The 55000-nt window shown below is 40.5% G+C and overlaps 4 protein-coding genes across 6 annotated transcripts in view; 3 read left to right on the plus strand and 1 right to left on the minus strand.

Annotated features, from left to right (window-relative positions):
• The window catches only part of ndufaf6 (NADH:ubiquinone oxidoreductase complex assembly factor 6), an 8236-nt gene extending 3357 nt beyond the window's left edge, over nucleotides 1-4879 (minus strand). The window contains exons 1-7 of the mRNA XM_079227526.1: nucleotides 4855-4879; nucleotides 3979-4082; nucleotides 3748-3870; nucleotides 3577-3633; nucleotides 2842-2944; nucleotides 2136-2269; nucleotides 209-310 (exon numbers count right to left, since the gene is read on the minus strand). Of these exons, the coding sequence (XP_079083652.1) occupies nucleotides 209-310; nucleotides 2136-2269; nucleotides 2842-2944; nucleotides 3577-3633; nucleotides 3748-3834 (483 nt within the window). The 5' untranslated portion in view covers nucleotides 3835-3870; nucleotides 3979-4082; nucleotides 4855-4879. The remainder of the gene's footprint in view (nucleotides 1-208; nucleotides 311-2135; nucleotides 2270-2841; nucleotides 2945-3576; nucleotides 3634-3747; nucleotides 3871-3978; nucleotides 4083-4854) is intronic.
• A 1160-nt stretch (nucleotides 4880-6039) lies between these two features.
• On the plus strand, nucleotides 6040-22982 carry nagpa (N-acetylglucosamine-1-phosphodiester alpha-N-acetylglucosaminidase). Of its 3 annotated transcripts, XM_079227705.1 has the most exons (12): nucleotides 6040-6221; nucleotides 7079-7293; nucleotides 8250-8517; nucleotides 9374-9510; nucleotides 9736-9844; nucleotides 12242-12370; nucleotides 12531-12736; nucleotides 19417-19464; nucleotides 19825-19953; nucleotides 20149-20268; nucleotides 20355-20850; nucleotides 22405-22982. In XM_079227705.1, the coding sequence occupies exons 1-11, from the start codon at nucleotides 6133-6135 to the stop codon at nucleotides 20441-20443; spliced, it is 1539 nt and encodes a 512-aa protein (XP_079083831.1). In that variant the 5' UTR covers nucleotides 6040-6132; the 3' UTR covers nucleotides 20444-20850; nucleotides 22405-22982. The 3 variants fall into 3 exon arrangements, with proteins under 3 accessions (XP_079083831.1, XP_079083832.1, XP_079083833.1); XM_079227706.1 differs by lacking the exon at nucleotides 22405-22982 and having other exon boundaries at nucleotides 20187-20268; nucleotides 20355-20422; XM_079227707.1 differs by lacking the exons at nucleotides 20149-20268; nucleotides 20355-20850; nucleotides 22405-22982 and adding an exon at nucleotides 19585-19619 and having other exon boundaries at nucleotides 19825-19922.
• Nucleotides 22983-24927: 1945 nt separating this feature from the next.
• On the plus strand, nucleotides 24928-38851 carry LOC306744709 (N-acetylglucosamine-1-phosphodiester alpha-N-acetylglucosaminidase-like; the record flags this gene model as incomplete). Its single annotated transcript, XM_079227391.1, has 11 exons — nucleotides 24928-25007; nucleotides 26087-26319; nucleotides 26946-27216; nucleotides 30129-30268; nucleotides 31002-31110; nucleotides 34501-34629; nucleotides 34708-34913; nucleotides 35030-35077; nucleotides 35324-35455; nucleotides 35672-35753; nucleotides 37031-38851. 11 exons carry the CDS (start codon nucleotides 24928-24930, stop codon nucleotides 37266-37268), a joined length of 1668 nt encoding a protein of 555 aa, XP_079083517.1. The 3' UTR covers nucleotides 37269-38851.
• An 11805-nt stretch (nucleotides 38852-50656) lies between these two features.
• tp53inp1 (tumor protein p53 inducible nuclear protein 1) overlaps nucleotides 50657-55000 on the plus strand; it is a gene marked incomplete at both ends in the record, with an annotated part of 6807 nt that continues 2463 nt past the window's right edge. The window contains one exon of the mRNA XM_079227392.1: nucleotides 50657-50780. Within this exon, the coding sequence (XP_079083518.1) occupies nucleotides 50657-50780 (124 nt within the window). The remainder of the gene's footprint in view (nucleotides 50781-55000) is intronic.

Below are 55000 nucleotides of genomic sequence, written 5' to 3' on the forward strand. Positions count from 1 at the left end.
TTCACTTGTATATACTTATGGTGTTCAATACATCCAAATACAGCAGTTTGGGCTTTTTTTCTTCTTCATAAAACAAGCTATGATTTACAGTTTTATATAACAATCGCTCAGGGATGGGTTTTTAAGAGACGTTCAGGAGCGGCGTTGCAAAAAATGAGGGATGCGAGTGCCCAGGGTCTTGGTCTGAGCGTGGTCTCCGGGTACGTACGTGTTGTAGATGTACATGAGCCTGGCTGGCGATGTCGTACACGACGTCCCGGACGTTCTGCTCGCGGCTGCCTCGGATGAAGTCCTCTTGAGAAGCGCCATGCTGCAGAAATAACACACAAAATAATTCAAAACTAACAACCTCTCCTTTTTACTTTGTGGACATTTTACTTTACTATTCCTAGAAAGCTTCCCCGTTAGAAGGTTTCCTAGAGGTTTTTCACCACCAGATGTCATCACAGAGACAACGGATGAACAAGACGACGGCCTCTAATAAAACATGTCTTCAGCTGTGGTCGGCTTAAAAAAAAGCCGACCACAGCTGACACTGTGTTGTATTTTAATTTACAACCAGAGGAGTCGCCCCCTGGTGGCCAGGAGAGATAATGCAGCTTTAACACATGAAGCATATACTTCTATACAACCAGAGAAGTTGCCCCCTGGTGGACAGTATTTATGTATGTCCTTGTGCTGCTGCAACAACAGAATAAAGGTTTGTCTTATTGGATCTTTTGTGCAGACGTTGACGGCTATCCCTGGAATAAAAACAAAACTCACAGTTTGGAGTTATATGCTGACTTTGTCTGATCATTGGTGTGTTTTTGGAAGTCTGTTGGAATGAGCGCGACTCTTCAGGATGTCAAGCATCACAGCAAAACATATACACCATCTGTCTGCTTGTTAAAACCATTCAGTGTGTGTGCAAACAGCGCCCTCTTCAGGCAGCAGAGGGGAGGGGAGGTATTGGCCTCGTCGTCCTCCAGCTGAAGACTTTAAGGGCAGAGAGCCTGCGACCTAAATACATCTGCATGGCGTTCACACGGCAGCTTGTTGCCCTCTGGGAGGCACAGATGGCGTGTGTGTGTCTGCGTGTGCGTGTCTGCGTGTGTGTCTGCGTGTGCGTGTCTGTGTGTGCGTGTGTGTCTGTGTGTGCGTGTCTGCGTGTGTGTGTCTGCGTGTGTGTGTCTGCGTGTGCGTGTCTGTGTGTGCGTGTCTGCGTGTGCGTCTTATGTCATCGTTGGGAACAGAATTCAGTGACTTCAGAGCTCAGTTTGCTTGTGTCTGAATGTTCAGAACCTGGCTGCATGAGATACTTCTCACGCTCTTTTGAAGTCACCAACCAGACTGCATTCACAAAAACAGAGATTTAACGTCTCAGCAGAACACAGGAGCTGCTGGTCTCCTTCTGTTAGTGCGTTTTAAAGCTTTTAACATGCATAATATTGTGTTCATCACATTTTAAAACACATACACATACACACATATACATATATATACATATACATATATATATATATATATATATATATATATATATATATATATATATATATATATACACACAGATTATTTTGATAGTATAATAGACAGATTTTACTTCCTCACAGATCAAAAAGAAACTGCAAGAAGATGGCGATCACTGTGACAAACTTCATTTAATTCTATTGTTTGCTTCATTTCTTTGTCTGCGGCGTCAATACAATTTGTATTAATATTATACCCGTTTATACTTATATTGAATAAAACATGTCATTGTTTCATATCACCAGCAGTACATGGAAGTTGTACTTGAATAAAAATGAGCTTAAGAAGGTTCAACTAAACAGAAAGATGACGAAACCTTTTTTGCACGATGTGCTATATAAAAAAATAAAAATAAACGTTTTTTAAAGGGTTGAACTGAATTAAAAGACTTGATGTTCCTGCACTTTAAGAAGTGATTCTGTTTCATTCTGTTTCCAGACGACAGCTGGGTGTCGAGCCTCGTGTGTCTACGAGAGCTGAAGCGCTGACCGTCTTGTTTATTCATTACTTCATCGGGTATTTCCTGTCCCGACTTCCTACGATGTTGTATTTGAGTCCGGGAGGCGGTACAGAACACAGAACCACCCGGTTCCTTTGGAGCGGGACCTGATCCTGAGACTCACCAGCATGCACACGTCCATGGGGAGGTAGACCCTGCGCCGGCTGCTGTGGTACGGCGTCGCTCTCAGACACGTCACGATGCCCTGAGCTTTACCGATGTGGCTCGCCGCGTGGTCGGCGTGGACGTTCTTCATTCCTGCAGAGAGAGAGAGGAAACACTTTGATAGCTTTAATTTCTCCTGTTTGGTTTAAAATATAATAAGATTGAAATATAATAAGATTGAAATATAATAACATTGAAATATAATAATCATTAAAATATAATAACATTGAAATATAATAACATTGAAATATAATAACATTGAAATATAATAACATGTGATGCTAGTTCATGTTTTTGTTATTGCTGCTATTGTTTGTTTTTACCATGTGAAGTGCATTTGAGTACTCTTTAAAGCGCTGTACAAATACAATATATATATATATATATATATATATATATATATATATATATATATATATATATATATATGTGTGTGTGTGTGTGTGTGTGTGTGTGTGTGTATATATATATATATTTTTATAACTGCAGTAAATAAAAGTCTCCAAAGTCGAACAAATACATTTAGTCAAATCAATTTAAATCATAAAAGTCCTGAAAGGAAAACACATTTAAACGGGTGAGATGTTGCATGTTCGTCGTGGTCGTTTCCTGCTGTGTAGCTGGAAGTCACATCCAGGAGGAAGCGCTCAGAGCGAGTCCCTCACCTAAGCACTCCAGCAGCAGGTAGACCAACGAGGACTGCGTGTTCTCCGAGTACGCCTCCAGCTCCTGCAGGTTCCTGTAGGCCCGGTCATCCAGGTCCTTCTCCTGGAGAAACACACTTCTGTTGACGCGACCCTCTCTTTAAAGGGCTCTGGTCAAAAACCAAGAACTCAACACATTACAGCCTTTATGTACAGGGTTCACACACATTCTGACCAAAGGATCTCCAGGACTTTAACCCACATGTCTATGACTTTAACCCATATTCCAGGACTTTTCCAGGACTTTAAACCAAATGTCCATGACAAACATTTAGTGAAATCTGGGTGTAAACAGTAAAAAGTGAGTAAATGTAGTATTTAAACTAACAATGAGAACACAAAGCATACAGTAAACCTTAAATGACTCAAATGAATGAGACAATAGTTTGATTAAAAGAATAAACATTTATATAGATGCCTGTATGTATGCCTGCTTATATTTTGAGTCTTTCTTTTAAAAGCATATTAATTATTTCAAACTCAGCGTAAATGAACGTCATGAACACATGAATATAACACATTTACATGAACACATGAATATAACACATTTACATGACTTTTACTAAACTTTTGCGAGTTTACTTTTTTCAAGGACTTTTCCAGGCCTGGAAATAACCATTTCATAATTCCAGGACTGTTCCAGGTTTTCCATGAGCGTAAGAACAATGCATATCTGAGTGTGAAGGCGCGTCTTACTCTCTCTGTTATGATCCTCAGCAGCCATCTCTTTGTCAGGTGATGTTTCCTCACCGCCTGCGAAACAGAGTGTGAAAGTGAAGTAACTAAAGTAACAACAACAGCCGGTACTCGTGTTGCGAAGTTTCCGGATGACTCTAGAGCCCAAACCCTCTGCAGGGGGATGTTTACCCTCCACAGCTCGGCGCTGACCGGCTGACCCGGAGGCTCGTCTCTGTAGATTTCTTCGATGGCCATCTTCCAGAACTGCATCCGCATCAAACCGATGGTTTTCTGGGAAACGGAGTCCTTCACCTGGAGGAGAAAACAAACAAACAAAAAGGAAAGAAATTGCTAGACAAGCTGAGAACAATAACCCCGGGCTCGGGAATGGTTCCTCAGCCGGCCTCGCCGTGGGACTACCTGCCTGTGCCAGCTCCACGTTAAAGGCCCTCAGAGCCAGAGAGGAGCGCCGGGCCTCCTCTGGGAGGAGGAGGGAGGACACGTAGCCGTCATAGTCTCTGGACCTGGGGAGGAAGAGGAGGAGGAGGAGGAGGAGGAGATGCAGTTGATGTCATTCTGTATTGTCAAATCTTTTCCATAACTTCATATCAAAAACTGTCATCACTTTGCCAGTTCTTACTTTTACCATTATTTCTGTGATGAACATTTCTTAATTATGCCTCAATCAAGCTTTGTTTTGAAACATACACCAGTCTGCAAAACAACGTTTTTTATTGATTTTTGGGAGATTTTTGCCTTTATTGTAATACTAAAGGAACAGGAGTGAAAGATAGAAAAAAAATAGAACAAATTAAAATGTACAATAAAATAAGGTATAGTATGAAAGAAGAGTTTGTACTATTACAAATACTTTAGTAACATTTAGAAAGTAGGAATTTCACACTTGTATATATAATATATTTCTGTAGTTAGATAGTTTACGCTACTTTATTAATCCTGCAAGGGGGATGTTTTCTGTACAGCAGCATTTATAAATACAGGTAAGCAGTGAAATATACATAAAAATGCACACTATATAAAAAAAATAGGATAGAATAATATTAAATTAATAACGAAGTAAACAAAACATTGCATTGGCCATTTTAAGGATTTAAGTACTTCTTCGACCACTGCATGGTCACCTGGATTGAGCCGAAATGAACACTGAACGCTATAAATCTACACAGTACTCTACAATTTCACAAATATATTTAAAGCGTGGTGATATCTCGTTATCTAAATTCCCAGCGGAACCGCGTGCGCAGCGCGGCGTGAGGCGCGTGCGGACCACCTGACCAGCTGCATGCAGAACCTCTGGGAGTCTGTTGCCGCGCTGCTCGCCGCTCTTTGGATGCCAACACCGCCGGGGAAAATCTCCCGGAGACAAATGCGATACAGCGCCGTGTTACTGCTTAATAGTCCACGTTTAGCCCTGATACCAGCTGCCATGTTCCCCTTCAAACGTTCACCCCTGGTGTCACCATCAAAACATTCCCCCGAACAACCGCCACCGAGGGGATTTAACTGTCCGCTTCTTTTTAATTTAACGAGAGCCGCTGGAAATATCTACTGATTAGTTGTGAATCATTTATGGACATGAATGTGATTTTAAAACTGTTGTATAGAAGAATAACAACCGTAAATGGTTTGTTATTGTGTTAAAAAATCACACGGAAAGTAGACGGAGTCGGACTTGATCCACATCCGCCACAACACCGGAAGTTTGACGATCCTACCGCCAAAATAAGAGTATCTCATATTCTTCTAGCAGCGCACACAAAACAAAGCCAGAAAACAAACAAATAGGAAAACACATATTTTAAAGGTATATCTGCTAAAATTGGCATGAGACAAGATAATTTAAAACAGTTTATTTAAACCAATATTATTTTTGGTCCAGCAAATAGGAAACACCAATAATATAAACAGTTTAATGGTAAGGTGTTAGTGCTTTCCATTTAAATAACTTTGTATATGTATTATTGTTTGGATGTATTATCAATGCTATGTATTCATATGGGACAGACAACGTGGAATGATAATGTGTATTACATTTGAATTTTGCATTAAATATCTCTTTGCAAATATGTATCCAAAAATATACACCCTCTTTGACACCACTTTTTGTCCATAAACCAGATGTAAGGTGAAATAACTCTCCAAGGTGGGTTTCTATATATGGTTTTATTTTATTATAATCTAAATATGTGTACATTATGTTCTTTTTGTTTGAGTTTAAAGGGGCTGCAACTTACATTCACAGATACATTTTTTTTTTTTCCAAGAAAAAGTGTTTGCTTGCTATTGTGTCTTTTTTTAATGATTATTATATCCCTTTATTATTTTATTTCAAAACCTGCTTGAACACGTGTCTCCGTGCGCTGCCGGGCGGACAAGACTACACCTGTCCGCCGCACCTGCGCATCATCCGGGTGTGTCCTGAGTCTCGTGTCGCCGTCGAGGCCCGCCGATCGAATCCGGATCAGCGAGACTCGACAGCGGTCGCAGAGGTTCTCCCGACGGGGTCCACGCCGCAGGTTCCGTGCGCGCGACCAGCGAGGGACGCGACCCCGCATGGCAACGAGCTCGGCGACGCGCCAATGCGCGCGGCTGGTGCTGCTGATGTGTCTCCGGGTCTGGCCGGCGGGGAGCGAGGGGACGAGGTGAGGCACCTTAGGATGCTTATTTATTTATTTATGTATTTATATATCAGGGTTCACGGTCATGGAAATCCTGGAAAAGTTATGTATATATGTATATATATAAAATCCCAAAAGTTTAGTAAAAGTCATGTAAATGTGTTATATTCATGTGTTCATGTGTTCATTTACGCTGAGTTTGAAATAATTAATATGGTTTTAAAAGAAATATAAATCTATATAAATAAATTTATTTAATATATCAATGTTTATTCTTGTAATCAAACTATTGTCTCATTCGTTTGTGTCATTTAAGGTTTACTGTATGCTTTGTATTCTCATTGTTAGTTTAAATACTACATTTACTCACTTTTTACTGTTTACACCCAGAGTTCACTAAATGTTTGTCATGGACATTTAGTTTAAAGTCATGGAAAAGTCATGAAACCCATTGGTCAGAATGTGTAATTATACCACTTATTTAAGTTTTATTTGCTAAGGTGAACATTAATTAAGTTACCAAGGTAATTATTTATAGATTAGACATTTATTTTCCTTCTGTAATGATAAACTTGTAAACTGAAAATATTGTTGACATTATCACTAAGAGTATTTAATGCAAGAAGTAAATCCTCTGCAACCAGGCGTGTTGGTTTGACAGCATTTTGAGTCTGAGCCAAACGGGAACACAATGTAATGAATGTGTCATAATGTACATTACGACACATTCATTACACATTTATACACATCAATACACATTTAAACCCAGTATTCCACATTAATAAAATTAAATTGATGTGACATCATTATGAAAATAGGCCGGTCGGTCTTCAGACCCCACAGATCACCTCAATTATTGACCTGTAAACACGTTCCCGCAGTATTTCCAAGGACAACGACGTCATCCTGCCGTACGCCGAGGGCCACGGCCCCGCCCACACGCATCGCCACGTGAGGGACTACCAGTTAGAAACCCACGGCAGTGAGACGTACGAGACGTGGCCGGCCAGTCGCCACGGAGGCCTCCCGGTGGCCGAGTCCACCGTCTTCACCGCGGACACGCCGCTCGGCGGGGGCGCGTCCCGCTGGGTCTACGGTCAGTGGGGGAGGACCTTTAATAAGCTGCTTCTCATGTTATAAACCCCAGGTTGGGGGCAGAATTCTTCATCAGGAGCTCTTCCTCACTCTCCAAGTCCTCGTACTCCACAGCCTTACAAGAGCTTCTGATGTGACATAGCAAAAAAACCTGCACAGCCTTACTAGAGCATATGAGTCCATTTTACATGTTTATAACACAATTCAACCATAAATATTAACATAAACCATAAATATGACTCGAGGACTCGACAATGACTCGAGAGAGCTCCCCAAGTTATGGAAATATACATTTTCATATCCCTAGCTTGATGCTACACATGATTAGCGCACCTTTCTGGAAAGCGTACAACCCACGGAATCTGTCAATTGCGCCAAATCCACCATCAGGCAAAGCCAAAGCAAGATATCAACCACATTCCAGCCAAAACACTGAAATATGACTTACTTATGGATAAATGATATTTGCTTGCTATGTTTTGGTGCATCTGCTTGAGCAGAGCCCCTCTGTTTTGGAACCAGAGGAGTTCAAGGTCCAGGAAGAAAGTTAGGGCATTTTTGCTTTCAGCGGACCTAAACCTACGGTACACGAAATCTGCACAAAATTAATTACAAAAAATATTTAGCTTCACTTAATCAAAGTCAAACTTTGCAGAGATACTGTTAACACATAGTCATATTTTATAGAAGTAAAAGTGATGATATGCATAATTAAAAAGAGAAAATACATCCAGGAATATATATTTTTCAACCAATAAACCAGTAACACACATACTGATATATGAACCTCTTAACCAGTCTCACAAGTGTTTTCTGTATATTATACCTTTTTTCAAATATTCAAATAGCCCTTGTGTTTGGGGAGATATTCTATATTTAGTATGGGTATGCAAACCTTTCAATTTTTGAGAAAAATGGCTGTGGCTAAACGAGTTAAAGCATCATCGTCGCCTGCAGGTCACGTGACGGTGGTTCGCGACCCGCTGAGGACGCTGTCGGTGGTGGAGCCCGGCGGCCCCGGCGGCTGCGAGACGAGCCCCCGGGTGGCGGTGGAGCAGACGGCCTCGCGGGTCGGCTGCCTGTACGCGCAGAACGCCGGCTTCTTCAACACCACCACGGACGGATGCCTGGGCAACGTGGTGAGCGACGGCCGCCTGGTGCGGGACAGCGGCGGGGTGCAGAACGCCCAGTTCGGCATCCGGAGGGACGGCAGCCTGGTGTTCGGGTGAGAGGAGGGATGGTTTGAAGAGCTTTTAAAGTCTCACAGTGACAGACAGAGGCAGACGGAGACCAGCAGCTCCTTTGAGAGGCCAAATCCCTGTTTTTGTGAATGAGTCTGGTGCGGGACGGCAGCGGGTACCCTGGTCGTCCTGCAACCGCAAGGTAGCCGGTTCGATGCCCGGTCCCACATTTCCCTTTGTCGACGGGTCCTTGAGATGGACACTGAACCCCCAGTTGCTCCATATGCATTGTTAATGTGGTGAATGACTATTCTAGGTGGAAACATCTGGTTTTTAATGAAATATCTACGTAGGTGTATAGAAGCCCATTTCCAGCAGCTATCACTCAGTGTTCTAATGGTACATTGTGTTTGCTCATCGCATAGAAGACTAATGGATGATTAGAAAACCCTTGTGCAATTATGTTAGCACAGCTGAAAACAGTGATGCTGGTGAGAGAAGCTTTACAACTGGCCTTCCTTTGAGCTAGTTGAGTATCTGGATCATCACATTGTGGGTTCATTATATTCTCAGAATGGCCAGAAAAAGAGAACTTTCATGTGAAACTCTCCAGTCTGTTCTTGTTCTTAGAGATGATGGCTATTCCATGTGAGAAATTGCGAAGAAACTGAAAATGTGTCTGGGTGCCCCCACCTTTTGAACGGTAGTGTGTGTATGTCAAATATGTAATATGACGAATGTAATAACGTTTAAGTTTAACAAAGAAAACAGCTTCAGTTCCAGCAAATCAAGAAGTGAATGTTCTCTAAATGCAGCGTTCACTTCGTCTGATGTGGATTCTTTAAATAGTCTGAACTTGTTCGTGGTTTGGCTCTCTAAACGCTGCGGTGTGTCCCTCAGGTATCTGTCCCAGGAGGACGTCCTGGACCGGTCCAACCCGTTCGTCCAGCTCGTCAGCGGCGTGGTGTGGTTGCTGAGGAACGGAGAGGTTTACATCAACCAGAGCCTGCAGGCCGAGTGCAAAATCGTCGACATGGGTACAGCCGCACCGTGTGCACAGGGAGGAGCTGTAGTTGTAGTACGGAAGCCCGTTGCTGCCAAAGTTAAAATAAACACCATTTTCATTACCGGTGTTTGAAATAAATAAAAGCTCCACTGGCAAAGACAAAATCTATGTTTTCCAAAAAAGTAAGCCTGACATCTTTCTGTTGTTCTTTCGTCTTGAACCCTCATATCATTTTTCACTTCTCATGTTCTTGCAGAGGTGTTCCGCGACTTCGTGGACGTGCTGTCAGCGAGGACGGTGGTGGGTCACGACGCCGAAGGCAACGTGGTCCTGTTCCACGTGGACGGGCAGACCCTGAGGAGAGGGTAACGCTCATGTGTTCATCAGGGGCCGTTCACACCAGACGCGACTCTCAAAAACGCGTCGCTAGCAAAGCCATTATTTTCCTTTTAAATGCCGCGAGTCGCATTTTTCGAGCGTTTTTTCGGAGCGCCTAAAAGTTGAAATATTCTCAACTTTAAGCGCCTTGCGCAGAGTCGCACAGCTCATCAATAGGCTCCTTCGTTAGAGCTGCGCCTCGCCTGGAATCCAGACGAGAGCAGGCGGCCGCAGCAGGAGGCGTTGACAAGAAACTGCGATCAAGTTTCATGCCGTGTTCACACCAAAACAGTTGCGAATTTTCGCAACGCCACTTCGCCTATATCGCGCCGCAGGTGAAAAATTCACTCTGTGGTTAATCCGTTTTTTCACAACCATCGCTGGGGAAAGGGAGCGGGGCTTATCTCTGTGTCTTGAAAACATTTACTATTTCCTTCATCCACCAGGTAAATAACCACTAGTTCTGCTTTATACTTGTTGAGGAAGTCCCACACACGTCGGAACATCAACCGCCCCGTGTCTGGGTTCATAACATTATCCGTAGTCACACACAGCTCGACTCCTCCAGGACGAGTGTCTGAGTGAAGCCGTTTCCAGCGCTCCTTCAGCGGACCAGCAGCTTCATTCAGTAACGGCGGTGATGCCGGGTGGAGCTTCTCAACGCTGATTGGCTTTCGCAACTCCGCGTCGGGCGAATTATTCGCTGGAGTTGAAATATTTGAACGCCGGCGAAAAAGTGAAAAAGCGGGAAAAGCGGAGTTGCGAATATTCGCAACGCCGTTTCGCCTCTATCGCGACGTCCGGCGAAAAATCCGCTTTTTCACAACCTAACGCGTCTGTGCATTGACTTTACATGTAATCTGGTCGCGCCGCAAATTCGCGCCGCGTCCGGTGTGAACACGGCATTAGGCTGCAATTTTATGCTGCCTTCAAAGTATACACAGGAAGTCACAGAAAAAATTACTTCCTGTTAGTTCCGAACTTTTGTCTACTTGTAGTTTACAGATCACGTTTGGATTTATTCATATGTGTTTGTAAATATATAGTTATGTAGAAATTAAATTATGAAAGTTATGTGTAGCTGCATCCTTTGGTCTTGTTATGTCTGCCTGTGAAATACATTACTACTGGTTTTGATACGTGTTGTATAAATACGATTTTGTATTAACAACCACACAAGAAATGTTTTTAGATCAAACATGAGACTAATAGTCAATAATCCAGCGTTAAGTATTCCAACTACACATAAAGTAAGGATTTTCTACAACACGTGGTGTTTGCTGTCAGATCTAAGAGCCAATCAGCTCTCTGATGTGGCGAGACCCAGGCATTTCCCATCATGCACTGGGCCACGCAGTCGTTGGAAAGTAACTGCGGCGACTGACTCTGAAATCGACAGCCGGCTTGATCTCGTGAGAGTATCGTTGACCACGTGTGCATGACGTCAGACCAAGTCGGACACAAATCTAACCAGCATGCATTGCGCGCCGATCGCCGCCAATCGATTCTGCGCAGAACTGGCTCATCTCGAACGAGCCTGTAGTCACACTCGGCCAAGGCAGCCAATCGGATGAAGCAAGAGGCGGGCTTTATTACTTTCCCACTTCCTTCCTGTTTTCGTGTGGTATCTTTCCTTTTTATATATATATATATCGTGAAGGTTTTGGGGGCTTGCGCGTTTTTGCAAAGCTGTTTTTGCAAAGCTGTTTTTGAAGCGGCCGCGCTTTTAAAAGTCGCGTCTGGTGTGAACGGCCCTTAGGCTGCCGGCAGTGTGTCTCTTCAATAGAGAGATCTAGCTGGTTTTGTTTCATGAAGACTGTATCTGCCAATCAGGAAATCCGTCGGCGTGACTGTCGGTTATGAGTCAGACCACACTGCACCACGCCCGCCGCTGAGCGCCGTGTGGTTTGACAGACATTATCTCTCCTGCTCGGGCTCGCCTTCACTGCATTCACCGCATTCTTTGGTTCTGTTGGCTGTCGATCGTAAAGAGAAACCTCGGCGTGGCTGAGGAATCTGAGGAATCTGAACCAAGTCCTTTGTCTGCATTGACGTGGTCCTCGCTGCCTCATGATGCGTATTTTATTGGTTTTTAAAGTTATATTTATGTGTTACATCCCTTGTTTGTTGCCCACGCCTTTTAAAAGTTTGAATCTGAGCCTCGGCAGACGAGTCTGGGAGGAGGCGAGTTTTTTCTGCATTGTTCTCCGAAACAAATGAGAATCGAAAATGACAGGTCCGGCCGGTCGGTCGGCCGTAGAGTGGCCTGCTCCTCATCCTCACGCTTCCTTCTTCAGATGTTGTCTGACTTCAGTCAACAATCACTGTTTGTGTGTTAAAACACGTCACAACGCTTATGGCGCTTGTTTGTTCATATCTGACAGGATGAATCTGTGGGAGGTGGCCGAGTTCCTGAAGAGCCACGGCGTGATCAACGCCATCAATCTGGACGGAGGCGGGTCTTCCAGCTTCGTGGTCAACGGCACGCTGGCCAGCTACCCGCCTGACATATGGTGAGCCGAGCCATATGTTTCAGTCCCCCTTTGCAATAAAAAACACATATGAATTAAGGGTGACCTTTGACCTCCGCTCACCTGGACCATTCCTGCCTCGTTTGTTTTTTTTGGGTTGATATTTAATTAAAATCTTCACTGCGGTGCTCCGTCTCCCCAGTACACCAGACAGCAGGTGGCGCTGTGCCCGGACCGTCTCCACCGTGTTGTGCGTCCACCAGCGGCGCTGCGAGCCGGCGGACTGCAGCGGACACGGAGACTGCGTGGACGGAGGCTGCCGCTGCCGGCGGGGCTGGCGGGGCGCCGCCTGCGACGCGCTGGCCTGCAGGCCGGCCGCCTGCGGCCCACATGGGGTCTGCACCGCCGGTACATGCTGTTATTGTTGTTGTTGTTGTTGTTGTTGTTCTTCTTCTTCTTTTCTTTTCTTTCGTTTCTTTACTGCGTTTCTTTACTGCCTTTCTTTACTGCGTTTCTTTACTACCTTTCTTTCCTGTGTTTCTTTACTATCTTTCTTTACTACCTTTCTTTACTACCTTTCTTTACTGCCTTTCTTTACTACCTTTCTTTACTGCGTTTCTTTACTACATTTCTTTACTACCTTTCTTTACTACCTTTCTTTACTACCTTTCTTTACTACCTTTTTTTACTACATTTCTTTACTACCTTTCTTTACTACCTTTCTTTACTACCTTTCTTTACTACATTTCTTTACTGTGTTTCTTTACTATCTTTCTTTACTACCTTTCTTTACTACCTTTCTTTACTACATTTCTTTACTGTGTTTCTTTACTATCTTTCTTTACTACCTTTCTTTACTACCTTTCTTTACTGCGTTTCTTTACTACATTTCTTTACTACCTTTCTTTACTACCTTTCTTTACTACCTTTCTTTACTACATTTCCTTACTGTGTTTCTTTACTATCTTTCTTTACTACCTTTCTTTACTACCTTTCTTTACTGCCTTTCTTTACTACCTTTCTTTACTGCGTTTCTTTACTACCTTTCTTTACTACCTTTCTTTACTACATTTCTTTACTGTGTTTCTTTACTATCTTTCTTTACTACCTTTCTTTACTACCTTTCTTTACTACCTTTCTTTACTACATTTCTTTACTGTGTTTCTTTACTATCTTTCTTTACTACCTTTCTTTACTACCTTTCTTTACTACCTTTCTTTACTACATTTCTTTACTGTGTTTCTTTACTATCTTTCTTTACTACCTTTCTTTGCTACTTTTCTTTACTGCCTTTCTTTACTACCTTTCTTTACTGCGTTTCTTTACTACATTTCTTTACTATCTTTCTTTACTACCTTTCTTTACTACCTTTCTTTACTGCCTTTCTTTACTGCCTTTCTTTACTGCGTTTCTTTACTATCTTTCTTTACTATCTTTCTTTACTACCTTTCTTTATTGCGTTTCTTTACTGCGTTTCTTTACTGCATTTCTTTACTACCTTTCTTTACTGCGTTTCTTTACTACCTTTCTTTACTGCGTTTCTTTACTACCTTTCTTTACTACCTTTCTTTACTGCGTTTCTTTACTACCTTTCTTTACTGCGTTTCTTTACTGCGTTTCTTTACTATCTTTCTTTACTACCTTTCTTTGCTACCTTTCTTTACTACATTTCTTTACTGTGTTTCTTTACTATCTTTCTTTACTACCTTTCTTTACTACCTTTCTTTACTGCCTTTCTTTACTACCTTTCTTTACTGCGTTTCTTTACTACATTTCTTTACTACCTTTCTTTACTACCTTTCTTTACTGCGTTTCTTTACTACATTTCTTTACTGTGTTTCTTTACTATCTTTCTTTACTACGTTTCTTTACTACCTTTCTTTACTGCGTTTCTTTACTACATTTCTTTACTGTGTTTCTTTACTATCTTTCTTTACTACCTTTCTTTACTACCTTTCTTTACTGCCTTTCTTTACTACCTTTCTTTACTGCGTTTCTTTACTACATTTCTTTACTACCTTTCTTTACTACCTTTCTTTACTGCGTTTCTTTACTACATTTCTTTACTACCTTTCTTTACTACCTTTCTTTACTGCGTTTCTTTACTACATTTCTTTACTGTGTTTCTTTACTACATTTCTTTACTACCTTTCTTTACTACCTTTCTTTACTGTGTTTCTTTACTGCGTTTCTTTACTACCTTTCTTTACTACCTTTCTTTACTACCTTTCTTTACTGCGTTTCTTTACTACCTTTCTTTACTGAGTTTCTTTACTACGTTTCTTTACTGCGTTTCTTTACTACCTTTCTTTACTGCGTTTCTTTACTACCTTTCTTTACTGCGTTTCTTTACTACATTTCATTACTACCTTTCTTTACTGCGTTTCTTTACTACCTTTCTTTACTGCGTTTCTTTACTGCGTTTCTTTACTATCTTTCTTTACTACCTTTCTTTACTACCTTTCTTTACTGTGTTTCTTTACTATCTTTCTTTACTACCTTTCTTTACTACCTTTCTTTACTGCCTTTCTTTACTACCTTTCTTTACTGCGTTTCTTTACTACCTTTCTTTACTACCTTTCTTTACTACCTTTCTTTACTACCTTTCTTTACTGAGTTTCTTTACTACGTTTCTTTACTGCGTTTCTTTACTACCTTTCTTTACTGCGTTTCTTTACTTTCTTTCTTTACTACCTTTCTTTACTGCGTTTCTTTACTACCTTTCTTTACTGCGTTTCTTTACTGCGTTTCTTTACTATCTTTCTTTACTACCTTTCTTTACTACCTTTCTTTACTGCGTTTCTTTACTACATTTCTTTACTGTGTTTCTTTACTACCTTTCTTTACTGCCTTTCTTTACTACCTTTCTTTAATGCGTTTCTTCACTATCTTTCTTTACTACCTTTCTTTACTACCTTTCTTTACTACCTTTCTTTACTACATTTCTTTACTGTGTTTCTTTACTATCTTTCTTTACTACCTTTCTTTACTACCTTTCTTTACTGCGTTTCTTTACTGCCTTTCTTTACTGCGTTTCTTTACTACCTTTCTTTACTGCGTTTCTTTACTGCCTTTCTTTACTGAGTTTCTTTACTACGTTTCTTTACTGAGTTTCTTTACTACGTTTCTTTACTACCTTTCTTTACTGAGTTTCTTTGCTACCTTTCTTTACTATGTTTCTTTACTACCTTTCTTTACTGAGTTTCTTTGCTACCTTTCTTTACTACATTTCTTTACTGCGTTTCTTTACTGAGTTTCTTTGCTACCTTTCTTTACTACATTTCTTTACTATGTTTCTTTACTACCTTTCTTTACTACCTTTCTTTACTATCTTTCTTTACTATGTTTCTTTACTACCTTTCTTTACTACCTTTCTTTACTATGTTTCTTTACTACCTTTCTTTACTACCTTTCTTTGCTACCTTTCTTTACTATGTTTCTTTACTGCGTTTCTTTACTGAGTTTCTTTGCTACCTTTCTTTACTACATTTCTTTACTATGTTTCTTTACTACCTTTCTTTACTACCTTTCTTTACTACATTTCTTTACTGTGTTTCTTTACTATCTTTCTTTACTACCTTTCTTTACTACCTTTCTTTACTGCGTTTCTTTACTGCCTTTCTTTACTGCGTTTCTTTACTACCTTTCTTTACTGCGTTTCTTTACTACCTTTCTTTACTGAGTTTCTTTACTACGTTTCTTTACTGAGTTTCTTTACTACGTTTCTTTACTACCTTTCTTTACTGAGTTTCTTTGCTACCTTTCTTTACTATGTTTCTTTACTACCTTTCTTTACTGAGTTTCTTTGCTACCTTTCTTTACTACATTTCTTTACTGCGTTTCTTTACTGAGTTTCTTTGCTACCTTTCTTTACTACATTTCTTTACTATGTTTCTTTACTACCTTTCTTTACTACCTTTCTTTACTATCTTTCTTTACTATGTTTCTTTACTACCTTTCTTTACTACCTTTCTTTACTATGTTTCTTTACTACCTTTCTTTACTACCTTTCTTTGCTACCTTTCTTTACTATGTTTATTTACTGCGTTTCTTTACTGAGTTTCTTTGCTACCTTTCTTTACTACATTTCTTTACTATGTTTCTTTACTACCTTTCTTTACTACCTTTCTTTACTATCTTTCTTTACTATGTTTCTTTACTACCTTTCTTTACTACCTTTCTTTACTATGTTTCTTTACTACCTTTCTTTACTACCTTTCTTTACTACCTTTCTTTGCTACCTTTCTTTACTATGTTTCTTTACTACCTTTCTTTACTGAGTTTCTTTACTACCTTTCTTTACTATGTTTCTTTACTACCTTTCTTTACTACCTTTCTTTGCTACCTTTCTTTACTATGTTTCTTTACTACCTTTCTTTACTGAGTTTCTTTGCTACCTTTCTTTAATACATTTCTTTACTGCGTTTCTTTACTGAGTTTCTTTGCTACCTTTCTTTACTACATTTCTTTACTATGTTTCTTTACTACCTTTCTTTACTACCTTTCTTTACTACCTTTCTTTACTATGTTTCTTTACTACCTTTCTTTACTACCTTTCTTTACTATGTTTCTTTACTACCTTTCTTTACTACCTTTCTTTACTACCTTTCTTTGCTACCTTTCTTTACTATGTTTCTTTACTACCTTTCTTTACTGAGTTTCTTTACTACCTTTCTTTACTATGTTTCTTTACTACCTTTCTTTACTACCTTTCTTTGCTACCTTTCTTTACTATGTTTCTTTACTACCTTTCTTTACTACCTTTCTTTACTACCTTTCTTTACTATGTTTCTTTACTACCTTTCTTTACTACCTTTCTTTACTACCTTTCTTTACTATGTTTCTTTACTACCTTTCTTTACTACCTTTCTTTACTACCTTTCTTTACTATGTTTCTTTACTACCTTTCTTTACTACATTTCTTTACTACCTTTCTTTACGTTTCTTTACTGAGTTTCTACACTACCTTTCTTTACTGAGTTTCTTTACTACCTTTCTTTACTGAGTTTCTTTACTACCTTTCTTTACTGCGTTTCTTTACTACCTTTCTTTACTGCGTTTCTTTACTACCTTTCTTTACTGCGTTTCTTTACTACCTTTCTTTACTACATTTCTTCACTGCCTTTCTTTACTACCTTTCTTTACTGAGTTTCTTTACTACCTTTCTTTACTGCGTTTCTTTACTACCTTTCTTAACTACCTTTCTTTACTACATTTCTTCACTGCCTTTCTTTACTACCTTTCTTTACTGAGTTTCTTTACTACCTTTCTTTACTGAGTTTCTTTACTACCTTTCTTTACTGAGTTTCTTTACTACCTTTCTTTACTGCGTTTCTTTACTACATTTCTTTACTGCGTTTCTTTACTACCTTTCTTTACTGCGGTTCTTTACTACCTTTCTTTACTACATTTCTTTACTACCTTTCTTTACTGAGTTTCTTTACTACGTTTCTTTACTATGTTTCTTTACTACCTTTCTTTACTGAGTTTCTTTGCTACCTTTTCTTTACTGCGTTTCTTTACTACATTTCTTTACTACCTTTCTTTACTGCGTTTCTTTACTACGTTTCTTTACTGCGTTTCTTTACTACCTTTCTTTACTACATTTCTTTACTGCGTTTCTTTACTACCTTTCTTTACTATGTTTCTTTACTACCTTTCTTTACTGAGTTTCTTTGCTACCTTTTCTTTACTGCGTTTCTTTACTACCTTTCTTTACTACCTTTCTTTACTACATTTCTTTACTACCTTTCTTTACTGCGTTTCTTTACTACGTTTCTTTACTGCGTTTCTTTACTACCTTTCTTTACTACATTTCTTTACTGCGTTTCTTTACTACCTTTCTTTACTATGTTTCTTTACTACCTTTCTTTACTGAGTTTCTTTGCTACCTTTTCTTTACTGCGTTTCTTTACTACCTTTCTTTACTACCTTTCTTTACTACATTTCTTTACTACATTTCTTTACTACCTTTCTTTACTGCGTTTCTTTACTACATTTCTTTACTACCTTTCTTTACTGTGTTTCTTTACTACCTTTCTTTACTGCGTTTCTTTACTACCTTTCTTTACTACATTTCTTTACTACCTTTCTTTACTGCGTTTCTTTACTACGTTTCTTTACTACCGCCATCTTGGATCCGTAAGCCTCCCTTCGTCTCTCTGGACATTATTCTACTGCACAAACTATTAGCTTTCCTGAGCCTCACAGCTTCCGTTAAACCTGTCTCTCTCTTGTTAAACCTGTCTCTCTCTCTCCTCTTGTTAAACCTGTCTCTCTCTCTCTTCTCTTGTTAACCTGTCTCTCTCTCTCCTCTTGTTAAACCTGTCTCTCTCTCTCTTCTCTTGTTAACCTGTCTCTCTCTCTCTTCTCTTGTTAACCTGTCTCTCTCTCGTCTTGTTAACCTCTCTCTCTCCTCTTGTTAAACCTGTCTCTCTCTCCTCTTGTTGAACCTGTCTCTCTCTCCTCTTGTTAAACCTGTCTCTCTCTCCTCTTGTTAAACCTGTCTCTCTCTCCTCTTGTTAAACCTGTCTCTCTCTCCTCTTGTTAAACCTGTCTCTCTCTCCTCTTGTTAAACCTGTCTCTCTCTCCTCTTGTTAAACCTGTCTCTCTCTCCTCTTGTTAAACCTGTCTCTCTATCCCCTAGTGGCAGAAAGAGTTCATTGATCTTTTATCGTCATTTAGTTAGAATTTACAGCCCCGACTTTGGGGAAGTTAATGACTTAAACTTTGCTTTCCTAACTCAATCAAATGAAAAATTGCATTAAAAAAAATACACAGATATGAATTTACTCAATTCTAATGAAATATTACATTTACATTTTTAATTGTTTTTAAACATTTTTAAGAAATAGGCTTATAATGTTAAAATGATTGCAGTCTCTTGAACACATTTGCTACATAATAGCTTTACACGTCTGCTTCACGTCACACGGACGCGCTGCTCTTCCCTTCTTCTGTTCTTCTCTTCCCTTCTTCTCTTCCCTTCTTCTCTTCCCTTCTTCCCTTCTTCTCTTCTTCTCTTCTTCCTCCAGCTCGGTCTGAACACCTTGATCACACATTTCTGTAACCGTCTCTCTGTGTTGCAGACGGCTGCGTCTGCGCTGCCGGCTGGAGAGGAAAGCACTGCAGTGAAGGTAATCAGATAAATGGATCCACCGATCACATCCATTGATAAACGGATCATGTCTGTTAACCCTGAACATGTTTCTCCTGTTTATCGTCCCTCTCTGTCTGTGCAATGTGTATTTTTACAGATTATGTGAAACAGCTATACTAGTATTTCTCAAAGGTCAGCGTTATGAATATATATATTTATTTCAAACCTTTCCTGGGTTTCATGGAATATTAATCCATGTGTGTTCATCTCTGCAAACCTTTTCCTGCCCTTCATGCTCTGCTACAGTTTTATTTTGTTTTTCAAGTTGTTTGTTTTTCTCTGTTAAGATCTTAATTAAATCCTATTTGCTTTAACTTGTTGTTCCTCCCTGGTTCAGAATGCTCGCCCGGTTCCTTCGGCGCCGGCTGCCGACATGCCTGCGTCTGCTTCAACGGCGCCGCCTGCCACCACGCCAGCGGCAGCTGCACCTGTCTCCCCGGTTTCTACGGCAACTTCTGCGAAAAAGGTAGAAAGCCGTGAATAATATTCACGTTTAGAGCTTTAAATGCACAAGTTTCAACTTCTCATCACCAGGGCTTTTATTGTGAAAGGTCTCGTGGGATGCTCAAAGGTATTTGTGTATTTAGCAGTGCAGGACGTGTGCTCCTTTAAATAAGCAAGCCAAAACTCTGGGCCTCATGAACCCTTGTGTCTCCGTCAGTGTGTCCCCCGGGTTATTATGGTCTGTCCTGTGCTCAGAAGTGCCAGTGTGACGACCAGGGTCCATGTGACCCGCTGACAGGAAGCTGCTCCTCGATCAGCGCCGCCGCGTTAAACAGAGGTGTGTAGCTCTTCTTCACCACGTCGAGGCTCAACCGTTATTAAAAACATGAATAAATACATATTCACGGCTCTTCTCCTCCTCAGCGGGTCTTTCTCTGGCCAGAAAGATGTTTGCGTTGTGGAGGCAGCAACACGAGGAGACGTGCAGCGGCCAGCGCTTCCTCACAGAGTAGGTGTCAAAGGTCACGTCGGATGACTTCAGAATGACGTCATATATTTATATTTGAGGAACCCGAGCCATTTAGTCTGACTTAAAAGTAGCGCCGGCTCGGGGTCCGTGTTTACTTCCTGTCAGCTGATGTCACATGATCGATTAGTGCTGATCGGCTGTTTGAAGCTGTACAAAAATGAGGCCGTCCTGCATCAGAGAGAGAGAGCGCTCGCTCGCTCGCTCGCTCGTGTATCTAGAGGGTTTGACGGCCCCGCCTCTTGTTGGCTGCTGCGCTGCTTGTGTTTGTGTTTTTGTGTTCTGTGTTGCAGGTGCAGCGGGTGCGGTCGGGTCGTTGTTTAGGCTACTGGGAACACCTGGGCTGTTCCCAGTCCTATAAGATGGCTCCTCACCTGCTCCATGTGGGAGAGAGTAAGGGGAACCTCTGCTCCCTACGCTCCACCGTCTCTTTCCCTACTTTCACTCACACAGACACGCCCACTCACCACCTGACTGACACGCCCACTGATCACCTGACTGACACGCCCACTCACCACCTGACTGACACGCCCACTCACCACCTGACTGACACGCCCACTCACCACCTGACTGACACGCCCACTGACCACCTGACTGACACGCCCACTGACCACCTGACTGACACGCCCACTCACCACCTGACTGACACGCCCACTCACCACCTGACTGACACGCCCACTGACCACCTGACTGACACGCCCACTCACTACCTGACTGACACGCCCACGCACTACCTGACTGACACGCCCACGCACCACCTGACTGACACGCCCACTGACCACCTGACTGACACGCCCACGCACCACCTGACTGACACGCCCACTGACCACCTGACTGACACGCCCACTGACCACCCGACTGACACGCCCACTCACTACCTGACTGACACGCCCACGCACTACCTGACTGACACGCCCACGCACCACCTGACTGACACGCCCACTGACCACCTGACTGACACGCCCACGCACCACCTGACTGACACGCCCACTGACCACCTGACTGACACGCCCACTCACTACCTGACTGACACGCCCACTCACCACCTGACTGACACGCCCACTGACCACCTGACTGAGACGCCCACTGACCACCTGACTGACACCTCATGACCTCATGACCTCATGTCTGGTTGTGCGTCGTCTTTGACGACTCCCGTTATTTGTCGCGTGACAAAGGGGAGGCGTTCTCGGTTCAGTACGACCTGCAGCTTTTTAATCAACATGATAAACTAGGTAGTTAGGTTAGCTAAATGCAGATTCCTTTGAATAGCACAGTGCTGCACTGTTATAGTTATAGTCTATTTTTTATGGATAAAATGCAGAATGCAAAACAAGATTTATTTGGTGAACAACTAGTTTTGTTTGTGCAACTGAGCTTGAACAGTAAAACCTTTTTATTCTCTTTTTGGATTTTAGTCTAACTATTTCCTCAGTCTGATTATGAATAGAAACTGTTAAATATATACATATATATATATATATATGTATATATACATATATATATATATATGTATATATATATATATATATACATATATATATATATATATGTATATATATATATATATATATATATATATATATATATATATATATATATATATATATACATATATATATATATATACGTATATATATATACGTATATATATATATATATATATAGCAATATATATATATATTATATATATATATATATATATATATATATATATATATACATATATATATACGTATATATATATATATATACTGTATGTGTGTGTGTGTCAAAACTAAAACACAAAGGTCTTTTATTGTGTAGGAGTCTGGTTCTGTACCGTTTAAATAAACCAGGATCCTAAATGTGGTGCGTCTCCGTTCCACGGACCGACTTAGTAAACAATAAGTATTGAGTGTTTGTCCGTGGAGGCGTTTGGAGAAATGACCTCTGACCTCTCCGCAGGCGCTCGTGGCTGATCCTCACCGCCTCCCTGGCCGCGCTGCTGCTGCTCCGGCAGCTGCTGCTCGTCATGCGGGCGAGCCGCCGGTGGATCCTGCACGGCTACCTGTACATCCACGTCTCGCTGGGCGACGGGCCGCTCCCCCTGCGCTGAGGGACGTCCTGCTGGACAGGGAACATGCCGGGAGTATGGATTATTATTCCATGCATGGGATCAGGACTTCCCTGCTTTGGAGCTGAAAGCCTACAAAAAACTCGACGCCATCAGTCGCTGTCTTTCAATCATCTTTTGGGGGAAATGCCGGTCAGACGTAGAAGATTAATAAAGAAGAGTTAAGCAGCTTTATACCGAAGATGGAGACGATTAAAGAGTCAGACAACTCAAAGAAGACAGAGAGTCTCTGGAGAAAGGAAAGCAGACTCACTGGTGGGAATGTAGCTAAGCACTGAACTTAAAATACTATATCACATTACAATATTATGTTCATTTGAGGTTGGGACTAAACAAACATTTGGAGGTGTCAGTTAGGGCTCTGGGGAATTGTGACTGTATTTATGTTTACACACCAAACAATCAATTCATGAATATTATATATATATATATATATACATAGTATGTATTATGTGTAATATATATTATATTTAATGTATTATGTTATTATATATATAATATATATATATTAAATATAATATATATATATAATATACATTAAATATATTATATATGAAATATAATATGTACTATGTATACGTATATACATAGTATATAGTATAGTATATATTATATTTAATATATATTATATTTAAGGTATAATATATATATATATATATTTAATATATGTATTATATTTATATTATACATATATATATATATATATACAGTAGTATATATATTTATATATACATAATACAATACATATTGTATATTATATATAATATAATTAGATTAGCTCATAATTAAAATAATTTGATTTAAAAGAACAAACACTAAAATCAGTCATAATAATCTTGTAATGGAGTATTTTATGGTGTGGTATTAGTACATGAGTTTGATTGTAATTGTATCATGTATGTATGTATTATTATTATTATTAGTATTATTATTATTTTGTAATAAAATCCAAAAGTAAAAGCACAGGCTGTTTGTGTCGTCCAGAGGCAGAAGGAGCTCGATGACGTGTGTCCGCGTGTCACGTGAGACGACGTCCGGACGTGACGCTGTCACGTGACCGCGCTGCGTCAAGTTATTACGTTGCGTCAACAATACCGGAAGTTGTTGATGTGTCTTTCAATACAAAATAAGACGTTGAAAGTACATTTTAATGTAGCTTTTTTCTTCTTCTTCTTCTTCTTCTTCTTCTTCTTCTTCTTCTTCTTCTTCTTCTTCTTCTTCTTCTTCTTCTTCTTCATTATAGCAAAAACAATCATATGTTTCATGAATCTGCATGTTTTTATTTTAACATTTCTGTTTTCACTGACATGCTATCTTTATGTATTTTAATACACAGCATCTCATTTTAGTAAATACTTTCTTAAACATAAAATATCTTTCTGATCATTGATTAGCCCAAACATCTGATGAAATACATTTTAAAAAGCCATGACTGTAAATGTAGAAATACAAACAACTCAAAGAGATGATAAGAAGTCAACGTTATGAAGTTAACAGTAAAATGAGAAAAGTGACACATTTAAAGTTCGACTTTTTGTGAGTTAGTCAACATTTTAATACTTTAAATATAAAAGTTAAAATCGAATGCATTTATGTTATTATGTGTCTCATAATCTGGATTTACGTGGTTTAATTTCCATAATTGCCAACAAATCTTTTTTCATTTACCTGGTTGAAATGGGCTTCTATTCAAAAATATATAATAATATTATTAATAATAATAATTGCTGATTTGGCTCAAAGTTAAAAAAAAAAGAAGTTTTCTTTTAATGAAAATTGAAACTGTCAAACTAATATCTATTGACAATAGAAGATAAAGGGGACTTTGAAGTTGAATGACTAATATCACAAAACACACACACATATAGACAAAAGACACACACACACACACACACACACACACACACACACACATATAGACAGAAAGACACACACACACGTATATAGACAAAAGACACACACACACACACACACACACACACACACATATAGACAGAAAGACACACACACACACGTATATAGACAAAAGACACACACACACACACACACACACACATATAGACAGAAAGACACACACACACGTATATAGACAAAAGACACACACACACACACACATATAGACAAAAGACACACACACGTATGTATACATAATTTAATTTCCATAATTACGAACAAAGCGCTTTTTATTTACCTGGTCGAAATTCGCTTATATTAAAAGTAAATAAACCGGACTTTTATTTTGGTAAAGCAAACCGGAAGCCGTGCGTTGTTTACGCGGATGACGTCAGCCCGCTGGGTGAAGCGGGGAGCAGCGCGACTCGCGAGCACACGGCGCGCGCTGTCGTGTTCCTCCCATGGCTGCAGCGCGGAAACAGCCGCTCGCGTGGCTGCTGCTGGTTCTCTGCGTCCGGTGGTTCGAGTCCACGAACTCCCGGTAAGACTTCCGGTTACCGGTTCATGATTCTCTGATATGAAAGTCTTCTGTTTGTAACTCCAGGTAATGCTCCTAAACCCGACCAGCTGACTTCCTTCTTATCAGAGCGGTTGAGCAACTTCACAAAGTTCACTAATTTACCGACTGACCCCAAACGCAACTGAGCCGTCAGCCCTCGTTTCGTTAAACACACAAAGTTAACGTCTGACTAAAGTAAACAAACTACTTGTTGTGTCACATTAAAAACACTCCGTGCTTTTAACTTGGGTGTGTTTTAAAGGGCTGATATTAAATGTTTGGATCAAACTTCATGAGTCTTATTTTTATTTTTAGCACGTTTTAGTTTCATTTTAAGGAAACTAGTTTCTCTACAAATGTTGCTGCAGTTTGACACTTTGGCCACAAGATGGCGGCGTCGGGCCACAGGTGTTCTAACAGCCTTTAAAATAAGACGGATAGATGGATGTATACTTTATTCATCCCCAAGTCAGAGTACTTCTACTACTCCAGTACGCATATTCTACTGGTACTGTTCTCACACACACACACACACACACACACACACACACACACACACACACACACACACACACTTATACACATCATGCACACACACTCACACATACACACTCACACACATCATGCATACACACACACTCACATATACACACACACACACCTTCTGTCCCCTCGTCTTGTTCTAATAAATAATAAAACACTCGGCCTCTCGTAGAGTTTCTCTGGGCGATGACGTCCTGCTATATAAATATTACCAAACCCAAATAAATGTACACTGTCAAAATATACAAATTATTACACTTTTATGAAATAAAGACTTAACAGTAAACGCTCTAGTTCAGATATTTAATATTTAATGTGTGTTTATTGTATTACTTCACACTACTGTACTGCTTTACTGCCATACCTGGCTATTGTACTTCTACTACTACAGTACGCATATTCTACTGCTAAAGTATACACACAGACTCACATATATACACACAAATACACACACACACACACACGCTACGTCCCCTCGTCTTGTTCTAATAAATAATAAATCCCTCGGCCTCTCGTAGAGTTTCTCTGGGCGATGACGTCCTGCTGCCGTACGGCCCCGCCCACTCTCAAGGCTCCGTCCACTCCCACGGCCCCGCCCACTCCCACCGCCACGTCAGAGACTGCCAGCCCGCCGTTCACGGCAACGTGACCCACGAGACCCGACCCGCCTCGACCGCCGACGACCACGAGCGCCTGGCCGAGTCCACGGTGTTCGTGTCGGACGTCCCGGGAAGCTCCAGGCGGGTTTACGGTCAGTTACGGGAAGACGGACGCTTTTATTTTGAAATATATACTTGTTTTAAAGTCGTGTTATCTGTTTGTTATTTACCATGTTTATTGTTGCAGTATTGTTATTGTTTTTATTATATCTTTTTTTTTTTATTCTGTGTTTATTGTTTTTATTATATTTTTATTCAATGTCTGTTTTATTGTTTTAATTATATTTGTATTGTTTTAATCTACGTCTATGTTTATTGAAAAATATAAAATATAATAAAAGATATAACATAGAATACAAAAAAATATAATAAACAACATAGAATAAAACAATAAAAACATAATAATAAACAGATTTATTTATTAAATATATTTTAATTATATTTTTATTCTGTTTATTGTTATGTTTTTATTGTTTTATTCTATATCTTTTATTATATTTTTATATTTATATTCTATGTTTATATATTTTATTATATTTTTATTGTTTTTATTCTATGTTTATTGTTTTTATTATATTTCTATTGTTTTATTCTATGTCTATTGCTTTTATTATGTTTCTTTTGTTTATGTTTACTGTTATTGTTATGCACCTTTCAAATTGTCCAATCCCTCGCGTGTTCACCGTTCCTCTCTTTCTGACGTCGCTTCGTGTCTCAGGTCACGTGACGGTGGTTCGAGACCCGCTGAGGACTCTGTCGGTGCTGGAGCCCGGGGCCCCGGGCGGCTGTGGGCGGAGCCTGGGGGCCACGGTGGAGGACACGGCCGGCGGCGCCGGCGGCTGCCTGTACGCCCAGAACGCCGGCTTCTTCATCCCCGAAACGCACGAGTGCCTCGGCAACGTGGTGAGCGACGGCCGGCCGGTGCGGGACAGCGGGGGGGTGCAGAACGCCCAGTTCGGCCTCCGGAGGGACGGCAGCCTGGTGGTCGGGTGAGAGGAGACGCTACCAGTCTGATGGGATATTAATTATTATCATATATATATATATATATGTATATATATATATATATATATATATATATATATATATATATATATATATATATATATATATCATCTCATGTTCATGAACTGCTTTCTTTCCTTTAAACAAACCAAACTAAAGGATTACATGTGTTATAAAGAAACTAAAGCTTGAATATCCTGTAAAATATTTAAATATTTGATTACAATATATTTATTTTGTGTTCTTAAAATATAAAACATTATTATTTACAATTTAGAATTTTTTGGAATCTTTTAGACTTTTTGTGAATTCTTTTGAATTTATTAGATTTTTTTTAAATTTTACAAATTAAAAACACACGGGATGAAAGTAAAATGTGTTTCCTGTTGCTAAAATACTCGATTATCCATATAACAAAATAAAATATAAAAGTAAATATTTATTTTAAAATATTCACTAAATACAAAAATATTTATTTCATTATAATATTTTTAAAATATAATTGAATTAAATAGACGCGCCGCCCCGCGATGACGTAATGTTCTGATGACTATTAATATTTTAATATAACAAAATATTAATATTTAAAATGTAAAACTTTAATATAAGCGTCATATTCACGTAGTTTTCTCTCCACGAGAGCGTTTTCATTTAGTTGCGTCACTCGTTCCAGGAGTTGTAAATATAATATTCCTCACATTCAGAGCTTCTGTCTGTCTTCTGGACTCCAGAGATTTATGACCTCAAACAAACAAGTTACATTTACCTTTTCCTCGGTTCAGGTGAGAACAACTTGTGTGTGTGTGTGTGTGTGTGTGTGTGTGTGTGTGTGGTGACCTCGTAGTTATGAATATGAAATATACTATATACATATATACTGATTCTTCTAACTGTGTGTCCAGAGTCACTTTATCACACAGCAACTAAAAAAATATGAGGATTGTTATTATAATAATAATAATGCAGAGACTTTTTCTGGCGTAACACATGATGTGTTCAAGGACCGTCGGAAAAATAATAAATCTGATGATAATTACATTGTTGGTTTTTACAGCTTCTGGCTTCTGACAATTGTGCAATAATAGTTATACGTGTATACGTCATATTTCAGTTATTGTGGATTCTTTACTGTTTTTTATCACGTTTTATTATTGCTTTTCTCAAAAAAACAGTGTAGTTTTGGGGTTTCCAAAAGCAAAAAAACAACAACATGATAATATAAACCCATGTTTTAATAGCTGCAGCCTGACCTCAGCGGAGCAAAGCCATCATGGAGGTGTTCCCTCCGGTGAGAGCAGCGCTCACCTGAAGGCAGAGTCGTTCCAGGTGATGATTAGGAAGTCAAACGTGAGCTTCCTGGAACAACACTAAGTTGTTGTGCAGAGAAATACAAGTCAGAGCGGGACACCAAAAATAAATAGTTAAAATAAACACTTGGCTGCTTGAGCCGGTCATTTAAGGTGAGGTCATATAAAGTAATCTGATTCCTCAGGCGGAGTAACATTATACTTCACAGCAGTCAGTTAGTCACTTAAACACTGAAGGAATACAGTGGTTTTATTTAAAAATGAAGCATAGACTTCTATACAACCAGAGGAGTCGCCCCTGGTGGTCAGGAGAGAGAATGCAGCTTTAACACATGACGCATAGACTTCTATACAACCAGAGGAGTCGCCCCCTGGTGGACATAAGCTTTAACACATGAAGCATAGACTTCTATACAACCAGAAGAGTCGTCCCCTGGTGGTCAGTAGAGAGAATGCAGCTTTAACACATGAAGTGTATACTTCTATACAACCAGGGGAGTCGCCCCCTGGTGGTCAGGAGATTGAATGCAACTTTAACACATGCCGCATAGACTTCTATACAACCAGAGGAGTCGCCCCCTGGTGGACATAAGCTTTAACACATGAAGCATAGACTTCTATACAACCAGAGGAGTCGCCCCCTGGTGGTCAGTAGAGAGAATGCAGCTTTAACACATGAAGTGTATACTTCTATACAACCAGGGGAGTCGCCCCCTGGTGGCCAGGAGAGTGAATGCAGCTTTATCACATGACGCATAGACTTCTATGCAACCAGAGGAGTCACCCCCTGGTGGACATCAGCTTTACTACATGAAGCATAGGCTTCTATACAACCAGAGGAGTCACCCCCTGGTGGACATCAGCTTTAACACATGAAGCATATACTTCTATACAACCAGAAGAGTCTCCCCCTGGTGGACATCAGCTTTATCACATGAATCATAGACTTCTATACAACCAGAGGAGTCGCCCCTGGTGTACATCAGCTTTAACACATGAAGCATAGACTTCTATACAACCAGAGGAGTCGCCCCCTGGTGGACATCAGCTTTACCACATGAAGCATAGACTTCTATACAACCAGAGGAGTCACCCCCTGGTGGACATCAGCTTTACCACATGAAGCATAGGCTTCTATACAACCAGAGGAGTCACCCCCCGGTGGACATCAGCTTTAACACATGAAGCGTATACTTCTATACAACCAGAAGAGTCTCCCCCTGGTGGACATCAGCTTTATCACATGAAGCATATACTTCTATACAACCAGAGGAGTCGCCCCTGGTGTACATCAGCTTTAACACATGAAGCATAGACTTCTATACAACCAGAAGAGTCGCCCCCTGGTGGACATCAGCTTTACCACATGAAGCATAGACTTCTATACAACCAGAGGAGTCGCCCCCTGGTGGACATCAGCTTTACCACATGAAGCATAGACTTCTATACAACCAGAGGAGTCGCCCCCTGGTGGACATCAGCTTTAACACATGATGCTTTGGCTTCACTCGCCTGCTTAGAAACACACTTTGGTGGTAAAGATCAGGATCGGTGAAGTCCTGATTGCGTCTCCCCTCGCTGTCCCTCAGGTATCTGTCCCAGGAGGACGTCCTGGACCGGTCCAACCCGTTCGTCCAGCTGGTCAGCGGCGTGGTGTGGCTGCTGAGGAACGGAGAGGTTTACATCAACCAGAGCCTGGAGGCCGAGTGTGACGAGACACAGAAGACGGGTACTGTACATTAACAATGTTTTTAAGATGTACACACAGGACTCTAGGTAGTAGATAATAGACCCGCAGCAGTAATTGTGTGTAACTGCATCTGACATGTTTTCATAACACTACTTTCGCGTCACGCCACCAAAACACGCCGTGTTTGACTAACAGGGTGGAACCAGAGTTCACATCCAGTTATTATTTAACTTGCATTATGCCCTTTATTGTCACACACACACACACATGTAAAGTAAACACAATAAAGTTAGGATGAGTTTTTCCCAGAACTGATCAGTCATTGTTTACATAACGCTGGCCGCGGTATAAAAATACAGTCTGTCAACAACCATATTATTAAATGTATTATTATTACATACAGGTAGAAATGAAGACATTGTAATAAATGTCAACCTGCCCTTTAAATCATTTATTTCCATCAATATAACACAGTGTGTCTAACTTTGTAATTAATGATTGTCTCAGCTCTTCATTGACTTCTGTCCTGAACAGGGTTCTTAAGGTCATGGAAGAGTCATGGAGTTTTTAAATGGTTATTTCCATGCTTCATGTGTTAAAGCTGCATTCTCTCTCCTGACCACCAGGGGGGACTCCTCTGGTTGTATAGAAGTCTAAGCTGCATTCTCTCTTTGCTTCTCTCTTTTGACAACAACTATAGATTTAAAGGAAACCGTATGGTTCAGACACCAGGTGTTTTATTTCTTCAGCTTGTGTTTTCGTACCTTCACAGGACACTTTCGCACCTTTGTGGACGTGGTGTCGGCGAGGACGGCGGTGGGCCACGACGGCGAGGGCAACGTGGTCCTGTTTCACATCGACGGGCAGACCGGAGTGAGGGGGTAACTATCTCCTCGGCGACATGCAGTCATGTTGTGGTGTTTTTCATGGAGCTCGCTCAATAAACGGATGACAGCGTCTCTTTCCTCGCAGAGAAAACAAACGATAATGTATTCCATGGACATGAAGTGGCTCAAAGGCCTTTGGAGTCCAAACTTTAAGATGCAGGGTTTGACTCTGTGAGGCTGAACCAAACATAGAGGAACTAACAACTCCGGATCGTCTTCATTTGTGTCTCTTTGTGGTCGTTTTGTGTCTCTTTATGGTTGTTTGTGTGATATCATTTTGTGTCTCTTTGTGGTTGTTTGTGTCGTTTTGTGTCTCTTGGTAGTTGTTTGTGTCTTTTTGGGGTTGTTTGTGTCTCTTTGACGTCATTTTGTGTCTCTTTGATGTCATTTTGTGTCTCTTTGGGGTTGTTTGTGTCTCTTTGACGTCATTTTGTGTCTCTTTGATGTCATTTTGTGTCTCTTTGGGGTTGTTTGTGTCTCTTTGACGTCATTTTGTGTCTCTTTAGAGTCATTTTGTGTCTCTTTGTAGTTGTTTGTGTCTCTTTGATGTCATTTTGTGTCTCTTTGTGGTTGTTTGTGTCTCTTTGATGTCATTTTGTGTTTCTTTGTAGTTGTTTGTGTCTCTTTATGGTTGTTTGTGTCTCTTTGATGTCATTTTGTGTCTCTTTGTGGTTGTTTGTGTCTCTTTGATGTCATTTTGTTTCTCTTTGTGGTTGTTTGTGTCTCTTTGATGTCATTTTGTGTCTCTTTGTGGTTGTTTGTGTCTCTTTGTGGTTGTTTGTGTCTCTTTGATGTCATTTTTTGTCTCTTTGTTGTTATTTGTGTGTCTGTGTGGTTGTTTGTGTCTCTTTGATGTCATTTTGTGTCTCTTTGTAGTTGTTTGTGTCTCTTTGTGGTTGTTTGTGTCTCTTTGTAGTTCTTTTTCGCTATTTGTAGTTGTTTATTGTCTCTGTGGTCTTTTTGTGTCTTGTGGTCTCTTTATGGTTGTTTATTGTCTATTTGTGATCTTTTTGTGTCCCTTTGTGGTATGTTTGTTGTTTTGTGTCTCTTTGTGGTCATTTTGTATGTTTTTGTAGTTTTGTGTCTCTTTGTAGTTGTTTTGTGTCTCTTTGTGGTTGTTTTGTGTCTCTTTGTGGTTGTTTTGCGTCTCTTTGTAGTTGTTTTGTGTCTCTTTGTGGTTGTTTTGTGTCTCTTTGTGGTTGTTTTGCGTCTCTTTGTAGCTGTTTTGTGTCTCTTTGTGGTTGTTTTGCGCCTTTTTGTAGTTGTTTTGTGTCTCTTTGTGGTTGTTTTGTGTCTCTTTGTGGTTGTTTTGTGTCTCTTTGTGGTTGTTTTGTGTCTCTTTGTAGTTGTTTTGTGTCTCTTTGTGGTTGTTTTGCGTCTCTTTGTAGTGGTTTTGCGTCTCTTTGTGGTTGTTTTGCATCTCTTTGTAGTTGTTTTGCGTCTCTTTGTAGTTGTTTTGCGTCTCTTTGTGGTTGTTTTGCGTCTCTTTGTAGTTGTTTTGCGTCTCTTTGTGGTTGTTTTGTGTCTCTTTGTGGTTGTTTTGTGTCTCTTTGTAGTTGTTTTGTGTCTCTTTGTGGTTGTTTTGCATCTCTTTGTAGTTGTTTTGTGTCTCTTTGTGGTTGTTTTGCGTCTCTTTGTAGTTGTTTTGCGTCTCTTTGTGGTTGTTTTGTGTCTCTTTGTAGTTGTTTTGCGTGCCTTTTAAGATCATTTTGAGTCTCTTCTTGGTCTACATGTCTCATTCGGTGACATTTTGTAGGAGATCCAGTGATCCAGTGATCCATGCATGAGTAAATCTATTGAATAAACCCAGAGTGAGACGAGATGGAGGTGAAGGAGCAGCAAGATGGAAAACAACCTGGTGGTAAAAGTGATGAATGTGGCAGTGAAATGGACCTTTCGACCTCTGACAGCTTGATTTGTGGGATGAGCTCATACACTAACCCACTAAGATCTCTCCACCAATCGAATGTATTGATCGACTCTCCTGAAGATGAATGTGTTGCTGTCAACGACCCGAACTCGTGGACTTCCAGACTCGGGCTCAATAAACCTGTAGAAGTCAGCGCAGAGCAAACGACGACCTCCCGCTCTCCGTCTCTCATGAATACGCATTTTAATAAAAAGTTATCTCACTACTGTAGTTTTCTCAGAAAAGCACAAATCGACAGACGCATTGAAAAACGAATGTTTTTAGCCGCTGTATGACTTTAAATACTTGTATTTGTCTGGAATATAGAGATATGAGCTCCTATATGCATACGTGTGCATATATATATATATATATATATATATATATATATATATATATATATATATATATATATATATATATATATATATATATATGTATATATATATGTATATGTATATATATATATATATATATGTATATGTATATATATATATATATATATGTATATGTATATATATATATATATATATATATATATATATATATATATACATATATATATATACATATATATATATATATACATATATATATATATATATATATATATATATATATATATATATATATATATATATATATATATATATATATATATGCACACGTATGCATACTTTTTCATGGGGAAGATTAGTTTTTTTTCCCCTATATTAAAAAAATATCAAGACTTTCCACACAAAAAAGAAAGTGATCATTATGTTATCTAAACATGTTCTAGTGTTTCTGTCCCACGCCTGAAGACGTTCACCACTCGTACTGAAGGTCCGGATCGATCCGCCACACTGACCTCAGATCAGACTGAGAGTCGTCCTCTGCGTTGAGCAGCTTTACCGTCACGTAAAATGAGAGGAAAGTTCTAACTTGTGTTCACGTTGAAATGCTTAAAAAAACCGATTTCAGACATCTTTTAAACCCAGTTGTTTACGCCTGTGACGTTATTTTATTTTATTTATTTTATCTTAAATATAATAAATAAAGTAAAATAATAATTATGGTTAATAATAAAATATTATATAATATTCCATGTTATTTGTACAGCCCTATTTTATTTTTTATTTTATTTTAAATATAAATAATACAGTAAAATAATAATTATGGTTAATAATAAAATATTATATAATATTCCATGTTATTTTTACAGCCCTATTTTATTTTTTATTTTATTTTAAATATAAATAATACAGTAAAATAATAATTATGGTTAATAATAAAATATTATATAATATTCCATGTTATTTGTACAGCCCTATTTTATTTTAAATATAAATAATAAAGTACAATAATAATTATGGTTAATATTATATAATGTTCCATGTTATTTGTACAGCCCAATATGACCCATTTCCCCTTCTGGGGCTTTATTCCTATGTGTAGTACCTGGTGTGTGCTTGATGTGTTGTTGTTGTTGACAGGATGAACCTGTGGGAGCTGGCTGAGTCTCTGAAGAGCTACGGCGTCGTCAACGCCATCAATCTGGACGGAGGCGGGTCTTCCACCTACGTGGCCAACGGCTCCTTGGCCAGCTACCCCTCTGATCACTGGTGAGCCCGTCAACCCTCCGTACGCGTAGTTACCTGCGTCCTCCACCGGGTGTTACACCAATCTCCGTCCCCTCCCAGTAAACCAGACAGCAGGTGGCGCTGTGCCCGGACCGTCTCCACCGTGTTGTGCGTCCACCAGCGGCGCTGCGAGCCGGCGGACTGCAGCGGACACGGAGACTGCGTGGACGGAGGCTGCCGCTGCCGGCGGGGCTGGCGGGGCGCCGCCTGCGACGCGCTGGCCTGCAGGCCGGCCGCCTGCGGCCCACACGGGGTCTGCACCGCCGGTACGTGTTGTTGTTGTTGTTGTTCACTTATATTTACATGTTATTTCTGTTTTTCATGCACTCATCAATTTAGAGATTTGTGTTCTATTTTTCTTTCACAACATGAATTTGTGTAGACGGTTGTTTCTGTGATGCTGGATGGAGAGGAAGGAACTGCAGCCAAGGTGATCTCACTCTCACACACACACACACACACCGATACACACACACACACACTGATACACACACAGATACACACACACACACACCGATACACACACACACTCACACACACGGTTGTGGAAAGACTGTGGAGGTCTGAGCCTGGACCTCCAGCTGTGAGCTTTTCATTCAGGGTTAATGACAGTTTGCATCATTGTGTGTGTGTGTGTGTGTGTGTGTGTGTGTGTGCGTGTGCGTGTGTGTGTCAGTGTGTCCTCTGGGTTTCTTCGGGCCGTCCTGCGCTGAGGAGTGTCTCTGTGATGACGAGTGTCCATGTGACCCGCAGACAGGAAGCTGTAGCACCACCCTGCAAGGAGAGGCCAACTATACGTTACACGGAGGTACACACACACACACACACACACACACACACACACACACACACCTCAATTGAATGTTGATTTATCTAATTTTCTTTTGACTGATGAATACATATGAATAAGATTATCATCAATTAATCTTAATCTTGAAAAAGTGATAATTAAATATTTTGTTACTAAATGGTCCTCTTCCTTCCTCTTCCTCCTCCTCCTCTTCCTCCTCTTCCTCCTCCTCAGCTGGACGATGTCTGGCCAAACAGATGTTTACACTTTGGAGACGAGACAAAGAAGCTCACAGAGAGCAGCCTCGTCTGACCGAGTAAGAGTCACCTCACCTCCATATACGTCTATACAAGCAGAGGAGTCGCCCCCTGGTGGTCAGGAGAGAGAATGCAGCTTTAACACATGAAGCATAGACTTCTATACAACCAGAGGAGTCGCCCCCTGCTGGTCAGAAGAGAGAATGCAGCTTTAACACATGAAGCATAGCCTTCTATACAACCAGAGGAGTCGCCCCCTGGTGGTCAGGAGAGAGAATGCAGCTTTAACACATGAAGCATAGACTTCTATACAACCAGAGGAGTCACCCCCTGGTGGTCAGGAGAGAGAATGCAGCTTTAACACATGAAGCATAGACTTCTATACAACCAGAGGAGTCGCCCCCTGGTGGTCAGGAGAGAGAATGCAGCTTTAACACATGAAGCATAGCCTTCTATACAACCAGAGGAGTCACCCCCTGGTGGTCAATTTGATGCTTTCTAAAAGTCTAAATGTTTTAAAAAGAGATGGATGTTGTCATGTTTTTATCTCACAAAATATTCAATCCATTTTACGACAGTAAATCAAATATCTTCAGGTTTTAGACGTCACATAAAAGAAATAATTGTAAGGTGTCACAATGGGAAACCTTACATACATTACACTATATGCAGACACTTAATAGGGTAGTTATTAAGATAAATTAATTACATTAAATTGTAATGAAAATATGATTTAGTTGCAGCACAAATCCCAATTCAGCGCCTCACACTGACCATAGTGAGTAGTGTTAGGAAAGAGATTTGCAGTTTAACAGCAACACATTACAATTATCTATTTATTTTATCTTAATCAAAAAAAAAGTATAACTCTCCAGAGTGACGTAGAGTCCAAAAGTCAAAGTTTATGAAAAAAGATAGATTTATTGATTTCCAAAGTCCACAACATGTTCTGCTTCAATCCATATGTTGTTGGCGTTTAGCCACCACTTTGACACGCAGATGGAGACACGCGCCTCAATCACACGTATGGAACCACAACAACGCAAACCTCAACAGAAGCTTTGCTTTGCATTACATGCCCGAATGGCCCGAATGGCCCGAATGGCCCGTGTAATGGCCCGAATGGCCCGAATGGCCCGAATGGCCCGTGTAATGGCCCGAATGGCCCGTGTAATGGCCCGTGCCATTACACGGGCCATTCGGGCCGCCCGGCGGAAATTTGCGTGTTTCGCAACCATCCGAGTCTGTGCATTGACTTTGCATGCAATCTACTCGCGCGAATAATTCGCAACGCTTTTGGTGTGAACGCAGCGTAACCCGGCCCGTCTCTCCTCAGGCGTACCTGGCTGACGATCACCTTCACCTTGGCCGCTCTGCTGCTCGCCAGCCTGCTGCTCCACCTTGCCCGGGCCCGTCGTCCGGACTCGGCGGCGGCCGGACGCCCCGAGTACTCCTACGTCCCGCTGACCCACGTCAACGGAGCGGCTTTCCACGCCGGAAAATCCGGTTCGGCGGCGGACGACTCGGACTCTCAGGATGAGATCTGGTCCCCGGCGGACTCGGGGAGGTCGTAGCCCGGTCCAGAGGACTCCGCCAGGCTCCGCTATCGCTCAAAGAGAAACACCTTCATTTGAACTTCCAATCCTGCTGGAACGAAAAGGAAGCTTCCGGACGAAGAGCAGCAGCGTCAAACATGCTTCTGGCAGCCGGTCGGATGTTTGCTCTCTGGGTTACGTGGACAGCAGCCGCCTTTTTAAAAAGGAAAAAGATTTCAAAACTTAAATCTGGATGTCTCGATCAGCTCCAGGTACGACGAGCTTTTCTACCTGGGAACCGTAGAACTCAGGTGAGACTCGGCGTGTTATCCGGCTCTCTGTGAGCTGAACTCTGTGTTTCTGGTCTCACAGAGCTGGTTAGTCGCCATGAACCCTAAACAGAACCCTTCCTCTTCCTCACCAGATCCTGGATTGGACAAAAGAAGTGAGTAAGACCAATAGCGACGTCACAATCAATGCATTTACTTTGATATCCATGGTCGCTCTATCAGAAAGGTCACAGTTCGCCACTCGAGCAGCCTAATTAATGACCACTATTGCTGCATTTTTGGACTTTTAGAGATATTATGAACATGTTTACCGTAAAAGTCGGGTTACAAGCTGCTACTACCTTCGATCAGTGTCCCTGTTAGCTCCCCGCTGTAGCCAGCTAGCGCTCCAGCTAGCTCCCCGACAACCACCGAAGGTAGAGGGACCAGCCCCGGCTCGACATCCAACTCGGGCAGAGGGGACGCGGGCAGTAGCAGAGGGAAGCTAGCAGCAGCGGGAAGCTAGCAGCAGCGGGAAGCTAGCAGCAGCGGGAAGCTAGCTAGCGCTGCTGCTAGCTTGCTACGGCGGGGACACCCACCGGAGGTAGAAGCGGCTTGTAACTCGACAAAATGCCAATAACATCTATTTAGGTGAACTCTATATTTAGTATATTTTCACACCTTTATCTTGCTGTCTGAAGCCGATATCTACGCTCTCTTCAAAGACACAAGACTCCATTGACAAAATAAAAACTAGAACCTGTGTTCTGGAGGTAAAATCACAGATGTTGTCAATGGAGTCTGGTGTTAAAGAGCATTTATAACAGGGAGGCCTGTCTGACGGCAAAGTAAAGAGGTGGTTATTCTAAATATAGCGTCCACTTCTTCTTCTTTTAGGTGTCTAAAATACGTCCATCACATTATTTTATGTAATCTTATTATTTAATTCTTATTTAATTCTCGATGACATCATAGTTTCATCTCGCGTTGAATTACAGGAACCAGCGTCGTGATCCCGGTGATCCCGGATCAGCCGGTGTTGTTCAAAGCAAACTGTTACTGAGTTTTATTTTGGTTTTCTTATCGACGTGAGGATTATTTTTTTTATGTTTGTCTCAAAAACTACCGATCTTCCTGTGAATGTAAAAATGCCGATGAGGTTAAATATGCCCATTGGTACCAGAGAAAATAATAAAGAAGCACAATTTTCTTTCGAACTTTTGCTCTTTGTGCAGATTTCTCACCGCTCAATGAAAGTCCTTCTTTGTGATGTTGTACATGTCACCTCATGTGTGATTAAGAGGTTGTTCCTGTTTTGAAAGCAGATAAATAAATGTACATTTCAGGATTCGGTTTTGACCACAAAGATATGAATCCGTCCGATTTCCTTTTTTTTGCTTTCACACATTTCCTTGGCTTGAAAATGTTTAAACTTAAAGTCTTTGGGGGGTTGAGACCAAGACTAGAGGGTATCAAGACCAAGACTAGAGGGTATCAAGGCCAAGACTAGAAGGTATCAAGACCAAGACTAGAAGGTATCAAGACCAAGAGAAGACCGAGACTTTGAGGGGTTGAGACCAAGTCTCAAGACCAAGACTATAGAAGATATCAAGACCAAGACTAGAGGGTATCAAGACCAAGACTAGAGGGTATCAAGACAAAGAATAGAGGGTATTAAGACAAATACTAGAGGGTATCAAGACTAAGACTAGAGGGTATCAAGACCAAGACTAGAGGGTATCAAGACCAAGACTAGAGGGTATCAAGACCAAGAGAAGACCAAGACTTTGAGGGGTTGAGACCAAGTCTCAAGACCAAGACTAGAAGGTATCAAGACCAAGACTAGAAGGTATCAAGACCAAGACTAGAAGGTATCAAGATCAAGAGAAGACCGAGACTTTGAGTGTTTGAGACCAAGGCAGGGCGAGACCGAGACCCAAGACCAAGACGAGAGGGTATCAAGACCAAGTCTTGGTCTCCAAGGTGTATCAAGACAAGACGTTGAGAGCAAATTAAGACTAGAGGGTATCAAGACCAAGAGAAGACCGAGACTTTGAGGGTTTGAGACCAAGGCAGGGTAAGACCAAGTCCCAAGACTAAGACCAGAGAGTATCTAGACCGAGTTGAGACCAAGACTTTAAAGGGGTTGAGACCAAGTCTCAAGACCATGACTAGAGGGTATCAAGACCAAGAGAAGACCAAGGCAAGACCAAGACCAAGGCAGGGCGAAACATAAGTCTCAAGACCAAAGAGTATCTGGGCAGAGTTAAGACCAAGACTTTAAGGGGTTGAGACCAGGACCAGGGTGACTCCAACCCTGCACGAGACACTTAAAGTGAAGTGTGGAACAAACAAGCTAACCCTCGTTCCTCAAACTGATCTAAAGGATCCAAAGATTCCTCTTCCTTCAGTCTTTCAGGGCCACACGAGTGTTTTTGTGTGCAGTCATCAGGTCTTTGTTTGGAGGCCGAGGCTTCACCTGTGGGTCACTGCACCCTTTTGGGGGCTTTTGAGTTCACTGGAGCGTTCAGGTGACCTCTGACCTCCACGGGACGAGCTGATAAAACCAGGCATTGCTCTGGTTTCACTTTTAACGTTTTGTTGTGTTAACTCTGCAGAAGGCCGATGTGCCTTTTGAGTTTGAGTTTAAGTTTCAGACTAAATCTCAACCTGGAGGTTTGTGGTCTGATGTTATGAAGCCTCGAGTTTCGCCGTCGCCATCTTTTTTTTTTGCAACCAGTGAACAGGAAGTCATGAAGAGACGCAGCATACGTCTCTGGTGTCGACCTGTCAATCACCTTGTAGCCCCGCCCTAAAGCATACTCTCCTTCTCCTTCTCCTCCTTCTTTTTCACCTTCTTCTTTTCTTCACATCTTCTTCTCCTTCTCCTTCACCTTCTCCTTCTTCTTCTTCTTTTTCTTCTTCACCTTCACCTTCTTCTTCACCTAATTCTTCTTCACCTTCTCCTTCTTCCTCTTAGTAAATTATTACTAATAATTAGTAATAATTTACTCTGCTAGTAAAATGAAAATCAGCCTGTTATTTACGGTAGTTTGTTTTGGGTCGCCCCCACATTCCATGAAGAAGACCCTTCTCTGCCTCTGATTGGTCAAAACTCGTTGCCTTGTTCACAGGTTTTGTTCAGTTTATTGCCGATGATGAAGATCGGTGGAAGTCTGTTAATGTTGCTCTGTATGGATGATTAAGTACACATCTGCTGAAGGTTTAATATCCGATGTAGTGTCATAATTATCTTATCGTCAACCCCAATGTTCATATGTTACACTGATTAAAAAGAAAAAATGGCAATTAACCCAAAATGGGTTGCTAAAAGCATGAAAGAGGATTTTCTATAATAAAACATGTCTTGCCTGAAGACGTTTAAATAAAACATGCACCGTTATGTGCCGACATTAGTTTCTCATTGAATCACAGTATATACATTACATTTTCATTTCATTTAATATGTAATTGTTATATTGAAGTGGCGCTCCAGCTGGTTCATCCGCCCAGTGAGCTGACTCACTTTCTCCCTCAGTTATTTCCATGGTAAGGAAACCGGCTGCGTTTTACGACCGTCCCACTATCATTATAATTATTATTATAATTATTGAGGCCAGGAGGTGACGGACGGGGAGAGCCAATGGCCAGCCGGCTCTCTGCGCTTTGTCCCGCCTCCCGACTCAGCTGATGCAACTCAGCAAAGGATGTCACTCACAGGAGCTCTGATGTCACAACGTTTCCTCAGCTTGAGTTTCATGGTAAAAAACTAAAAATGACCTGTCAACACTCATTTTGTGTCTATTTATTGTTTTATGATTCTTTGTGTTTCTTTGTAGTTCTTTTGTGTCTCTTTGTAGTTTTTTGTGTTTCTTTATAGTTCTTTTGTGTCTCTTTGTAGTTCTTTTGTGTCTCTTTGTAGTCTTTTTTGTTTCTTTGTCGCCTTTTTTCTTCTTTTTAGTGGTTTTGTGTCTCTTTGTAGTGGTTTTGTGTCTCTTTGTAGTAGTTATGTGTCTCTTTGTAGTGGTTTTGTGTTTCTTTGTAGTGGTTTTGTGTCTCTTTGTAGTGGTTTTGTCTCTTTGTAGTAGTTTTGTGTCTCTTTGTAGTGGTTGTCTGTCTCTTTATCGACTTCTTGTGTGTTTTCTGTCGTCTATTTATTGTTTTATGTTTCTTTGCGATTGTTTTGTCACTTTTCCTGGTAATTGTGGGTCTATTTTGTCTCTTTGTGTTTACTTGCGGTTGTTTTGTGTCCCCTTGTGGTTGTTTTTGTGTTTATTGCTGGCTGTTATTTTGACTAGTAGTTGTTTTGTGTCTTTTCGTGGCTTGTTGTGAGTTAAAAGTGACACAAAAACCCTTTTTATTTTCCTCACTGAGGTCAGTGACACAACGCCAGCGTCTCCTCTGTGAAACCATTACTGTCGTTATGCAACACAACGCGGTTCTGGCCGCTTTGCAACGCAAGAAAAACAGAAGTGCATTCCTGTCGTCCATTTTGTATTTTATTTTATTGAGAGGAATGTCGGCAGCAGCAACACTTCTCTTTATTCTCTTCATGTTCTCCACGGTTGTGGCTGAAGCTCTATAAATATAATGTTCATCAAAACATCACAGCTCAAACGATCATATCTACATCGTGTGCAATATTACTTTTTAGTAGATTTTCAATAAGATTATAAATGTGACTCTTAATAAAGAGTAACAAAGTTTTACTTTTCTATTTTAGTTTACTTGTTTGACTACACTTATTTTGCGTTTATTGCTATTCCACTTTGCACTGGTGAGTATTACTTCATGTTGTTTACTGTTTTTAACAGTGTAATTTGTTGATGTTCTTTGTGATCAATAAAGTTCTTTCTGTTCTTGTCTTATTCTGAAATGAGTCACTTTACATGGTAAATACTTTTGGCCCTTTGAAGTATATATTGATGGCAGTACTTTTGTACTCAAGTACTGCAGGACTTTACCTTGTAAGAGTATTTCTACACTATATTTAATGTATTTTAACTCTCCAACAGCACGAGTACCTGACCGTGAAAACAAACACACAATATAACATTACTCAGTGTTCGGTGGCAACAACACAAGGTCGTTGACCTGTGCTCACATTGTGCAACGCACACACGCACACACACACACACACACACACACACACACACACACAGTAAACATTGACCGCCGGATTGTGTAAAGACGCAGCAGAAGGAAGGCGGCTGTGCATTGTTGTGACTGATGAATGTGACGCGTTCATGACCACTTATTATGTCGGCAAACAGGACGTTTTGTCCATGAGAGACACACACACACACACACACACACACGCCCTGAACACCTCCTGTGCTTTATTGGTGCCGTAGTAACGACTGATGAGGACAATATGACTCATGTGGGCGAGTTGTGAGACAAAAGGCCTCAACAGCTCCATTTGTTCAGAAGCTTGTTGTGTCTTATTGTTGTCAATTTGAGTCTCTTTGTGTTCTTTTTGTGTGTCTTTGTAGTTATTTTATGTGTCGTCGTAGTTGTTTTATGTTTCTTTGTTGTTGTTTTTTGTGTCTTTGTTGTTGTTTTATGTTTCTTTGTTGATGTTTTGTGTGTCTTTGTGTTCTTTTTGTGTGTCTTTGCTGTTGTTTTGTGTGTATTTGCTGTTGTTTTGTGTGTATTTGCTGTTGTTTTGTGTTTCTTTGTAGTTGTTTTATGTTTCTTTGTAGTTGTTTTATGTTTCTTTGTTTATGTTGTTTTGTGTTTCTTTGTTGTTGTTTTATGTTTCTTTGTAGTTGTTTTGTGTTTCTTTGTAGTTGTTTTGTGTTTCTTTGTAGTTCTTTTGTTTCTTTGTTGTTGTTTTGTGTGTCTTTGTAGTTGTTTTGTTTCTTTGTTGTTGTTTCTTTGTAGTTGTTTTGTTTCTTTGTTGTTGTTTTATGTTTTTTTGTAGTTGTTTTGTGTTTCTTTGTTGTTGTTTTGTGTGTCTTTGTAGTTGTTTTGTTTCTTTGTTGTTGTTTTGTTTCTTTGTAGTTGTTTTGTGTTTCTTTGTAGTTCTTTTGTTTCTTTGTTGTTGTTTTGTGTGTCTTTGTAGTTGTTTTGTTTCTTTGTTGTTGTTTCTTTGTAGTTGTTTTATGTTTCTTTGTTGTTGTTGTTTTGTGTTTCTTTGTAGTTGTTTTGTGTTTCTTTGTAGTTGTTTTGTTTCTTTGTTGTTGTTTTGTGTTTCTTTGTCGTTGTTTTGTTTCTTTGTTGTTGTTTTATGTTTCTTTGTTGTTGTTTTATGTTTCTTTGTAGTTGTTTTGTGTTTCTTTGTTGTTGTTTTGTTTCTTTGTTGTTGTTTTGTGTTTCTTTGTTGTTGTTTTGTGTTTCTTTGTCGTTGTTTTGTGTTTCTTTGCAGTTGTTTTATGTTTCTTTGTAGTTGTTTTGTGTTTCTTTGTTGTTGTTTTGTTTCTTTGTAGTTGTTTTGTGTTTCTTTGAGGTCATGTTGTGTCTCTTTGTGTCTCTTTGAAGTCATATTGTGTCTCTTTCTAGTCTTTTTTGTCTCTCTTTGTGTCTCTTTGAGGTCATATTGTGTCTCTTTGGTGCTGGTTGTGTTTCTTTGAAGTCTTGTTGCTCCTCTTCCTCGTTTTAGTTCATGTCTCCTTGTTGTCTTTGAGTCTCTTTGTGACTCTTTGAGTGACATTTTGTCGGTGAAGGCCGGAGTGACCGGACACTTTCTATAAACTAAAGGGCGCCAAGAGGGCGCCACCGAGGGCGCCGGCCTTATCTCCAATATTCTGCCCCGTGATCCGGACCCGCTCCAAAGAGGTGGTTTGTTCTTCCCACAAACCGGAGCAAATAGAGCTTTGGTTGGGGACTATTTTCAGCGGCGGATGAATCCACATTAAGCTGCCGAGAAGCAGAGACACCATTTTCAGGTTGTTTTTTACAGGTGAAGCTTCTCGTCTTATCTTGTTGTGACCTCACAGCAGCACAGGAGTGACCTTGTTGTGTGGGAATGGAAAAAAAAAGGTACATGTTGTCCCAGTCCGGCTGCTCCGAGGGGTTTTCACACATGGAATATTTTGTTTTTCCAGTTTTGTGAGCTGGAATGATTCACACAACAAGCAGCACACAAACACATGCCGGGCTTAAACATGCCGGAGAAGTTAAAAACATAACATGGAAGCTCAACCGTCACACTTTTTTGGACAATTCGCATTAAACAAAACTAAAAAATCCCTCTTTTATTTTTGTTTTTGATGTATTTTAAGTCATGTAAAAGTTTGAATTTAGAATTAAAAATGAGTCAGTTTATTTCTTTATTTTCATCGTTTGGCATCGTGCCGAATGGTACTTATTGTACTTTTTACAGTACATCTCAGAGGTACATATTGTACTTTTTAAAGGACATCTCAGAGGTACTTATTGTACTTTTATAGTACACATCAGAGGTACTTATTGTACTTTTTATACTACATCTCAGAGGTACATATTGTACTTGTTATAGTACACATCAGAGGTACATGTTGTACTTTTTATAGGACACATCAGAGGTACTTATTGTACTTTTTATTGTACATCTCAGACGTACATATTGTACTTTTTATAGTACACATCAGAGGTGCATATTGTACATTTTACTGTACTACACCTCAGAGGTACTTATTGTACTTCTACTGTACTACACATCAGAGGTACATATTGTACTTCTACTGTACTACACCTCAGATCTCATCTCCTTGATCAGACTAGAAAAAGGTCTTTGAACATGTCTTTATTATAAGATACTTGATGCCAGAGTAGAATCGTCTTCTGCGTTCATGTTTCTGCCTCGTTCTCCTGGAGGCCTTCTGTGTGTGAAGCCTTTGCTCCAGAGTATTCATTGAATGAGGGCAGTGGGGGAGTTGAACCCATGACCCCGATGTCTGCTTTTAGCTTCATCCACAAACACAACGCTGGTTTCTCTTTGCAGGTCAAACCCTCGTGAGCTTTTATCTTTCACCTCCAGAGCTTTCAGCTGGAAAACGATCCAACAGAATGTCTTCTTCTGTGCTTTCTGTCGCTTTAGAGGGAAATATATATTAAAAAGCACAGACAAAAGTAGCAACGGACTAGATAATACTTCTTATACTTATATATATATATATATATATATATATATATATACACTTGTAAAAAGTTTTAAATGGACTGTAAGTGTTTACGTTTAGCTGAGATTACTTTTCCATCAACACCATCCTTTATTTTCTTTATTAAAATACTCTCGTCACCTTTATTGTATAATATATACTTGTTTTAAAGTACTGTTATGTTTGTTGTTTACCATATTTAGTCCGCCTGGTCCTTTTTGTCTTATTTATCAATAAATATGTCAAAAAATGTCCTTTTGGCAAAATTATTTTGCTCCTTTTTTCAGGAGAAATGTAACTTTCATAATCTGGCAAGTATTTGTCATTATTATGTTATAAAGGCTTAAAACACTCTGTAAAAACTAAAAACTAAAGAAACATATTTGAATTTTCATTATTGCATGTTTATTGTTTTGATTATTTGATAGTGTTTTATAGTTTTAATCTACGTCTATGTCTATTGTTGCAGGACTTGTACTCGTCTTGGAGTATTTGCTCAGGATGGTAGTAGTACTTTCACTCAAGTAAAAGTATTTGAATACTTCCTCCCCACTGGTGTGTCGTCACCGTGCAACAACACATCCTGACCAATGATCCATGACTTTAAACCAAATGTCATGACAAACATTTAGTGAAATCTGGGTGTAAACAGTAAAAAGTGAGTAAACGTAGTATTTAAACTAACAATGAGAACACAAAGCATACAGTAAACCTTAAATGACACAAATGAATGAGACAATAGTTTGATTAAAAGAATAAACATTTATATAGATGCCTGTATGTATGCCTGCTTATATTTTGAGTCTTTCTTTTAAAAGCATATTCATTATTTCAAACTCAGCGTAAATGAACGACATGAACACATGAATATAACACATTTACATGACCTCATGAATATAATACATTTACATGAACACATGAATATAACACATTTACATGAACACATGAATATAACACATTTACATGACTTTTACTCAACTTTTGGGGGTTTATTTTTTTCAAGGACTTTTCCAGGCCTGGAAATAACCATTTTAAAACTCCATGACTCTTCCATGTTGTCCATGACCGTAAGAACCCTGTAATAAATGTGTTTGAATGAGAGTAAAAAGCAGGAAAAGCAAACCGGAAGTTGGGCTTTTCCTGCTTGTTTTTCTCTTTTTTTCTCTATTTCAAAGCTCAGCTGTGTGAACTCTATTAGAAAACAGGAAACCCGGCAGCCCGACCCGGATGTTCTGCTTATGTAATCCTTATTTCCTGGAGGTAAAACTTCAGATATCAGAGCTCTGCCCAGTCATGTCCTTTTTACAGAGAAAACGGGGCAGAAAGAAGGCGGGGCCGGCGCGGGGTCACGTGTGTTGGTGACAGGCCGCAACGCCGCGTGTGATTGGCCGAGCCGCTCCTGGGGCCCGTACCCTCCTCTGATTGGCTGTTGCCGCGGAAGACGTCACGCCGATCAGCTGTTGGAGCTCCACACAACAACAACAAAAGAAAGGGAGCAGTCGGTCGGGGAGGAAAAACGGGACTGAAGGAAACACAAAAAGGGAAAAAAACCTCCCGATGGACAGTCCTTAAATTATCAGTTTATTTTATATATATATACTTTATTTCTTCCGCGAAGAAACCTAAAAGTTTTTCTATTTTTCGAAAAGTCAACGCGTCTACCTCCGTTTTTAGGATTGTTTGTACATCTTCTCTGCAGCAGGTGAGCTCTTTGTTTTCTGTTCGGCGGCCGCTCACGGCCCCGGAGCCTCGTGTTGCACCGCCACCGACCTGTAACCTGCACATAGCGGCAGATGCCCTTCATTATAAACGAAACGGACGGATATTACAAAGATACGATGTGTTTTTTGGACGTTTAGGACGCGATGTTCGCCTCCCCCCGCTAGCATAATGTAGCTAGCTAGCTCGCTGCCTACAGGCTCCGCTCCCTTTCCTCTGCTAGTCGCTGTCTACAGGCTCCGCCCCCTTTCCTCTGCTAGTCGCTGCCTACAGGCTCCGCCCCCTTTCCTCTCCGCTGCTCGCTTGCCGTAGGGCCGCTGCTGCCCGTTTGGCTCCATGACGGGTCGCAGAACCGCATTCCTGCTGAAATAAGTGAGCCGATTAGTCCGCCACTGCCTGCACGTCATGGCGGGTCGGTGCGCAGTTTGGTGATTACTCATTTATCCGGTAAACGTGTCCAACACGCGCTGCTTCGGGAGGTTTCGCTGCTGCTTCAAGAAGCAACGTTTTGGGACTCGAACCCAAACTGAACATTTTAAGAGAAACCTTTGACTCTGTGATTGTGTGTCACTGGTCTGTGGTGTTTATGACGCAACGCATCGATTAAATAACAAATAATACGAAAGTAAAATATGAAAAATGAGATTAAACGTCAGTTGCATCAATCTTTCTGCAAAATACTCTTTGTTTCCACACATTCGAGACTGTACTCTTTCCCCTGTTTATAGCATCGCTCGTATATAATGCTGACATGTTTCCTAAACTTTATACATCATTTAAATAAGCTTTGCCCCAGATAACCCAGCGCATGCGCATCAGATACATGTGTTAATCCTGCAGCCTCAAACAAATGTATTTACATCACATTAGTTTGAGCTATTTGAATACATAATGACGTCATGGATGCTCTGACTCAGTGACCCCGTTTAATGACATTAATCTCCTCGCAACACGCCCAGAGCAGCTTTCCTTTGTGCTCGGTGCTTATGATGATTACGGTGTCTGAATACATATTTAGTGGGTACTGAACAGGAAGGATTATCAGCTGTTGTCTCCGTGCTGAGAGGCGGAGCTTCTGCTGTTTGCTCTGCAGGAGAAAACAAAGAAGAGCTTTCTTTGTTTTTGTTTTTTTCGTGCAACGAATAAGATAAACGGAGAAATACGAGCTGGCACGCGAGTGTTTGAACGCATCACAGCCCGAGGGATACGCGTTCAGGTGCTGCAGGAGAAACCAGCCCCGGGATCTGTGTTTCTGAATGTCAGACTCCTCGTGGTGAATACAGACATTATGAGACATGTTAAATGTTATAAAAATAGATTTACAGACTTCTGATGAATATAAACAATGTTTTAATGTCTTCTGACGTCGTTAAAGCTATTTTAATTTTTTTTGTCATAGTCGGGTCTTGTGATTTTAAGATATTTAAAATATTTTTTGGTACAATTGTACTATTTGTTCTCTGCGCCTGTGGCTCTTGTCAATATTGACTAATATTGACTGACTGGAGAGAGCTAGTTACGTCTTATAAACCATCAAGAAACGTAGAATTACTTATATATGATCAACTAAATGAAAGATGAAAAGGAAATTACACAATTCAGCAATTTGAGATAAATACACAAAGACAATACAATACATCTAACAGCTATAATAACAGTAACGGCAGTAAAACGTGTGGAAACACTTTACTAATAATTTAAAATACTACAAGGTGTATTGTATACAACAATAAAGTAGATTTAAAAGCTACAATAACTAGTAGCAGTATATACAAAAAAGTGTGAAATACAAACTAGATTAATAAAAGTAAATACAATAACATATGTGATGAATACAATAGAAATGTTTCAACTTAAATACAATAAAATAATGTATAAAAAGAAAAGGGTAGTCTTTCTGCCCTGAGTTGTGTCTGTCAGCTTCCGTGGCCTGCAGGCAGAGCGCAGGGCAGACGGCCCACAGGACTCTGCCCTCCTGGCTCGGGTCCAGTGATGCTGAGCCAAAGGAAGCAGCTGCGACAGGATCACTTCTTCTTCTGTCCACTGAGACCTCCTCATGCAGACTGGTCTCAGGCCAGCTGTGGGCTTATATATATATAAACAAATAAAATATATATATATATATATATATATATATATAAACAAATAAAATATATATAAACAAATAAAATATATATATATATATATATATATATATATATATATATATATATATATATATATATATATATATATACAAATAAAATATAGCTCATTGCAGCTTTTACTCTTTATTTTTTTTTACCCTTTTTATTCAACCAAACTTCTCTCTTGAGATCTAAATGTAAGCGCTCCCCGTCTGACCCGCTTTCTATTTTCATAGCTTTCAGACTCCGCCCCTAAATAACGCCGTAAAAAACTAATTTTAACGGCGTGTCAGACGTCTTGAGAGCAGCTGAGGCCAGAAGCAGAGCTCACAGGGTTCATACGGTCACGGAAAACCTGGAAAAGTCCTTGAAAAAAATAAAATCCCCAAAGTTTAGTAAAAGTCATGTAAATGTGTTATATTCATGTGTTCATGTTGTTCATTTACGCTGAGTTTGAAATAATGAATATGCTTTTAAAAGAAAGACTCAAAATATAAGCAGGCATTCATACAGGCATCTATATAAATGTTTATTCTTTTAATCAAACTATTGTCTCATTCATTTGAGTCATTTAAGGTTTACTGTATGCTTTGTGTTCTCATTGTTAGTTTAAATACTACATTTACTCACTTTTTACTGTTTACACCCAGATTTCACTAAATGTTTGTCATGGACATTTGGGTTAAAGTCATGAAAAAGTCATGAAACCCATTGGTGACGCAAACATGAACCAATAAACGCCAAATATCTCATTTAAATACCACAAAGTCATATAAATTAGGACTCGAGACTAAATTTGAGCTGCAGAATATTTATGTATCATGAATGCTAACAGGAAGTGACACAGTGATGCTAACTTCCTGTTAGCATCACTGTGTTCCAAGTCTTATGAAATGGAATGTTTACATATTTGCTTCTCTGTAGAGCACTTTGTTGTTAAAGGTGCTATAAATAAAGTTATTATAATAATTATAAACTCTTTCTCCCCTCAGGGCTCCTTTTGTATTTTGCACTCTCTCGCTGAGCGATGTCCAGCCGCTGTCTGCCGGCCTCCAGATGATCTTTGACCTCTGATGCACTTTAGCTGTAAGACCGCGACGCCCCGCCGCTGATGACCAAAGCCAGCGCCGCCACGCCTCCCCGCCGTCGCCCCGAGCAACGAGCCTCCTCCTCCTCCTCCCCGCCCCGCAGACCCTCCCTCGGCCTCGCGCCCCGCAGGACGTCCTGAGATGTTCCAGAGGTTCACCAGCGCTCTGTTCGGGGACGAAGACGAGGAGCTGAGCCAACGCAGCCGGACCGGAGACGGTGAGGAGGAAGAGGACGATGAAGACTGGATCCTGGTCAACTACCTGGGTAAGAAGTCCTCTGGTTGTATAGAAGCCTATGCTTCATGTGTTACACACACACACATATACACACACACACTGTACACAGAAACACACACACACACACACACTGTACACAGACACACACACACACACACACACACACATACACACTGTACACAGGCACACACACACTGTACACAGAAACAGACACACACACACTGTACACAGAAACAGACACACACACACTGTACACAGACACACACACACATACAGACACACACACACGTGTAGACACACACGCGTACAGACACACAGACACACACACACTGTACACAGACACACACACACACACACACACACACACACACACTGTACACAGAAACAGAGACACACACACACACACACACACACACACACACTGTACACAGAAACAGAGACACACACACACACACTGTACACAGACACACAGACACACACACACACACACACACACTGTACACAGAAACAGAGACACACACACACACACACACACACTGTACACAGAAACAGAGACACATACAGACACACACACACACTGTACACAGAAACAGAGACACACACACACACACACACACACACACACACTGTACACAGAAACAGACACACACACACTGTACACAGACACACACACACGTACAGACACACAGACACACACTGTACACAGAAACAGAGACACATACAGACACACACACACACTGTACACAGACACACACACACGTACAGACACACACACACACACACACTGTACACAGAAACAGACACACACACACTGTACACAGACACACACACACGTACAGACACACACACACACACACACACACACACACACACTGTACACAGAAACAGACACACACACACACATACAGACACACACACACTGTACACAGAAACAGAGACACACACACACACACATACATACAGACACACGTACAGACACACACACACACACTGTACACAGAAACAGAGACACATACAGACACACACACACACACACACACACTGTACACAGACACACACACACACACACGTACAGACACACACACACACACACACTGTACACAGAAACAGACACACACACACACTGTACACAGACACACACACACGTACAGACACACAGACACACACACACACACACACTGTACACAGACACACACACACATACAGACACACAGACACACACACACACACACACACACTGTACACAGAAACAGAGACACACACACACATACATACAGACACACGTACAGACACACACACACACACACACACACACACACACTGTACACAGACACACACACACGTACAGACACACAGACACACACACACATACATACAGACACACGTACAGACACACAGACACACACACACACACACACTGTACACAGAAACAGACACACACACACTGTACACAGACACACACACACGTACAGACACACACACACACTGTACACAGAAACAGAGACACACACACACATACATACAGACACACGTACAGACACACAGACACACACACACACACACACACACACTGTACACAGACACACACACACACGTACAGACACACAGACACACACACACATACATACAGACACACGTACAGACACACAGACACACACACACACACACACTGTACACAGAAACAGACACACACACACTGTACACAGACACACACACACGTACAGACACACAGACACACACACACACTGTACACAGAAACAGACACACACACACACTGTACACAGACACACACACACACGTACAGACACACAGACACACACACACACTGTACACAGAAACAGAGACACACACACACACACATACAGACACACACACACTGTACACAGAAACAGAGACACACACACACACATACATACAGACACACACACAGACACACACACACACACACACACACACACACACTGTACTCAGAAACGTGACACCTGGCGTTGGTTTGGCCCGCCGTTCACCTTCAGCGCCGCTCTTGAACCCACTTGACCCGTCTCCGGTTCCACCGCCGGGTGAACGCTTCAGACGGGGGGGGGACGGGGGGGTCTCGTTCTAGTCTGGTTCCAGTCTGGGGGTCTGGTTCCAGTCCGGCCCCTCGCTCAGGTTCTGGTCTGGTTCCAGTCCGGCCCCTCGCTCAGGTTCTGGTCTGGTTCCAGTCCGGCCCCTCGCTCAGGTTCTGGTCGCTGTAAACGCGCCAGACAAAAGCTTGAGGTAAAAATAGACGGAGACTTGTACGGGCACCGAGCGGCCGCCTAAAATAACCACCTGGCCCACCGGCGGGTTCTGGACCGGTCAGGGACTGTAACCGGTCAGGGACTCCAACCGGTGGAAATAGAACTTCAGTTTTCCTCTTTAGTCCTAATATGGTCACTTCCTGTTCACTGGCTGCAGAAACAAGATGGCGACAGACAGTCCCGCCAAACAGGAAGCTTCAAAACAGGATTTTTATTTAGGATCCATAAGTTACGATAGATCTGCAGTTAGGAAACGTTTCAGTGAGCGGCCTTCTTCTTCTTCCTCTTCTTCCTCTTCCTCTTCTTCCTCTTCTTCTTCCTCTTCTTCCTCTTCCTCTTCTTCCTCTTCCTCTTCTTCCTCTTCTTCTTCCTCTTCTTCCTTTTCCTCTTCCTCTTCTTCTTCTTCTTGTTCTTGTTCTTGTTCTGCTTCTGCTTCTTCTTTTTCTTTTTCTTTTTCTTCTTCTTCTTCTCCTCCTCCTCTTCCTACTGCAGGTCACATGTTCACACGTTAAAGCATCATGTTAACACACGTTAAAGCATCATGTTAACACACGTTAAAGCATCATGTTAACACACGTTAAAGCATTATGTTAACACACGTTAAAGCATTATGTAAACATGTAAACACATGTTAAAGCATCATGTAAACACACGTTAAAGCATCATGTAAACACATGTTAAAGCATCATGTTAACACACGTTAAAGCATCATGTAAACACATGTTAAAGCATCATGTAAACACACGTTAAAGCATCATGTTAACACACGTTAAAGCATCATGTAAACACACGTTAAAGCATCATGTAAACACACGTTAAAGCATCATGTAAACACACGTTAAAGCATCATGTAAACACACGTTAAAGCATCATGTAAACACACGTTAAAGCATCATGTTAACACACGTTAAAGCATCATGTAAACACACGTTAAAGCATCATGTTAACACACGTTAAAGCATTATGTTAACACACGTTAAAGCATCATGTTAACACACGTTAAAGCATTATGTTAACACACGTTAAAGCATCATGTAAACATGTAAACACATGTTAAAGCATCATGTAAACACACGTTAAAGCATCATGTAAACATGTAAACACACGTTAAAGCATTATGTTAACACACGTTAAAGCATCATGTAAACATGTAAACACATGTTAAAGCATCATGTAAACACACGTTAAAGCATCATGTTAACACACGTTAAAGCATCATGTAAACATGTAAACACATGTTAAAGCATCATGTAAACACACGTTAAAGCATCATGTAAACATGTAAACACATGTTAAAGCATCATGTTAACACAGGTTAAAGCATCATGTAAACACACGTTAAAGCATCATGTAAACATGTAAACACATGTTAAAGCATCATGTTAACACACGTTAAAGCATCATGTTAACACAGGTTAAAGCATCATGTTAACGGAGCACACGCGTTGGTCATGTAGTTGTGCTGCAGACACACGGAACGGTTCCGGTTCTGCAGCATGTCGACGATTTAAAACGTTTTATGACTTAAAAACATGGAGTACTTTAGATGTATTTATGTCTGTTGACAGTATTTTCTGATGTATGAGGATTCAAAGATAAATCATGAATCCGCTCTGTAGAACCCAGGCAGTGGGGTCATGTGACGCAGCGCCCCCTGCTGGCCTGCAGCCGGTACTGCAGCCTCCAGTTAAACAAGACTGAAGACATCATGTCCATCCACTAAAGGCTTGGTTCCCTACATAATAAAACTATAGCATGCTTAGATCATACACCAGATGTCTGAGGCCAGTATTGATCCATATCTTTTTCATGCTCAATTTAGAGATTTTTGTTCTATTTTTGTTCTATAAATGTTTTTTTCATTCTCGAGGAAAGAAAACATTAATTTTACTATTTTGTCTGTCAATCGATCTTAGGTGTAAATTATGGATATATTTTACAACTAAAGGGGGCGCTAGGGAGCAAT

Source organism: Taurulus bubalis, assembly GCF_910589615.1.
Source record: "Taurulus bubalis genome assembly, chromosome: 12".
NCBI classification, from domain to species: Eukaryota; Metazoa; Chordata; class Actinopteri; order Perciformes; family Cottidae; genus Taurulus; species Taurulus bubalis.

Bases quoted from the DNA above. Each gene is read 5' to 3' on its own strand.
- nagpa (XM_079227705.1), top strand. From the start codon at position 6,133: ATGGCAACGAGCTCGGCGACGCGCCAATGCGCGCGGCTGGTGCTGCTG. The intron at 7,294-8,249 runs GTCAGTGGGGGA...CGTCGCCTGCAG, and splicing joins CGCGTCCCGCTGGGTCTACG to GTCACGTGACGGTGGTTCGC. The intron at 9,845-12,241 runs GTAACGCTCATG...CATATCTGACAG, and splicing joins GGGCAGACCCTGAGGAGAGG to GATGAATCTGTGGGAGGTGG.